At 33.9% G+C, this 72089-nt stretch overlaps 1 protein-coding gene, 1 long non-coding RNA gene and 1 pseudogene across 3 annotated transcripts; 1 reads left to right on the forward strand and 2 right to left on the reverse strand.

The window, feature by feature from the left end:
- Positions 1-1308: 1308 nt before the first annotated feature.
- Positions 1309-2399, reverse strand: LOC120214568 (annotated as a pseudogene).
- Positions 2400-9598: 7199 nt separating this feature from the next.
- Positions 9599-10219, reverse strand: LOC120214485. Its single transcript, XR_005524874.1, has 3 exons — positions 10170-10219; positions 9843-10068; positions 9599-9737 (listed from the first exon to the last, which is right to left on the reverse strand). It is a non-coding gene; the product is annotated as an uncharacterized LOC120214485 (long non-coding RNA).
- Positions 10220-23197: 12978 nt separating this feature from the next.
- LOC120214516 (DNA glycosylase/AP lyase ROS1-like) lies at positions 23198-33223 on the forward strand. Of its 2 annotated transcripts, XM_039212405.1 has the most exons (21): positions 23198-23290; positions 23517-24082; positions 24491-25855; positions 25946-26236; positions 26341-26736; positions 27183-27273; positions 27353-28799; positions 28884-28963; positions 29098-29182; positions 29257-29348; positions 29437-29505; positions 29623-29659; positions 29761-29843; positions 30344-30817; positions 31174-31210; positions 31306-31363; positions 31443-31582; positions 31667-31732; positions 31834-31948; positions 32027-32065; positions 32809-33223. In XM_039212405.1, the coding sequence occupies exons 2-21, from the start codon at positions 23662-23664 to the stop codon at positions 32931-32933; spliced, it is 5511 nt and encodes a 1836-aa protein (XP_039068336.1). In that variant the 5' UTR covers positions 23198-23290; positions 23517-23661; the 3' UTR covers positions 32934-33223. The 2 variants fall into 2 exon arrangements, with proteins under 2 accessions (XP_039068336.1, XP_039068335.1); XM_039212404.1 differs by having other exon boundaries at positions 24491-26236.
- The last annotated feature ends 38866 nt before the right edge of the window (positions 33224-72089 follow it).

Below are 72089 nucleotides of genomic sequence, written 5' to 3' on the forward strand. Positions count from 1 at the left end.
ACTAGAAAAAACCCCTTTAATGATGCTCATTGCGCGTTATCTATAGGTGCGGATGACACACAAATTCGAGTCATTGAAGCCACCGATATAATTCTCATATGACACGCAATTGTGTGTTATAAATCTATGACGCGCATTTATGACACACACTTATGACGCTTATTTATGACGCGTAATGCTCATCATTGAAGCCCTCGTCATAAATGAAGACGACACACATTTGTGTGTCATAAATTTATGACACGCATGTATGACTTACATTACGTGTCATTGAAGCACACATCATTAAAAAAGATGACACACATTCATGTATCGTGATTGTATTTCATAAATTATATATATATATATATATATATATATATATATATATATATATATATATATATATATATATATATATATATTGTAGATTGACAAATAATCAAACTAAATCACATTTAATGCCTCATAATACTAAATATATATATCATATTATATATAAGCAATCCATTTGCATACAATATATTCACTTTAAGTTATCAAAAATATTGTAATCATATGTCGATACAAGGAACAAATAAAACAAATTAAAGAACAAAAACTTGATTCAACCATTAACCACACAGTAACTTCATAATCCTACTACAGTAAACTTGAACATCTAAAAATTAACAAAAGTAAAATATATTCATTCAAAAGCTAAAGGAATATAATGAATTGTTACAGGACCTTTTACAGCAAAAAGTACCTTAGTCTCATCTACCAGAAAAAATTGCAAGGAAACAAAGAAAACAATAGTCAAACAACACCTCTTTTGCATACGTAACATGCAGAATATGAACAATGAAAATGGCATCACCTTGAAAGTTAAAGTGTTCATTGATGACCCCAAGCATTGCAGTGGATTGCGTTTTATGCAAATATTGAAACATAAGATCGTAGGAATACTGTCGAAGTGATTGACAACAAATTCAGCAGTAAATGAGGAAACGAATAGATTCTTTTCTTATCTATTAGCAGTTACCAAAGAAACAATTTACAGCTTTTACCTGACATATCTTGATGTTAACTTTACTCTGCCTAAGAGAACGAGCAAAATCCATCTTCTGATTAAGGAAACAACTGATGGTGAGTACAAAACAATGGAAGTGATTAGTAAGTAAAAAAAAGAGGAAGAATGAACAATATGTTCCACCTCCAAATGAGACTGAGAAATAACCTCTTCCAACTTTTGAAGGCCTCATGAGTGCATCAATTCATGGTCTTCAAGAAAGGTATTGAAGAAAGTTCTAGCTGCAATAGAAATCAAAATTATTTGAGACAAACTTATCACAGGTCACCAACAGCATAGTCTCAGAACATCACATGACCATTTGGCTGGAAATACCACAAAACATTTGAAAATCAAGAAAGTTATCAAGTTTAGTTTTAAAAGCAAGGTAGATAAGAAATATTTATAAATATTGCTATTATGCAAAAATATTATCAATCACCTTGAGAACTTTTTTGAGATTCTGTAAGACTAAAGGCATATTCTCTGGCGATACTGCAGATAACACAAAAATCTACTTATAATGTCAACCATCATTGATAGAAAAAAAAACTACATGAGCACTCATGGCAGATAATGAAATATCCAAATGATTATTCAAATACCATGGTTACAACATCGACAGAGGCAGGAGAAATATGTTCGCTAAGGTCATCAGTGGTCAGGTCACAGACGAAAGCACTTACACGAGTCTCATCAAATTATTTATGCGGCTACAATAATATGGGAAAATAATTCATTTAAGATGCAATACCTATTCATACTGAATTTTCAAATAATATGAACTCAGCCTCCTATTATGAAAAATGGAGCAATTAGGACAAGAAACTAAACCTTGACCAAATTAATTGCGCGTAGTGAAAAGTCACATGCATAAACAAAAGCCTATGGGTATGTAGCATTTAGAGGGAATACAACATTTCCAGCACCACAGCCATCCTGATTACCAAGGTCACATTAGTTCTATAATATATAGAAACCTTACATGAGAATTTAAGAACCTTAGACAAGAAGGTGAACTACTTAACACACACTATAAGAAACAATAAAGTCAAGTTCTACCATATATAGTGACCAACATTCAACAAGTCCATTTCCAAATAACCTATCATTAACAGAGAACTTATTGTGGATTCAAACTCAAGAAAATAGTATTAGTAAGAAGACTATTTATGTACCACAAAATAGATATTGAACGGATAATATGTAAGTGAAAATGTTAAGTGATTTACCTCCAAAATAACTTTTCTTCCGCTTCTCTGATTTAATAAAAAAATAGTTAAAAAAGGAAACAAATAACCTTGAAGAATTAAAAAAAAAATAGTTAGCTTCAACTCACAGAAAAGTATTGATCCCATTCCTTGTCCATTATACCAAAGAACATAATAAAATTTCTGTAGCAGTGGTTCTATATAAGTTGCAGCTTTTTGAAGTGATCCCAAAAAGAACCTCGTTGTTTGTCACAACCATGTCTAGTACAAAGACTAAACCGAAATTTAGTAACATTCGATCTGGGTATGGGGAGTAGATGTAGTGCATTTAAGTAATAACACAATATCTCAACAATGAACTTAGTAGATATAAAAAGGGGTGAAAACAACTTAAACAAAACTACAAGAGGACTAACTTTATCTTGATGCCTCCTGTAGAACTGATCCCAATACTTCTTAGCATCTCTTTCATACTTAGCTGTAAAACAAAAGATCAAATTTAAAGCACCATGTATCGACTCAATGCATGCCCATAACTGTGAGTAAAAGAGATCTAATTTGAGCACCTATCCAAAAGGGGAAACTCCAGTGGTAGTGGCTGGGTATATTTGTATCCTCTGCGCTGGTTGTTGTTGTTTCACACCATTTTGCATTTCGGACTCCATTATTGGACCAACCTAAATTAAGAAAAAAACTAAGTTTTGAACTTCCTGAAATATGAATTGTAATTCACAAATCTTAGAAGCGGAAAATTAAGATACCAAACATGTAATAGTGGACTCAGGGTTTTTTTTGAACATATTAACAATGATATGTGATCCTGACAACTTTGGTAGGAACATAATCCACGAACATTTGTAATTTATAAAATAAATAAATAAATACAAGAATGATTGAAGACAATGACTTCACCATGCCTAATTTCCTCGTTACAGAACTACTGACATGAATCAAATAACAAAATGCTGCTTTAGCTTACCTACTAAACCAAGTCTTCAAAAGAAATTCAGCGTGCAATGACGGGAGTAAAAATTTGCAAAGTATCAACACATAGTAACTTGGTTTTGAAATAATAAAAATAATTCAAGAGCTAAATATTCAGTGGCAGGTCCCGACAGTCAATGCCGACAGCAAGATACAAAGCACTCAACAAGTGCTAATATCATGCATGCAATGATGAATGAGAAATGATAGCTTAGAGGAAGTCAACCCACAATCACTAGAAACACAATTTTTAAATCTTAATAATCTTGAACATAATTCCATAGGATCACCCTGCACCTTTAACATACACAAAATATCACCCTATAAATACACTAATACACGCAAAAATATTGCACCGCCTACATAAAGATGAGAGGCCAAGTTCTAATTTATATTATTCTACTAGCATGGTTCCTGCTTATAGATTCTCAACCTGAGGGCTCCCAAATAGATGTTCAAGCCATTGAATCAGACAACCTTTTCTCTCTCTCTCAATTACTTAAAGCGTTCAATGTATATCATACACCTACATCAAGCACATTTACAAACTTTTGTAGCTTCTAAATTGTAATGCATTAATGTTTTTTTCCTATAGTGCCAACAATTCACTTCAAGTTCAGACCTCGAAGCCTAATGTCGAGACCACATGCTAGAAATGCATTACGTACCTGGGTAAGAACTGTGTAATCTCTTTCAGCTTAAAACTGTTGTATTTATCTAGCTAGTATAACTAAATCCATTAGCTAAAAAAATCCTCGATGTGATGAAAAGCAGGTTGAAATGAAAAAGATTCAAAAATCCCCATCCGGACCGAACCCATTAGAAAATCACCGACCACCATCTAGGCATTAAAACAATGGATGCAACAGCCAACATGGAAGATAGGGTAAGGCGACACAAATTGTATTTGGAGGTGAGACGTCTCTGTGTAGGACAAGGATTTTACTTGTAAAAATCCATATGCGAAAGCAAGTATTGATGTACTATTATATGCTTCTAGCATGTACGAAAAGTTCTAAATGAGTTAGCTCTGGCTCTGACCCCTAGTAAAGGTTAGTTTGGCGTGTAATGGTATGTTCGGTTTTCTTCAGTCAGAAGGTAATCCCATGTCCTAATTACGATATTCTGCTTTATAATGCTTATATACAATAAATTCATACTACACTATCGCATGTTTATAGAAAGAAACATTCATATTTCACACGTGAAAAGAACTAAAACAGTTTTAAACAAAGATTCGACAAATCTTCATGAGAGAGAAAATATCCCTAGGTTCAGATCACATAAAAGGAAGCAATGAAGGTGCAACTACTAGCACAGTAAGATCCCTAAAATAAATAAAAATAAACTACCTAAAAGCTTGAGTACTGCTGAAAGAAGGCTACCATTCGAAGAGAAAAATTTTCATCAACAACAGGGGAATTTGAACAAAAGGAAGGCAATAGAGAGAGAGAAAAAAAAGAAGAGGAGAACACAAGAAAAATACATAAGGGAAATTTTTTGTAATGGGGGAATATTATAAAACTCAACAACAAATATCTGTAAAGGGGATTTTCAATTGCAATCGAAGAACACCCGTTCTTTTAGCTTTTGAAGGGTATATTTTATTTCTCATTTCATGTTGTTCTTTGAATTTTTTACTTCTGTTTTTGTGTACATTGTTTTGAAACAAATAGGAATCGAGAGAGGAATATTTACTTGGGTTGTGCGCACGTTTATGGAGTCTTGTTAACTCCATTTTATCATCGTTCAGTTTCCTTTATCAAATGATAGGAGTGAAGTTAGTAAATAAAATCTTTTTTGAATCAAAATAGTAAATAGAGAGAGAGAGAGAGCTTAACTTGGCCAAGCGTCAGCGCTGTTGTCGGGGTGGTTCTTGGCATTTTACCAGTGGACTGATGCAAAGAGAAAAAGGGAAAAAGAGAAAATGGGGGAAGCATGCGGCGTGAACTGATTATCGAGGGGGGAAGAAGCGGGAAAGGATGAAAATAATGGGGGAAATTAAAAGATAACTTTTACAGATGACACACAATTAAAAGTGTACTATGTGTTTTTGTAAATTTTTTGGATTATAACTATTAAATATGACACACATTATTGTAAGTCATATATCGTTCAGATTTTAAAAAACATGACATTTTTTATGACACACATTTTTTGCAAGTCATAAATTAGCATGTGTCATCGTTCGTGTGTCATTAAAGGTATATTTTCTTGTGGTGGCACTATCCTCATTTTGATTTTTGTATTCTGGTTTGGGTACCTTTTCGGAGGGTAACATCCCTATCCTGTTATCTATGACGAAAGGAAAGTTGTATAAATTTCTTGTTATAATATATGGTAATAGTCAGTTGATTTATTGATGCCTTAATTTAGATTTGCATCATGTCTGTGCTATTTGTGGTATGATATCGACATCTGTTGCACTTCTAGGACACATTGACACTTTTAGGCCACTTTCTAGTTTATGTCTTTTCATATCCCTCAGGGTGCGTTTGATTCACGGAATGTAAGATTACCTCGGAGAATAGGATTACCGGAATGTAGCATTACCTAACACATTACTGGGAATGTTATATTATTGTGTTTGGTTTGTTTGGTAGTAATGTAAGATTAAAGTGTTTGGTTGAAGGAATAAAAGATTACTGAAATATATATTTTACCAAATTGTCATTATTCTATATTTTTAAACATGTGAAATTATAAATATTTAAATAAAAATTATTTATATAAAAATTCATCGATAATATATTACTTTATTATTTAAATATATAATGTATTATTTTAATTTTAATTAATATTAATATTAAATTTTACATAATTTATCTAAAAATATATTAAAATTTTACATCAACATTTAACTCAATGTTCAATATTAGGGATTTTTAACTTTCACTATGATATTGAATCGACCATGACGATGATTCCATTGGCTTTCTCAGGAATTCGACTCCATATACGGTCCAGTTTGGCACTGCATTATGGGAACTAGCCGGTTCATACGTGAGGCATTCACTAGGAGGTTTATTGTATTTTTCAATCGACAATGTTTACATTCTTTTCTTTAAGACCGCTGTCGAGTATATACGTGATGCATTCAATCGACAAGTGTGTTTGGGAATGTAAGATTTCAACAGATTTGTGTGTTCTACACAATTCTTGTGCTGGTAAAAAATTTACAAAGTTTCCATTTTGAAGTTACATGTATAACTACAGAGTGCAGTAGTGATAAACATGTCTATTTTTCGGTTCATACGTGTACTTGTTTAGTTTGAGTACATGCATATCAACAATCATTTGTTTATGGATTCTAATTTTATACGTTCCATGTTAGTTAAGAATATAGATCATCTGTCAATTTTGTCCTCATTGAGGTCACATGTGGTTCAAATAAAATTTAGATTATAAAATAAAAGTAAAATATTCACCAAAAACAATAATTTTATCGGACAATATGTCGAAAATTGTGTTATTTCAACTTGTTTTGTCGATAATATCACAACGAGGAAGTTGTTTATCAAGTTTGGCTGATTGGTGAAGAAAACTGAATCTGGGTATTTATTGATGCTTTAGAAGAGTGGGAATTCTATGTAAAAGATATTAATTATCCCAGTGACACTTAATTGAAGGTAAAAGATCATTTTTTGTTGCGTAATTACAAAACTTGACAAGATTTTTACATGGTTTTGGTGTAATCACCAAAATTGATCGCTACAAATTTCATGCCTTCTCGATGTTTTAGCGTCAAATTAACATTTTACAGTTTCCAGAAACTGTCTGGTTCGAGTGTGAAGGAAATTACTAGGAGCCATGTCAGAACCAAACATAGGCACCTTGCCTCAATGCTTTCAACAATGTTATTTAACATTGCCACAAATATTTTCTATGAACACTGTAACCAGATAAACTTTCATTTTAGTATCATGAGATAAAATTTTCTCAATGTATTTACCTGCAATCGATGTAGTATAACAAGAAAAAAGTCATAAAAACAACTATCACAACCAAAAGAAACAAAAAAAAGAAGTCATAACAGAGGCCAAGCTTTGCGAGGTGATCTGCCAACCTGTAATTTCTCTCCTAACATACACAAACCGACAGAGGCCAAGCTTTGAACATACTAGACTGTTAATTTCTCTCAGATCATACACAAAGGACAAGTGAAATGGCTTACCTGTATCTAAAGAGAATTCTAAAACAATTTTAAGTGGCTGTTAATTCGGCCATGTCTGAATTATTCTAAGTTATCGGTCATGAGATTTGTTTTCGAAAACTAGCACATTACTTGCAAGCCATTTACTACAAACAACTAATGCAACAGAAATTAGCCACAATAATTTTGACAAGACTAGCCAAGATACCGAATAGCAGATATGAACTCATCCATATCGAATACAATTTTATAAGGTTACATTCTTTGTTTAACTTACATAATAAAAAGAAGTATAACATTAACCATCAAAAGTTTGTGCAATGTTCAGACTTACAAAAGATAATAACCATGACATTCTAAACTTAATCGTATATGTTGGCTATATTATATACACAAAAATTCTCCAAGTCAAAAGCTTGACATATACCTGGATAAGTTACACAAAAAAGTTGGGACCATATTCTAAAGTCATAATCAAAAAGAGATCGACATAATTGTAGAAGGACTACAGTTAAAATGATGGTATAAAGTGATGGTATTCAACTAATTGCTTAATCACATAATCTTTTTTGAATTCTTTTGGCAAAGAAAAGAAGAAATCTACCTTGTGCGCATCTTTGCTAATATACTCTCCTGCAGTAAGCATTTCATCATTGGATAGGCCTTCAATTTTCATGATTTATGTGAAAATCGACATTCTTCGATCATTTCCTTCTGCCTCCATTTTCAATAAAGCAGTAATATCCTTAATTTCTTTGACAGTTTCTTGGTATGCAGCACCAAACTTATTTATCTCCTGTACAAGATCGGTTAACCCATCATCACTTCGAGATCTTTTCTTGCTAGCTACTTTTTTCATTGCAGAGGTAGAGGCAGTGTCATCAGATGTTTGGCAAGTTGAAGCACCAGCATCCTCTCTTGATTCAGAATCTCTTACTCCCTTGTCTTCAAGTAATGTATCTATAAATGCATTGTTTTCAACATCAATATGTTCCACTGCATCAACTGTTGTCTCAGCTATTGTTCCTGTTTCTCTTTCTTTTCCAAATATTTGAACAAAGTCGTCAAAGAATGGAAATGACTTGTTTCTCAATCCAACAACAGTTGGATGACTCTACAATATAATAAAATCACATATTTAATAAATCTTACAATTACCTATGTAGATAACAAAGAGTACAGAAAGAAGATAAATTCAAGTAAAATACTTACTCTAACCCAATCATCAAATACATCCTTTGGTGCAGTTAAACATTTTTCTTCTTCATTCCAACCGAATCCACTTCCAATATTCAACATTTCTGATAAAGCATTATATTGTCTTTTGAGTAGCTTCACTCTAGATTCAATATGTGGATGTGCCCTAATTTGTGATGTCGGAAGTTTGATTTCTAACATCTTTTCAAGATGAGATAGATAATCTGATCTAAATGTTCCATTATCAGCTTTCCAATGCGGGTCTTCTGCCAAAATGTGTAAGCATTCAACAAGTTCAGCATCCTCCTGTTTACTCCACGTCCTTTTAGTAACTATAGACTTAACCTTTCCAGATGTCTGTTTCTCCCCTTTGAGATTCCATATTTGATGTTGACATATTGCTCTTCGAAATAATCTAAGAAGATGTATATAAAAAATGTATAACATAACATAAAACATGTCATCATTGTCAATAATAATCATAAATTAAATTTAAAAGTAACATAATAGAAATCAAATGTAGTGAATGACATAAGTAATGAATGCCCATAACAAATAAAATTCGAATTTTTTAGAAGAGAAATACATAAAAGTTAATAAAGTTTATACCTTAAAATATAAAGATGTCAAATACATGAAAGTAATGACCACTAACATTAGATAAAATACAAGGTGAAAGTCCATACATAACATAAAATAACATCTATCCTAAAGTACGTGACGAGAACCAACTAGTAAACATATCTTCTGCTAATTTATCTCTCCACTCAGTCCAAGCACTACTTGGCTCACAATGTCTGATCATTTCTACCTCATTAATCTCTTCAACATGCCTACTATCTTCAGTATAGTCAGATTCAATAGGATCAATTGGCATATCAGATCTTATGAAAATATGGAGAAGACAACAAGTGGAAATGAGTTTACATTGTGTTTTTACTGGATAAAACGATTTTCCCTTAAAATTACCCATCTCACTTTCAATATGCCAAAACATCTCTCAATGCAATTCCTAGCTTGAGAATGTTTCATGTTGAAATATTCTTGAGGGTGGTAGGTTGATGTCCTTCTCTCCAATCATTCAAGTGGTATCATTGACCTCTATATGGTGTAAGAAATCCCTCTCCATTTGTGTATCCAGCATCACATAAGTAGTAACACCCTATATTATTTTAATTTAAAAAGTGAATTAATATACAAAACTTGTAAGAAGTTTACATTCTTATATATATATATATATATATATATTAATGACCTAATAAATTACCTTGTGGAACATTTAAACCATTTCTTCTACTAATGGCATCTCTGAGTATTCTACCATCAGCTGCAGAACCTTCCCACCCAGGTAAAACATAAATGAATTGCATGTTTGGTGTGCAAACACCAAGTACATTTGTCGCAATTTCATTTTTTCTTGTTCTGTACCTAGGTTTATCGATTGAAGATACATTGACCTTAATATACGTTCCATCTAAAGCACCCAAACATCCCTATATTCATCAAATAAAGTTAAATTACATTATTAGTATCCATTTATGTATAAAGTATTAGTAATTAACTTAAAAGAAATTTCACAATTATGATACAATACCTTAAACCATTTTCATCTATCGTCTGTTGAATTATCTTGTATCGGTTATGGTTTTCTAAAAAGAATCGGATGCAGTTTCAAGATTGAAGCTAACACTGTATGGAGAACTATACTAATTGTTTCACCAGATCTTACTGTTTGATGTTTTAGAACTCTATTCTTAATACGGTTGGATATAATATGAAGGAAAGTAATAATCATTTCTTCTATAGACATAGATTGACTCTCTTTTAACCCACCGTGACTTTGTAATAGGTGACACAATTTGAGAAATGCTCTCCTATCCATTCGACAATTATCAACACTTTGTCTATCACTTTCAAATACAATTTTATGCAAATTAAGTGATCTAATATTATGTCTATGAAGTCTTTCATGTGCATAACTTATTTTAGGTCTATTTTTATATTTTTTATAAGAATAACTGAAATAACCATAAGCATATGACACACAATCTCCATCATTTGCAATTTTAAAATAAGAATTGTGGCGATATGCATCTTCTTTCGCATTGGTAAATGAGCCATAACTATTATTACGAGCAAACATTTTAATATTAGAACATAATAATATTGAACAAGAATAATTGTGTCATCAAAATAAAAATAAATGAAAACTAATTTAACAGTTCTAAAGTAATTAAAAACATAAATCAATAGTTTAACATAAGCTAAAAATTATAGAAAATCACTGACCAAACGTACATTACCTGGGAGCCACTAGGTGGTAAAGTCATTTGGGCTCCAAATCTATGTTGTTATATATGCTTATTGTATCGTACTGATAAAATAAGAAGCCTAGTATAATTGATAAGAGTTTATACTATGATCGTTTAGTTGATATCTGCTACCCACTTTATGTCAGGTCATCATACGTAAGATAACATATACATACCCTGCTTTATATTACTAAATCCTTAGTTATAAACTTGAGCTGATTTTTATTTTTATCTTTTTATGATTAATTTATAACTAAATGTTTTCTATCTGGATTAACACATGTTATCATCCTAACTTAATGCAGTCGGCAAGGGAAAAGATGCTCCAGCTGAAACATGTAATAGCTGAGGGGTTGAAAGACAATATATACTAAACCGGCAGAGTACATAAGGCTGACATTTAATTCATCCTAGGAACTAAGAAGTCGACTTTGTAAATTTTGCATGCCCTAAAATTTTCCTATTACCTTATTCTACTTAGCCCTTGATCGTTCATCTCTTAATTGTTCAATAGAACCTCATCTGGAATAGTGGACATTGCCAATTATTTGAGCGGCCTATAATCTATAACTTGCATTCTTGATGCACATGATGCTTAAGTAGAGCGGTTGATGTTAGTCTCTAGATATGAAAATGTATAGAATCTAACACCACAGAACTATTAACATGATAGCGTTGCAGAAAGCTCTTTGGAGTAACTATTAACATAAATCAAGAGTTTAACATAAACTTAAAGGGCTTAGGTTTATTAATAAGGGTTACTTAGACATGTAGACCAAGGTTGGGTAACGATCAGAGTCCCCTGGGGTTTGAAGCTCCACAAAGGTGCTCAGAAACGCACTAATTCAGATGAAGTTTATAAGGGCTCTATTAATTTTATGAGCCAAAAAAAAGTCTCATGGTGAATACTAGACCAAGTACGGAGAGGGCGAAAATAAGAGTGATCAACAAGACCCTAACTTTTTGCTTATAAAAGAGTATCTCAGCTTCCTCTAAAGCACATAGCTCATTCTATGCCTTAATCTCATCATCAATATTACCACCAGGCCTACTAGAAGTCAAATTAGCAATCTGAAACCTCTCCAACTCCTCTTTTTTTCTTTTTAACTTTCTTAGAAATATTATTATACTCGGTCTGATCAAGAGTTTTAAGACTACTCTTCAACCACTTTAATTTCTTAGAAGTCAAATTAGCAATCTGAAACCTCTCAAACCTCTAGAAGGGACCTGGGAAAGGTGAAATAAAAAGGGGAAAATGGGATTCAAAGTGTTAACGATTCCAAATTTCAACCAGTACAGTATGCAATACATCTAGTACTTGAAACTATATCTGATTTGCAATTAGTTCAGACTTAAAAAAACAAAACTCTGAATTGAAATCCCATCATCTTAAACTATAGTTTTTAATTTTAGAAGAGAGAAATCTCAGGATACAAACTAGTGCGAATCGAAAACGAAAAGTGAAAATCACAATCGGGAAAGTAAATGATAAATAAAGAGAGAAAGGATCATACATGGAAAGGAATTGAATGAAAGAAAACATTTCTGCATTCCAATTCACACACAAAGATAATAAAAAAATCATTCCTCACAACCATATCCAAAATCGTTCCTTTACAGGAACAGAGAAAAACCCCAGTTTTTAGATCCAAAATCGTTCCTTTAAATGAACAGAGGGAAAAACAGTTCTCAAACATGGAGGGACGAACCTGACAAGAGATTAGCAGATACAATAACACAGAAGAAGAAGTTCGTTGGAGCAAGAGACAACTCCTCGCAACAACTCTCACCAAATCAAAGAAGAAGAATTTTTTCAGCCAAAGCAAGCTAACGGGAAGGGGTATTTTAGCCATAAGAGGACATGAATCAACAAATACCTAAGGGAGATGGGGGATTAATATTCCTAGTAAAACAAGGAAAAAATACACTGTTGGTATTCAATGTTTACCATCACTCGGGAATAATAACCATCCAAACGTGGGTATCTTAACACGGAAAAAAGGATTCCTCCCAGGAATGTTTAAATCCATGAACAAAACGGGGCCTCAGACCTTTAGAGTTCTGACTGATACTTGGAGAATCGTCTAGTCGCACATTTTCATTTTAGATATTGTATGGATGATATATATTTATATTGGGGGGTTTTCGGAATATTATATTTCTACTTGTTATGAATTTTAAACTCGGTTTATGATATATTTCATGAACTCTTATTTTTGCTATAAACTGAAAATTCATGATTTCTAGTAATCCAAATTATTATGATATCTAAGATTTGGTCGTAACGTCAAGGTCTGGTCGTAACGTCAAGGTCGGGTCTAACGCGTTACATATATATTTTATAAAATTTAATTCTTTAAATATTTAAAATAATTAGAACAATTGAAACTATTTGACGTGGGTTCAAAAACCTAGTTTTCTCTCATTGTTGTAGCTCTCATCCCTTTTCTTTTTCATCTTTGTTGTTCGTCGGCGGCACCAACTTTAATGTTGGTTACTGACCATAGGTATTCTTTATTTTCATTTTCTTTTCTTATATCGCAACTTTATTTTTTTTTTTATTTTCAATAAGTTTGCTTGTATAACACATTTTCATATGCCTTTATGACACGTTTTCTTCTGCAATTTGGAATGATTTTGGTCGTTTGGTTGTTTTTTAATTTATTTTTTAAGGGTTTATTTGATATCGCCACGACTGATCAGGATGACGCTTATCTAATATCTTATTGATCTTCCCTACTTTGTACCCTTGGATTGGGTTTGGATACTTGATTGACATTCGTGGATAGCTTTTCACATTGATCAAATCTGATTTGTAGTTTTTTGGTGGTCTTTCGGTTGCTTAATCTTATTTTGTGGTTCGTATGCTAGTACAATTAGTTCTATGTGTATTTATCTTTGTTTGAGTTTCTTGGTTAGATTTTAGTCTTTCCTTGTATGGTCCTTATGTGATCTTAAGTTGTTAGTTTTTGTTCCAATGATTGTAGAAAATTGTCCTGATTCTGTGATTAATTTATTATTATAATTTTAAATATTTATTGTAATTCATGATATTTCCTATTTTGAATAAAATTAGTGGCTTATATAAAAAAACTATTTAAAATAACTATAGTTAAAGTTAAAAATTTGAAGTTTTAGAAAGTTAATAATGGGGACATCTAGTATAACGGATGGAGTATTATATATATATATAATTGTGTAATATTTACATTTTAGTATGATTGTAAATATATATATATTTATTAATAAAAACCAAAACAAATAAATAATTTCGATTTTATAAATTTAAAGATATTATGATTTATAATTTGATTTTATTAGGTTTATATAATATTTATATTATTAAAATAAATTAATACAAAATCAAGTTAGTTTTTTGGAAAAAACGATGAAATTTCAACCCAAATTTTAAAATCTAAAAATTTTAGTTTATTATTTTTTCTCATGTAAACTACAAAAATTGTCACTTTCGTTTGGGTTTTATAAACTTTTCCTCACTGAATTAAAAAAAGATTTGGTGACTTTCGTTTTGTTTTAATTAAGATGTAACCACTGAAGGTTAACTGCTGTTAAACATTTAACTATTTGCTGATGTGGAACGTTAAATATATAAAATTAATATTACATCATTTCCACGTAGATAATATGTGGATTAAGTTTTGGTAACTTCCTTTATATTTGTACACTTTTTGTCACTTGCGTTGTCGTTTTATTAAGTATTGGTCACTTCCATTATCGTTTATTAAGTTTTGGTCACATAGAAATGAGGTACACGGAGGCCGGCGCAGTGGCGATGGTGTGATGCTTCGAACAATGTAATAGCAATTAGTGTAAGCATACACTATCGTTTATCAAGTAGTAAAATTGGACAAAGATAATGCATCGAGTATTGTATCCTCTGAGATTAGTAGTACTTCACATAATTGTTATGCAACAAGCGTAAAATTGTGTGTAGTTGATATAGGGTGCAATGTTGTAGTAATGTAATAGAAAACATAATAGAATAAATGAGATTATAGGACAAGTAAATGAAGCAATGTATGATTTAGGCAAAGGATTGTGGGATGTCAAACAACAACATGATACTAACAATATTGTAGCATTACAATTGATGTTTCTAGCATTAACATGGCAGGTTATTCTTCTCTCGAAAATATTCATCAACAACTTACAAGAAGGACTATGTCTCTATAGCAATTCAGATAAGCGTACTAAGAATGTTATGACAAAACAGTCAACAAAAATCTCTTTTATGCTAAATGTTGTTCTCTCAGACATTGATGTTATTCATGATCATAGCATATTGGAAAATTTATATCTCTATAAACAAGCCAAATATTAAACTCAAGCGACACCAATCAAGAATACTAAGGCAAAGTGAATAAACATGAAATTCATAAAATATATTCAAAATAAAAGACCCAAGTTTAACATCTCAACATAAAATAAAAATAAATCATCTCAAACAAAATAAATCCCCCTTTTCAAGTTTGATCTAAATCGCTAAGTTGATGTCCAATCGATTGTTCGCCACGGCTCTTATGGTTGATACTTGTTTTATGTCCAAGTATTGTTTTTGCAAAGGTTTTTTAGGCTGTCATGGAAGTGTTATGACAGCAAAATAAAAGCGGTTATAAAAATTAGGGTTTTCAAGAATGAATAAAGTGTGTATAAAATAATATATTTATATCCAATCAAAGTTAAACTTTCCACCTGTAGGAAAATCTCTTTTTTTTTGAAAATTCCTTTTTTAAATTCAAATTTCAGCCTTTTCTCGTAGCTTTATCAATTCCTAAAATTTTTCTAACCGCTTGGTGACTCAACAGTTGCTTTAGAATCGACTCGACAATCCAATCAAACATCGATGCACAACAACGACTACAACATTAACAAAGTCACATCGGTATATCAATTTGCAACAAAAACCATCAAAATCAGCCCAAGTACCAACAATTCACTCCTAATATGCAAATGATGTAAATTATTCTAAAATAATTCTAATTACGATTATAAAAATACTAAAACACAAGTTATCCTAAGTAAAAAGACTATAAATAATAACTATTTTGGATAGTTATCATAACCCAAAACCTAAGTGTTTCTTTGTCCTTAAGCAATGCATGGCAACAACTTGCCCTTAACAATTAGACAACATAACTATTACACTTGCCTTGCACCTGTCACCTCAAAACCTTAGCAATTTTATGTCAATCACCTTTGAATCTTAAGACAACAAGAAATCAACTCAAATAAATTTTTAATGTTAGTGCATGTGTATGCTCTTAGTCGTGGCAGTTCACCACCATTGATATTTGTAGAGAATATCATAATTATTAAAGTAATTAATAAAGCAAAAGATGTAACACCCATAGCTCGTATACGTCTCAAAATACGAGCCATAGATGTCACATCAACTTGAAAAACATTAAGTGAGCATTTCACATAATCAAACCACTAATTATGAATTCTTTTTAGAATTCATATTAACTTTCCCATTTAATTTATAATGGCCCTTCACCATTATGATCATTTCAAATAAATTTACTAAAATTCCAGCACCTTGATAAAATGTTCAAATCAATACTTTAACATTAAAAAACTTGCAGTTTTATCCTAAACTTTCTTAGACTTTTCGAATTCAACCTTTAACTTTGTTAACTTGAAATTCGATCCCAAACTTATATTTAAACTCCACAAATCAGCATACTAATAATTTTTTTTCCAGCATTGTAATAATTTACCCAAAAGATGCTTTTACATTTAATAAACTTGAAATCAAGTCCCTAAACTTTAGGACTTTTCGAATTCCATCACTAAAGTTTACCAAACTTAAAATTTGGTTCCAACCAACTTCCCAACTTAAAATTTCCAGCATGTAAACATTATAAATCAGCATTGAGTACCTCAAATTGCACATTTTTACATTAATTTCCCATAATTCTCAAAATTTGTAAAATAACCCTTTTTCCAATTCAAGTTTCCAAATTGATCTCCAAATTATATAAAACACGTCCAACATTCATTCTAGATCATAGGAAGTTTTTCAAAAATTTTCCTTGTATGGCTGAATACACCAAGTACAATAAAGCTTGATTTCCATTGAATTTCAAGCATGAATTCAACTTCTTCACAATAAATTCATGTTATTCTAATCATCACAACATCAACTTAAATCAAAATCAATCCAACCTCAATAAATTTCAACTTGGTTGAATCCCATATAGGACTTTACACATGATTTTAATCATCACATAAACCTTAGAATTAATCTCCAACACTAAAAGCCTAAAAATATTTCCTTAAATCCTCAAAAAAAATATAAGCCCTTCATTAACCCTAATCACCAAATCTCAACATTCAAGCATGTTTAACATGAATTTCTTATACCAATTGATAGAGAATTTGATGGAGAACATTTTTCTATTCCACAACTTAATCCAAAATCTTACTAAAATAGCTCAAAAATGAAAAAGAATTTTTTTCTCACCTTGTAGGGGTTCACGACAACAAGCTGATGGAGAAGAAGTGCTCTTGGTTTTTCTAGTGTTTTTCATAAAACACATGGCATTTAAACTAATTTAATTGAACTCAAAATTGAATTAATGAAAAATCCCTAAAATCCCATTAATGAAACTTGATATTTACCAAATGTCATTACATTATATTCCATTAAAATATTCCTTGGTCAAAGATGAACCAACTTGGCTTTGACTTTTTATGTTGGCCATGCAATTTTCAAAAATTGCATTTTAGTCATTAATTTTTCCACTGTTCAACCAAATCTGAAAAATTACACTGATCTCTGCTAAATTTCACTGATCTAAAATATGTAAATAATATTTCCAACACTTATCTAACATCCAGATTTTCATAAAATTCCGGTTCGATCTGACTATTCGATTTCTATACCAAACTTTATCACTTTAAAGCTTTTAACAAAAATCTCGTACTGAAAATCTAATTACCAAAAAAATTGTTGTTTTAGGCCAAACTGTTCGTTTATGGGCTAATATATATAACTTTTCAAACTTACATTTTGATCCTTGAACCTTTTAAAGTTTATACTTTAGCACTAGACTTCCAAAATTTACATTTTAGTCACTAGCCAAAATTTGGGGTATTACAAAAGATGTCACATCAATTACTATATAGCTTAACTAGAGCTTCAGCTCATCACAACTACCTGCCAGTACTTGAGTAGTAAGATGTTGTCAATAATGAACCCCTTAGCCTTTTAAGTAAAGTCATCCCGTGAAGTTTTTCATTCATTCATGCTAGCTGAGACTATATTTCCTACTTAGAATTCATTAAGCGTACTAGACTTTCCTTAGTAGCGGAATGTCCCAGAGTTAAAAGTTTATCGTGAACAATTTATTTGACTAGAGCCAGTTTGACACCTCTAGCATTTCACATAGAACTTGGACAAAATGAATTGATTATAATTTTTTTCTTTTTTTTCTTTTAAAAATATGAAAGACAATTAAATATTCTCCAAAATACCCATAAATGAACCAAGCACACCATTTAGGATAACATCAGAAGAATCATTAAGGTAATATCAAGTTATCTATAAATCTTAAGATTCTTGGCATTAGATTGCTATCGAAAATTATCTCATCATAGGTAAATGAAAAGACTTGAGAATTATTTGTTTATTTAAGTTGTGACAAGATAAATATCATGGAAATCTCGAATGAACAACACAAATCATGAACTTGACAAATACACATAACAATGAACAACAAAAATGAACAACACGCCCCCAAACCTAAGATGTGCATTGCCTTCAATGCATGTATAAGAAATCATGTAACGCTTCAGTTTTTGGGTCAGTAGTTTAGGGTAAACTCAAGTGAGTTTTAACTAAGCCAAAGAACTTGTCAAGAGTGTTGGGCTAAAATATAACTTGTTTTGGTTGGGCTTGAGCCCATTAAAGCTTAAAAGGGGTGCTTTTAAAGCGAGTACAAAAAGGAGAAAAACTAGGGGTATAATTCACCCCTAAATTGATTCAAAGATTAATCCCCTTTATTGTGAGATGAGGTTACAGCAGGGGATACACAAAAATGGAAGAAACTCTTCCATCTCTTTTTCCTCACTATTATCTTTTTCACATTCAAATTTCTTTATTCTCTTATCCTCTTCCATATATCAAAGGTGAAGTCTTGTTAGTGTCAATCCCTAGTATGAGATTGTGAAGGTAAGTTTTAAAATCATCTCTTCTAGAGCTTCAAATCAAGCTCTCAACCATAGAGTTTGGCCATGGTGGTTATGGTTGGGTTTTAGGAGGTTATGTATTTTAGAGCTTGTGTGTGGCTCTAAAACGTTTTCAAACCTTAAGAGTCATATTCCTAACATTTCTAAGCCCTTAAGTGAGTTAGTAACTCAATTCTATTGCTTGTTTTAGTGAAAGAAGTGGGTGAAAGATCAAAGGGTCAAAGTAAGGGGAAGAAAGCACTTTGGTGAGATTAAAGTTGTTCTTACAACTTCTAAGTGAAAGGTAACACATTTCTAACCCTTCTCTACCACTTGTAGATCAGCATATGTAGTTTTGTTGCTTGTTTGTGTGTGTGAGCCATTTGGTGAACTTTGGGGGGTTTAAATAATGAAAATAGGAAGTTGTTATTTATGTGTAAAGTAGAGACCTTTCATGATCCTTTAATCATATATAAGCTTAATAACCTTTTGGGGACCTCAGAATAACCTTAGGAGTGATTTGGGAGTATTTTCACGAGAGAAAATAGAGTTTTAGGGCTGAGGTATCAGTACTATAAGAAAAATATCGTTACTGCCCTTCGTGAAAGAGAAAAATAAATGGATTTTGTGAGAGGAGTATCGATATTTCCATAGGAGTATCGATAATGTTCATGACGTATCGATACTCAGGGGTTAATATCGATACTCAGGGACCCAAATCGGATTCCAATAGCTAATTTTGGGAGTATCAATACTAAAGGGGTAGTATCGATACTCCTCATAGGGGTATCGATACTAGGGTATTTTTTCAAAACATCGAATACAATTTTGGTATCGATATTGGGGTATTTTCAAAACATCGAATGCAATTTTCGTATTGGTACTTAGGCGAGTAATGATACTGAGAAGCGTGATTATCGATACTCCAAAAGTGAGTACTGATATCGAGACTAAGTTCTAAACGTCGAGAGAAAGTTTGGTATCAATACCCAGGAGAGTATCAATACCACTAGAAGGGGAGTACCGATAAGGCCTTGCCTTTGGTTGATGCTTGGGGAACAAGGAAACATGGGTTACTTAATTGATGATATTGTGATAGTAAAAGGATTATTTGGATATATCTAATTAAGTGTTGGTGCACTTTAGATGCTAGTTGGATGTTGCATCGGTGCTATGTGACCTGGAAAAATCCCAAGTACTATATTGAAGTAGACTAACCAAGTGATTTTCCGATGCTATGTAACCCAGACTTAGAATTATAGGGATACACTGACGTTGTGTGACTCAGGTCTCGCCTAATGTTCTCAAGTAATCAAATAGGGGTGTGAGTTATGTGGAGCTAAGTGACCTCGAACTACACCATGATGCTTACATTGGTTGTTGTGTGAGTGTATGCAAATGATCATAACCATACTCGTAACATGCTCATATGTTGAATGCATGTAGTATAGTAAGGTTATTTATATGACACTCAACTTGTGAGCTTAGCGTATGAAATGTGTTTTCGTGCATATGTTCTTAGGTGCAAGCTGAGGAGATCATCACCATACTTGGATTCTAGACCTGACCTTATGTCAGAGTATGTCTTGAGTATTTGGTGGGCATGTACTATCATATACCCCTTTTATGTATTGAGTCGTAAATTATGTTATTTTGTATTTGAATAATTTGGAGACTGATGTTGAGAGCTCCCCTATATTTGAGGTATAATGTTTTTTTTGTAAACGTATTTATTATGGTTTTTATATCATGGGTGAATATCAAAATGGTTAATGGTTTCAAAAAAAATGGTTAGCCACTTGAGAGGTCCTGTGTGACGTTCTAATCCACTGGATTTTGGGTTGGATTGGATTAGGATGTTACAAATAAAATAAAATAAAATAAAACATTGGAGAATGGACAACAATACTCCCCTAATGTTGTTGAATATGACGTGCTGCAATAACTGTGTGGATGTATTATTAACGCTGCAACAATGACAGTCTAGAATTAAAAAAGATGTTGGACAATAATGATTGTTTGTAAGTTCAACTGATGTTGTGAAGCAAAGCCAACAAGTTATGAATGATGGTGAGGCGATCGATGTGGAAACCTGACCTAAAAAATATCAAAAAAAGAACAATCGTTAAATAACAAAAAAAAAATCTAATCTAATATCATAAATGACTTATTGAAATCATTTAAAAATGATTTCACATAGTGAAATGGAGATTTTTGGTAACTTCTCTTGATTTCCAGTAAAACGATATCCCCTTTTGCTTGTCAAAGGTTGTAATGACATAATCGTGTTGCTCTAGGTCCTTTGCGCTTGTGAGATCAAAACATTGTTCGAAGCAGAAATATTATTTGCTAGAATTAGTCATAAAATTTTGGACCCTATTCCTAAATTTCTAGATCTACCACTGTATGAATTAACGATTAAATGATTAAAGTATAACAATCGATAATATGAATAATTAAAATTTAATAAATTAACACCGTAAGTGAATGAAACATAGACTTTTTAAATTTTAAAAAATAAAAACATATAAAAGAACTGATCAATCCGATAGTTTATCTTAAATTTAAAGTGAGAATACACACACCAACATTCTTTCTGCATGTATCATGCAAAATTTTGAATGAATATATAAGCATCACTCTCAATCTTATCAAAAAAAGTAGTTTGCAAATCATTACTACTCATTAACTTTCCTCACCATAGGATGAGAATCATAAAAATTGCATAGAAATCACCAACTTACTCTTTGGAAAGCGTGCACCTTAGTTACACCCAAAGGGACCACAAACGACGTTATCGAGGACCAACCTAAATAAACGGCACTATCATCACACAAGCTATAAAAGGTTCAATTCCGCGTAAAAATGAGATTGTAAATTATACGAGATAAATTATGAATTATTGAAGATTGATTTAGTTAAAGATTAATATTTAATTTGAATTGATTTGATTTGAACTCGATTAGAGTCTTTAAAGAGTCGAAATGAGTTACTTGATATATAATTTAAAAAACTCATGAATAATTCAAAAAAATATATTAAAATTTATTTATTTAAAATTAAATTATTAATAATATTAATATTTATATGTTCATTTTTAAAAATATATAGTATAAGGTTTAAGTTTAAATTAGAGTTTGAGTTTCGATCGATTTAAGTTTAAGAATTTTATTTTATTTCATTTCAAATTTCGGATTTTTTTTTTAGTTTCAACTCATAATTTCGAATTTGAGTTGAATTTAAGAATTATGCTTATGAATTTTTGAATCAAATCGAACTCTATTTTAAAATTTTCAAAACGAGTCGAACTAAAAAATATTCGAAATCAACTCTACTCAATTACATCTCTAATTAGAAGCATCTTCCCCAAAGAGAGTTATTTAACGGCGTCTAAACAACTCAATGTCTGATATCGTCTTTTGACACGCTCTCACGTGCCAAGAATCAAGGACCACTCGCCACGTACGCTTCTTTGAGTTTTAGTTCAATCACGTGTTCGGGCCCTCACATCCCGTCGTCATTGGCCGCCTCAATAGGACGACTTTACCCCTTCTATTTTCGTAAAACCCCCAAACTTGAATGTTAACAAAATAAACAAGAAAACGAGGTCATTAACAGTCAAATTTAATAGTATAATTACATTTTTATGCATAAAATATAAATTAATTTTTAATAAAGAAGTTTCTTTAGAATAAATTTTATTTATTTTTAATCATACAAATTTATTATAGACGATTTTGAATAAATATTTAATATAATATTATTATTTATAAAATTATAAACATTAAAATATGCTTATTGTATATTTAAAAATAAATAAATATTTTTTTTATTTAAAATAGACTTAATAGTTAAAATTATTTAAAAAATTACGTTAGAACAAATTTATAAATTTTTTAAAAAATAATAATATATTTACTAATAAAAAATTAAATTATACGAAAATTTAAAAATTTTAAGGAGGACACAGCCCGCCAACTCTATCGGTCTATCCTGCTAATAATAACTGAACATAAAATATAACGGTAAACAACAAGAAAAAGAGTTATAAGTTTCAAAGATAACATGTACAAATATTATACGAATGAAATGGTCTTTCTGTTTGGTTTATCTTTCCCTATTTTATCTTACTTCAAGGAACGACTTTATTCTCATTTCCTCGGCCTTCAAAATGATTGAATCAGATCGCCGGCCGTGACACACTTTTCTGGTAATTCTTAGATTTTTTTCCAAGGATTTTTTGTTCCGATTTTATCGTATTTGTTAATACAATTACAGGAAGAATCTGTTAAGATTTTATTTTTCTCCCCTGTTACTGAAATCTTTTATCCAGCAGCTAATTGATATTTATTCTATAAAATTTGTTCGAGATCCGCCGGTTTAAGGCGCTGTTTATTGGAGCATTTTCATGGGTTTAAGAATTCTGGGTTTTTTAGGGACTTCTTAGAGCAAATTTCTGGAAAATTTTGATTTCTGCTATGAAGACTGGTGAAGGACATGCAAGCTGTTTTTATCAGGCGAGTGAGAATCTAGCTGAAGAGCAAACAGAATAAGCAAACAAGGTCAGGAACCACCACTGTGATGAAGGAAGATCAGATGTTTCCAGCAAATTGTATAGAGTCAGAAAGATGCTCTTTTGGGTTTGCTCAAGAACCTCAAACTGATGAAGTAATGGCATGTTCCAATCCCCCAAGTTTCGTTGAAGTAAATGGAATCGCTAATAACTTGAGGGCAGCTTCAGTTGGGAGGGAGTGCATTTCGGGTAATGCCAACAGGCCTCAGCAATGTCGCCTGGACCCGACTTCACTCGGCAATGTTTCTTCTGCATATTTATCGCCTCTCGCAGATGCGGCCTCAGCTGCATCTACAAGTGCGGAATCAGGGGAAATTAACGGATACCATACCAAATGTAGCGCTGCCAGACTCTTCCCCGAGCATGTACATTTATCAGCTCAAGAAAAAATAAGGATTGATGGCTTTTGCGCACCAAGAATAAATCAAAGTAAGAATCAAGTTCAAGACTTTTGTTGTTCACCTAACTATGCAGTTTATATTTTTCGATTGCGGCATCTAGTTGTCAGTGTGTTGTGTGAGAGAGTTAAAATTAGTGTAAGACAAGGAATACGAAACTGAAATAAAAAATTAACAATGGAAACAATTGCAATGGAAATGTTAGACTAGCAAGCATCCCCCTTCCATTTTCCTGCATTGGTTGTTTTACCAAGCATAAAATTTTCGTTTCAAGTTACTTAAAACTAGAAACGGAACGCACACAATTTCTGGAACTTATTGGACAAACAATTTGCTCGGGAATTTATACACTAAATGTCTCATTTGTTATTAAATGTTGCAAGTTCAAAATTTTGTAGTTTAATCACATTAATGATGATTAAACTTACATTGTTTACAGATGTCATTCGTCCTAAGAGTCCATATGATTATGACTTTAATCAGCCTGCTGGGGCAAGGGGGACATGTTCTCAGACAAGCATCTCGGACTTTGCTCCAATCACACCAGAAAAGGCCCCAAGAGGAGGAATGAAAGAGGTTCCAGAAATTGGAAATTTATCTGAGAAGAGAGATGAACCACCAAATGCACTGGTAGATGTTAGAGTTGATGTGGATGGAGTTAAATGCAGTAAAGACCTCCAAACGCCTGTTTCAGAGTCCTCCCTGACAACTACACAGATCAAGGAAAATCAGAATCCTGAACATGGAGGTAGCCATCTTGCTGAAATAGAAATTACAACACCACAGCCAAAACAAAGGAAGAGAAAGCACAGGCCCAAAGTAATTACTGAGGGCAAACCTAGAAAGCCTAGAACGCCTAGAACGCCAGCGACTCCAAAGGTTAGTGGTCCTGAAGAAAACCCCACCGGTAAGAGGAAATATGTACGAAAGAATAAAGTAGAAGAAGACACATCAATCCTCCCAGGAGAAGCAAATGCAGAGAAACCAACAGGGAAGAGGAAGTATGTGCGAAGAAAAGGACTCAATAAAGACTCCACGGTTCCCACACAGGAAGAAAGTGGAAAGGAGACTACTCATCTGGAAACACTCGATCATGATAAGAAAACGTGCAGAAGGGCCTTAGATTTTGACACAGAAGGGCAAGAAAGAGATGAAACCTCTGCATGTAAGCCTGCCTGCGAATTAACTTCTAGTCCAGCGACAAAAAACTTGTGGAAAGAAGGAAGTCAATCGAAGTCCACGATTCAGCTTTGTGGTAGAATTGAACTGGCAGAAGAAACGACACAAACAGGCACTTCCTTTGAAAGAAACCAACCAGTAAATCAAATGCTGAAAGACCACTTATCTTTGCCTGAAGGTCAAGCACCAAGCACACCACTTCCAGTCAAGAATAATCCATCCCATAGAAGACGAAGCATTCATCCCCAGAAACTCAATAACGGGAAAGGAAAAGGTAAAGCCACTGCCCATAATGGACTAAAAATTAACGAACAAATTGCGGTGGAATCTGATGCTGAATCACCAGCAAGAAGCCCAATTGGCCCTAAGTGCAGCAGCAGCTTGCTATTGGAGGGAGGACAAGCAAACAAGTCAGTGGCTACTCAACAACCAGACGCCACTGCCATAAATTCATATGGGAGTCAATACAACAGTTTTTCTGCGTACCAGACGATTCTAGGGATGAAATTTCCAGAAGTACACAGGATAAAGAGAACAGGGAAAGGACAAAATTTTGCCCCACCTAGTGTATCATCATTTGTCACTGCTGCAAAGAGTCTTGCAGATAAGGCTGAACTTATGCACGGTAAGGTTTCAACAGAATTTGAAGCAGGAAAAACCTTTTCTCTGAATAAATTGCAAACTTTTAATTGCATCATGGCTCCAAATCAAACAGAGAGTCCAAAGAAAAAGAGAAGTAGAGGAACCACTGGGACTCGAGATTTAGCTTCGATAATTGCACAAAGTATAAGGCACCAAGAATGCCACAGCAGTCAGTCACCTGTTGATTATGGCATACAAGAACTTAGAAACACAGGCAGACCCCATGCAAGCACAGAAGCCCTTGTCACAGAAATGCAACCAAAACTGGCAAAAACAAAGCAAACAAAGAAGAGAAAAGGCAGTGTAAATTCAGCATGCTCTAGCACAAGTGAAGCAAAAATGCACAAGAAACTTGCCTTATTAGGTATTTCAATAAAGTTCTAACTTCATCTCTTCAAGAAACTTTTAAATCTTTATGTAATTTGCCCTATACACCAAGCCTTTTAACTCATAATTAACTTGATGCAGGTTTCTCTCCAGAAGATATATGGAAACAATATTTTTCTGTTGATGCACTTCTTGAACGGTTCAACCAGTTGGACATCAATAGGGAAGGTAGTGCAACTGCATATCAAGAGAAGAATGCACTTGTCCCTTATGCAATGAGATTACAAGAGCAGAATGCACTTGTCGTCTATAGAGATGGAACCATTGTACCATTTGGCCCTACTAGAAAAAGACGTCCACGTCCTAAGGTCGACCTGGATGAAGAAACAAATAGAGTTTGGAAGCTTCTCTTAGAAAATATCAATAGTGAAGGTATTGATGGAACTGATGAAGAGAAGGCAGAATGGTGGGAGGAAGAAAGGAGAGTATTCAGTGGACGTGCAGACTCATTTATTGCACGCATGCACCTTGTACAAGGTGACATAGTTTTCTAATATTTTCCTTGATAGCACTCTAGAGGAAATATTTTACAAGCATTTGGTAAATCATTTAATAAGATGGATTATTTTAATGAATACTAGTGTTTATCATGCTGTAAAATGAGATTTCAGTAAATATTATTTCTATAAAAGACACTATTTAACCTTTAATGCTTATATATATATATATATATATGGAAAGAGAAGGGTTCTACTCTATACATAGTGGTGATCAGAAAAAGGGAATTGAGGGGGAAATTTCTCTATAAAACATAAATTACAAAAATTATTTCTCTAAAGAAGCGCTGTATGAAGAGATCTGCCATAACATGTATTTCAGTTAACTTGTTTATTGTTCATATATTAGAATTTAGAAAGCATTATCTCTCTTTCTTGAATTAATATCTTTGTTCCCTTCATGAGAGTACAATACCATTTCTGCAGGGGATAGACGCTTCTCTCCATGGAAAGGATCAGTCCTGACCTCTGTCGTTGGAGTATTTCTTACCCAGAATGTCTCTGACCATCTTTCTAGGTAAGGTAAAGGCCCAAAGAACATATAATGACCTAAACAGTAAAAGAAAATATTTTAACTTCCTTTCAACCTTTGCCAGTTCTGCATTTATGTCTCTTGCCGCTCGTTTTCCTCTCAAATCAAAAAGTAAGGACAAGTTCTATCGTGAAGAGGGACCAAGCTTAGTAAATGGAGCAGAGTTCTATGTTTTGGAGCCTGAAGACAGTACGGCAATTCAACGAGTTGGTGACCAAAGTTCGATGACCGTTGATGGGTATCAAGACTCTGAAGAAAAAGAGGTTGTCAACAGCAAGGAATTGTCTGGAAGTAGTACTGCTACTGTAAGCTCAATAAATGATCCAAATTGCAAGCTGTGGAACTATTCTGGAAGTGGATTGAGTACATATTGCGACTCCAATTTAAACAGAATGAACATGGAAACTATCAGGGGGAAAAGTGAATGTTACAAAAGAGACGAGGAGACAAATGATGTCCTCTCATCTCAAAATTCTGTTATTTCATCTGAAAACTCTGTCGACTTTTCATTGGTTCAAACTGCTGAAAGAACAGGATCATGCTCAGAGAGCAACTCAGAAGGGGGTGATCATACTAAGCAGCCAATGTTTGACATCTTGCATAGCTCTACTTCTTTTGTACAGCTTTTAGAGATGGTTGGATTTGCCAGGTTGCCTGAAGTTTACAGTCATCAAAACATGTCTACTCATGAAATCTCAAAGGTCAAAACAAGCCAATTCCAGAATCTCCAGAGAGAAACCTGTGACAACTCCGAAGGTCCTAAAAGCTTCAATGGGGAAGACCTTATGAAGTCAGCTAATTATCATACATATCATATTCTAAATTCAGAAGTAAGAGAAATTGGACGCTTTGAGACATTCAAAGAAGAAACAGGATGTGAGGCTTCTAAAACAAAAGATGAGAACATGATAGAAAGACAAAGTCCCTTAACAGAAGAATCTGCATGTCAAAGAATGGATCAAAATGACAAAACCATGTGTGCGCAGGTGGTCCGACAATCTTCCCTTGAAAATAATCAATCAAGAAACAACATTCAAGCAGATGAGATGGGAGTTTTCAACAGTCTAAAGGGACCGCTTCAAGAAACTATAGATCTTGTTGAACCTGATGCACAAAACAAAGAAAAGTTGAGGCATGTAAATGTGTCAAAACATTCAGAAGAAACCTTAGATATTACAGAAAGCACTACTGCATTTGATAGTCAAAGTACCCCACAACAGAAAATGCAAGAGTCAAACTTGCATACACATGGCTCTTCATCTAATAAGGCGCTCAATACGATGGTTGGGGGCTTAAAATCAGAAGGCAGAAAGGTCAAGAAAGTGAAAAAGGAGGATTTTGACTGGGATAGCTTAAGAAAACAGGCAGAACCAAATGGAAGAAAAAGAGAGAAAACAGAGAAAACAATGGACTCACTAGACTGGGAAGCAGTGAGATGTGCAGAAGTTAATGAGATTGCTGAGACAATTAAGGAGCGAGGGATGAATAATGTGCTTGCTCAGAGAATAAAGGTAAAACTTAACATTGTAAGGTGAATTACCAAATTTACCAGTTAGTTAAATGCATAACAGCTGATTTTAAATGAGTTCACACAGGATTTCCTAAACCGACTGGTTAGAGATCATGGAAGCATTGACCTGGAGTGGTTGAGGGATGTTCCGCTAGACAAAGCAAAGTAAGCCAAAGGAACCAATAGAGTACCTAAATGCATTCACAAGAGCATTTTTTACCTGTATTGTGTTAGTATGCTGCATGCATATCCAGATCAAAGAACATTACTTCTCAACCTTTCACTTGCTTTTTTTGTAGAGAATACCTGCTAAGTATAAGAGGACTTGGGCTAAAAAGTGTAGAGTGTGTACGACTTTTGACGCTTCACCATCTCGCTTTTCCAGTAAGTTAATCTATTGTGTAAATAACCATGGGGAGAAAAAAAAACATATTTCAACTTTCATATGTGCTGAACAGGTTGACACAAATGTTGGACGCATAGCAGTAAGATTGGGATGGGTGCCCCTTCAACCTCTGCCAGAGTCCCTTCAATTGCATCTCCTAGAGCTGTAAGTATTTACCAGGCTACAAATTCAGACATAAACAATACACTTTTGACTTTACAAGAAATCTGCTGAATTTGTTCTTCCTACTTAGGTATCCTATCCTGGAATCCATCCAAAAATATCTATGGCCTCGACTATGCAAGCTGGATCAAAGAACATTGTAAAGAACCACTTCACTTTATTACTTGACTCAAGCAAATGCATTTTCCCCGAAATCAAAACAAATTTCTTATCGGAGCTTCATGTTTGCTAACTAATGAAACTATCTATTGAACAGGTATGAGCTACATTATCAGATGATCACATTTGGAAAGGTGTGCTTTATATGTGCTTAAAGTGAAAAAATTTACTTCCCGTTTGCTGACCAGCAATAATCTAACTCTGACAACAAAAACATTATCTGAGATTAATGCAGGTTTTCTGTACAAAAGGGAAACCAAACTGCAATGCATGTCCAATGAGAGGAGAATGCAGACATTTTGCCAGTGCATTTGCAAGGTTTGATTGTAAAAGATTTTAATATTTAACTTTTTAAATGTACTTCCAGTGAAGCAAGGTCTACTTGTGTCAGTATGTTACCATCTAGAACAGTTTCTGTACTCATCCTAAAATTCAGATTAAACAACACACCCTAAGAAGACAAATGATAAACTGAAAATACAAAGAAATCAAGATATGAAGTCATCATACGGAGATAAGAATTTAACAAGCACAAGATATGTGGTTTTTCAGATAAGCAGCAATTCCATGAATAGAGCAATTGCCAACCTATTTATTTCCTTTAGCATGCTCTGCTCATAAAATACTGGAGAATATGAAGTGACCATACAGATATGAGCAGTATTTTTATCCCTAGGGCTATTGCAACATATTCATTTAATTATTTTCATTAAGCATGCTCTGCTAATAAGATAATAGAGAATAGCAGTGACTATTTAGAGAACCCCAAATTCATTTCAGTAGACAAATTGAGTTACCCATATAAAATATTGATGCAGTGCAAGGCTTGCTCTGCCAGGGCCTGAGGAGAAAAGCATTGTCAGTGCTACCGAAAACAGAACATCTGATCAAAATCATGCTGTGATCGTTGATCAACTGGCTCTGCCCTTACCGCAGCCAAATGAACTAGCTCATACGAACTGTCCACCTGAAGCAAATGGACAATTACAACCAGTATCCGGGGTCAATAAATGCAACCCTATCATTGAAGAGCCAGTTAGTCCAGAACCTGAGTGCACACAAGTAGCAGAAAATGATATCGAGGACATGTTCTCTGAAGACCCTGATGAAATTCCTACAATCAAGCTGAACATGGAAGAGTTCTCCCAAACTTTACAGAATTATATGCAAAATAACATGGAACTTCAGGAAGGGGACATGTCAAAGGCTTTAGTTGCTTTAACAGCCGAAGCTGCATCTATTCCTACGCCCAGACTTAAGAATGTCAACCGGCTAAGAACAGAGCATCAAGTGTAAGTAGGCACTTCTGTATCTCTGAAGTCTTAGAAACTTAGCCGAAGTTAATTATTTCATGAAAAATACTCTTGGTTTTACTAGTTTTAGACAATTGCTCAGAAATTAGCTTAAATTATTATTGTATGAATTTCAAGTCTCATCTCTTAAACTAACTTTAAAATTCAAAATGTTTAAAGCGATAATATGGCCATCATACCATTGTACTTATAGTAACCAATCTATAATAAAGTGAAGTATGCTAAAGAAAGATATGCAACCTTAAAAAATAGAGGCATTTATCAGATATATTGTCATTTCATACTAATTGTCATTTTTCCCCTTCTACACTTCTTGAATCCATCCTATCCTACAGCTACGAACTTCCAGATTCACACCCTCTTGTAAACGAGGTTAGTTGTTTCTGACTACGTACTTGACCTAGAATTTTTTCCATATTTCTATAACTGAGTTTTTCTTTTATGAGTTGCTTATGGTGAACTTATAGTTGGATAAACGAGAACCTGATGACCCATGCAAGTACCTTCTTGCGATCTGGACTCCAGGTATGGACATCATTTAATAACAAGGTATAATAAACTCTTTTAGAACTCTTGAGATGACATAATATTTTGTTTACACCAGGTGAAACGGCAAACACCATTCAAATGCCCGAAAGAAGGTGCAATTCCCAAGAGGATGGCAAATTGTGTGACGAGGAGACATGTTTCTCTTGCAACAGTATTCGGGAAGCACAATCTCAGATTGTCCGGGGAACATTTTTGGTAAGAAAATAGATTTGACAAATACTACAGGATCTTAATTCAGAACATCATATGCTAACCTATATGATAAAACATCATAAACAGATACCATGTCGAACAGCAATCAGAGGGAGCTTTCCCCTAAATGGCACATATTTCCAAGTAAATGAGGTAAGTTGAACATGCTGGATGAATCAGTTCCTTCAAGATTTATAGTTGTTTTTGTATTTATTAAGAAAATCATTAATATGAAAAATAATAATTCTATCAAGGTATTTGCCGACCATGAATCTAGTCTGAACCCGATTGCCGTTCCAAGACAATGGCTATGGAACCTGCCGAGGAGAATGGTCTACTTTGGGACCTCCATACCTTCAATATTTAAAGGTTAGAAGGTTTCAATAGAATATTTTGCTGTTAAATATAGCAAGATAAAAAACTGAGAAGTATGTTTTCTATAACCAGGCTTAACAACAGAGGGAATTCAACACTGCTTCTGGAAAGGTGAGAATTATGAACCATTGTAACTTTATGTCGAGCTGTTTGCACTGATTTGAATGGCTACCCATAAGTAACCATGTTCCAACTTTAGGTGTACATAAAACCTCCAAACTTTAGAACTTTTTAGAACCATACAACATTACATCAACCCCTCAAAATCTTTTGAAACCCCAATTCCAGAGGCATCAAGGACGCCAGAAAAGCCTTGAGATTTGGATCAAAAGCATGTCCATGTTTTCATCTAACCAACAGAAAGAAATGATCATACCAGTTCTAAGATGATTAGAAGGTAGTATCTATCTCTGGTTTCAAATTGTGATAAGATCACACACACCTGCAGTCAAAGCTACTTAAGCCAGGATCACCTAGGGAGAACAACATACCCTTTACCACTGGGACCGCTCCTTGGCTTCCACTTGGACTATATGAATCATGCAATTGTAGCCCTCTTTCAGTTTCTGGGACAAAATGGATACTAAACTGCCTCAAACAACCCTTTTTGAATATCTTGCCCGAAGTAGAGATTAAAGTGCCTTAAACCAATCAACCTTGTTTACACTAACAGCGAGCTAGCCCTTCAGGAACACAACCCTTTATCCTCGAATAAAGAATGTAGTCCCTTAGGTATTTTCCACAATTTACAAAATTAATAGGACATCCCTCGAAATACCAAAGACAAAATAGTTATCAATAGTGAACACACTGGCTCACCCACTTTTTTAATACTGTTTGATGATGAATTGCAGGGTATGTTTGTGTACGGGGATTCGACCAGAAATCACGAGCACCCCGTCCTCTAATGGCTAGATTGCATTTCCCAGCCAGCAGAATGGTCAAAGGAAAAGTTAAGGGTGCTGGAGAAGATGAGTAAAATGATAGGACAGTCATAAGATCCAAACAAGTCAACATTGACAGAATAACCATGTATGAAGAAATGGAATTACATTTTACAACACTCACTTTGGTGGCTTGTAGGGAAATCTGAAATTTCTTGTGTAACCTATAATGAAAAGGTACGTAGGGATGTATACTGTTTAAAAAGGGTGTAATTATTTAGTTTCATGCCCAAATTTTGAGATTTTTTTTTCTTTCTTACAGAAATCAGCTTTAGAAAATTGAGGTATATGCTAATTGATAAAACATTTCTACAGTGAACAAGAATTAAAGCATATGTACTTGACTACCTTCAAGCAAAATGTGATAAACGTTTAAAAGAAAAATGAGTGGGTTTTTAATGGACGGTTCACAATGGCAAGGTGATTGCAATGTGGCAAAACACAGGGATGAAGTATAAACTTAGCAAACACGACCAGAGAATTTCGATCTTGAAGGACATGAGTAGACAAGGTCTAGCAAACAATAAAGTTACGTGGATATCATAGAACTATCCCCCCTCTTTTAATGTAAAAAAGAATTATACATGTTGGTTATTTATGTATTCCTACCTCACTATGTCAATTGCGATATCAACATATCGTTATTTCTGTTATTCTCCGGTTATGGTCAAATTTATAAAAAAAAAAATCTAACTCATTTTTTTTAATCAACATAAATATAATAAGTTTTAGAAACTAGAAATATACTAAAAATAATTAAAAGAGATATTTTTATAATTATAATTATTATGTTTTACGAAAAAAATTCATGACTATCATACCATCAGTGAAACCATAATAAACCTAACCGCAATCATAATTTAAATATGTGAACCGATTACATCGATTCAAATCGCATTAAACACATTCAAGAATTTCAATGCTCCGAGAAACTCTGCATTCTTAGTCAACGAATGAAGAATTTCATGAATTGGCATTGTAAAGACATTACTACAGCAAAATAGATATATTAGCAATAATAAATATTAGATAATGAAGTAACAAAAAATACATAAATTAAGTAATATTGTATCATGGTAGAACCATGTCCTTATATTTTGTTCTAATCTATGTAATCAAGAAAATGAATAAACATCCCCAAATGATATTATAGGGTTTCTAATTCCGTACACTAGAAAAGAAAAATAAAATTTGAAATGATTTACACTTTTCAATTAACAAGGATAGATAAAGAGAACCGTTAAAACAGAAGGAATTGAAAAAAATCGAAAGAGGATACAAAACAAAAGAGAGAGAAGCAGAGAAGAAGATGCCAATGCTTTGGTTTTATGATTAACAAATAAAAGGAGCCTTTCTTTTATAGGAAAAGGGTATAGTGGTCTAAAATTAATATAGTGTTTCTAATTTCGTACGCTCAAGAATATAGGATAAAATTGATAAAGACTTTTCTTTTCAATTGAAAAGGAAAGGTAGAAAAACTATCAAAGTAGAAGAAATTGAAAAAAATTAAAAGAGGTCGGAGAGAAAAAGGAAAAGAAACAGAAAAAAAGATACAAATGTTTTGATTTTAAGATTAACAAATAGGAGTCTTTCTTTTATAAGACAAGCGAAAGGGGTATAATGGTCCAAAACAAGTGGATGGTTTCGCTCTTTCTCGCACACTGCAACAATTAACAGTTATCCAATATAATCGTACGACTCTTTCTGAATTTCTAAAAAATAATTGATAGGAATTCGTCAAAGTCTGAAAACTGATAGGAGAAAAAAGAAGATTTTTTTTTTTTTGTAAAAGTTTTTTTGAATGGTGCCTAAAATTTAACATCAACGTTTGAATATGAATTTTGAAAGAAAAAAAAAACTCCAATGAGGTCAGACTGAGATCCATCCGTTTCATATTATTTTGTCATTCCTAGTACCAATGTATAAGGCATCGATGTTGAACTACAATATTGATACTCAATTTAATTTATAGATACTAAATTATGATACCAATACCAAATATAAGGTTTGAAAAAATTGTTATCGATACTAAAAATTTGATATGAATATCATAATGTAGGTTTAATTTTGATTACACCATATTGCAAATTTTAAATGTCATTGTCAAATTTTCATGCCTCTAGACTACATCAAACCTTACAATTCATTTGAACATATTATAAACATGATTAAAAGTGATATAATCTAAGTTTTAGGTCAAGACAATATTTAATGTAAAATTTAACACGTCAAGTAAATTTATGTTATATATATAATGCCACGTGTCTTTTTTTTTTTTTGGCAAACGTTGAGGTAGCAGGTAAGTCTAGGTATTTTTTTTCACACACAACATATTTACCTTTTTTTTTAATAGGGACCATTGCATCAAGCTGTTACACGAGAGTAAGTTGGGCCGTTAAGGTCTCTGAGAAGGATAGCATGAAGTTGAGGTGGGAAGGAGAAGACTACAATAGGTGCATCCGAGGAGTGAACAACCAGCTTGGCTAAAAAGTCAGTAGCCGCATTAGCTTCCCTGTACATTTTTTAGAATTGTACGAATCAGGCTCTGTCAAAGAGACGGCAATGGCTCGAACAACAACAAAAGGACTGAATATGAAGGTGGTGAAAATGTCACTTTGGACGATTAATTTTTCGAATCCATGAAGCCAAACAAGTTGAATACTTCACAAACTTCCCCTCTTTTCAGTTTCAAGGATCGTTGAAGAGCCGATCGACGAACCATCCATCTACCATTCCAAGAAGGGCTTGACAATGTGCCAATTGCTCTAGAAAAAGTATGCATGTAATCCATCAAAATCAGGTGCTTTCAGATGACCTATTTCAAACAAAGCGACCTTGATTTTCTCTTCCTCTAGAGGAGAGGTTAACACCGAAGAGACCCTGTTCGGCAAAGGAGAGAAAACGCTTGAAATGGGATAAGTTCCTGGTGGAGGCGCGTCATACGAGCAAAATAAAAGCAGCTTCATTTCACAGAGTAGACTCATCATCACACCAACCATCACTTCGATTTTTAAGGCAACAGATCAAGTTATGACGGTGACAAAGAGTGGTCTTGGAGTGGAAACATTTTGTATTGTGTTCATCAAAAGATATCCAGTCAGCTCTAGACTTTTGAATCTACAATTTCTCATCTTGGTCAATAATATTTTCTAGATCAAGCAGAAGTTTGGCTTCGGGATCTACAAGGTGACGAGAGAGACATTGGTCAAGCTGCCTTTGAACTCCTTTAAGCCGAGCCATGAGAATCTTTTTGTTTCGCCCAATGGAACCAAAAACCTCCTTATTCCAAATTATTACTGCTTCAGTGAATCTGATCAAAGTGGCTGCAAGGGAAAGAGAAGCATCCCAATGAGATTTGACGAATTGCTTAAAATCATAATGAAGTGACAAACTAGAAAGATATCTGAACCTCTTTGCATTAAGTCTAGTGGAAGAAGCTGAAACAGATCGAAGGGTAAGCCTGTGATCCGACATCATATGAATCAAGTGCTGAAGAGAGGAGGATGAGAAAGCCTCAAACCGTAAGTAATTACCAAGAATTCGATCAAGCCAGACAGAATAGTTGCCACGGTACCAAGTGAAGCTAGGTCCGTGATACCCAATATGTTGTAAATCATAGAGATAAACCATGTTTTGAAAATCAGAATTTGTTGACGAAGAAAGAGCACAACCCCTGCAATCATCATGATAGAGAGTAGCATTAAAATCACCAATACGCATCCAAGGATAAAAAAGTATAGTCGCAATGGATTCCAAGAAAGACCAGAGAAGTTTTCGAAATGTGGAGAACGAACTGGCATGAATGAAAGTAGACAAAAAAAAATCGTAGCCCAGTGTCTCTTATCCAAGATTCGACAGTGAATGAACTGAAAGTGGAGAATAAAATATCCATGTGGATATGATCGTACCAACATAGTCATATCCCACTGGAGAAATCAACTGCTTCAACCCTATGAGAGTTTGGAAAACCCAGAGCACTAATGATTTGATCAGCTTGAACTCTACTAATATGGCTCCACAAAAACACAGATATCAGGATGATGATCGCAGAGATACGAACGTGTAGCATGTAATAAATTCATGCTACCACAACCTTGCACATTCCAAACGAAAGACTTTAAATCCAAAAAAAAAAAAAAAACATAGATGAAACAAAGGAGCCGAGGGGCTAGAAATCATTCAACCATGGTTGTGGGACCATTAGATATGTGATCGGGGGCCAAATCAATTTCCTGCGCCAATAAAATGAGAGCTGAAGGGTGGTCAGTCTATTCCATTTCAATATAATCAGGAATATCAGACATGATATCCGGAGGCTGTTGTGCGACAATAGGGGCATTGCTCTCATTCACGGCCATCTTCTGTTAATGAACAGAAAGTGAACCCGCAAGCGGAGCATCATCAACAGCCATGACAACTTTAGCGTGTTTGGAAGGGTTGAAGAAGGTCTTTGATTGTTCGATCTGGCAAAGAGAATTGAGCTAGCATGTTGCTTACCGGGCCATGTGGAGTAGTAACATTTAAATTACGAGCACCCAAAACTACCACAGGCTATTTGCATAGCATAATCGGAGCTTTGCTCTTTGTCTTGTGATTATCAGAGGATCAGTGGGAGTTCTCTTTACCAGGATCAACTTTATTCTTCAATGTGGGGGCAGAGGTGTGAGCAACTAGGGGGCGAGGGTAATGCTCAACAGTCTCGTTAACAGCCTAGATGTCTTGGGCATCCTGTAGGGGGTAAATATGGAGAATTGGCGTAGTACATTAATTATTGAGCATTTATATACATGTCGTAACCGTCCCTCGAGTGGGCCCGAAATCGGGTTCCGACTTAATTTCAATGTGATGGAGCAGAAACCAGTTATTAGGTTGACCGGATACCTTAATTGACAATTTTACATTATCTGTGTTTTACCAGAAATATGTCGGGTTCAGGAGTCAATTACAGTCAATGAAGGATTAGCACCCTTGCCCTGCCCTTTCAGTACCAATTTAATTTCACGGTTGTCTTAATTGCAAAAACTAAAAGTTAAATTGAAATTTAAAGATTCGATCCGAACTACTTACATTTGATCGATTACAATTGCCCCTAAAAAGTCAAAAATATTAGATTGAAAGATAAATATTAAATAAATCAAAAAGAGAGAGAAAAAGAAAATTAAATTTGGAAAATAAAATAATAAAAGATAAAAATAAAAGTTGTTAAAAGAGAGAGATAAAATAAGTTAAGATGAAGAAAATATTAAATTTCAAAAGAAAAAAAAAAGAAATAGTAAAATAAAAAATGGATAAATGTTAAATTTAAAAAAAAATAAAAAAAATAAAGAAAAAATGAAGAAAATGTTATTTTTTCAAAAGAAATAAAGAAATAAAATAAAAAATGTCAAATTTTTGAAATAATAAAATAAAGGAAATAAATAAAACTTAAGGGATCAAATTGGAACAAATTGAAATTTATTGGTCAAATAGATACAAAAATGAGCTGCAAGAAATATTAAAAAGGTTAGGGGTTAAACTGCATAAATATAAAAATATAAATAGGTACTAAATTGAAACAATTAAAAATTTCAGAGCCAATTTATAACATGTGACCAAAATTGCCCCTAAAAAATAAAAACTGTTAGATTAAAATATAAATATTAAATAAATCAAAGAGAGAGAGAAAAAAGAAAATTAAATTAGGAAAATAAAAGAAAAATAAAAGATGTTAAAAGAGAGAGATAAAATAAGTTAAGATGAAGAAAATATTAAATTTTAAAAGAAAAAAATAAAAAAGGGATAAATGTTAAATTTAAAAAAAAATCAAAATTATGAAAAAATGAAGAAAATGTTATTTTTTCAAAATAAATAAAAAATAAAATTCAAATTCAATTGTTTGAAATATTAAAATAAAGGAAATAAATAAAACTTAAGGGATCAAATTCAAACAAATTGAAATTTATGGATCAAATCGATGCAAAAAATGAGTTGCAAGAAATATTAAAAAGGTTAGGGGTTAAATTGCATAAATATAAAATATAAAAAGGGACTAAATTGAAACAATTCAAAATTTCAAAGCCAATTTATAACAGGTGATCAAAATGAATTACATATCAAAGTTAGAGGGGCTGATGAAATAATTTAAAATTTTGATATTTACACAAAGGTCCAATCACAAAAAAATATCATTCAATCTCATTTAAAAAAAAAATCTATTTTTCTCCCAATTTCCTCTTAACTTTCCCTTAGCAAGCCGAAAACCGACCACCAATTGGTGACCCTTCGTCGTCTGGAACACCATTTACCACCGCTTCGGCCACCGTTATTGGTGGCAAGAAAAAACCTAATCGATCCAAAATATTCCTCTCGTCCCTGTAAGTTTAAAATCGAGGCCTAAACCCCTAAAAATACCCCTATCGACGTAGATCTAAACGCAAAGATCATGACTTTACCTTTTTTTATGATAGTTCTTCATTTACACGTCGATTCCACTTCTCTTGAGTCAAAACCGACGCAAGCACTGATGATTTTTTTATTTTCTTTGTTGTTTACGAATGTTGCTCTTGGTTGATTCTCGTTTATTGCTGTGTAGTATCATTTTTCTTTTTCATATCTTGATTGTTTGACTTGCAGGGGCTTATATAGCCGTTCGCCGATGATTATTGGTCAAAAAATATGGGGTTCTTCCCCTCATTTTTTAGTTTGCTTGGATTTTGGGGATATATTTCCCTCTTCGTCGAGGGTCGTGGAAACATGGTTCTTATTTGCTCTGATTCTGCTGTGATTTAGGTACTTTGAGATACTGAAAATATCGACAGGTTGGTGGTTACCGGAAACTGGCCCGGGATTCTCGGTGCTGCTGGTGCGTGACTTCCCTCACCAGCGCGTGGTCCTCACGTACTATGACCATGTGGCGCCCTCACTAAGTATAAAACCCTTGTTTGATTTTGGGCTGAGTGAGGCCCCTTAACCGGGTTTGCTGGGTCAGATTACCCGGTTGGGCTCCTTGCTGGACCTCTGTTGGACCTGGACCAAATAAAAAAAAAATTAATAAAATAATAATATATTATAAATATATAATAAATAAAAATAAAATAAATAATATTAATATAATATATAATAAAAAAACTATATAATATTATATTTTAAAAATAATATGTTTTCAAAAATTATATATTATATATGTTTCCAAAAAAATATTTTAAGAAACTATATATACGTTTTCAAAATACGTTTTCAAAACTATATTATATACGTTTTCAAAAACCGTTTTTTAAAAACTATATATTATAAGTTTTTCAAAATTATTTTAAAAATTATATATTACACGTTTTCAAAATTATTTTAAAAAACTATATACTATGTTTTCAAAACCGTTTTAAAAACTATATATTATACGTTTTCAAAACTATTTTAAAAAACTACATATTATACGTTTTTCAAAACCGTTTTAAAGCTATATATTATACGTTTTCAAAACTATTTTAAAAACTATATAGTATATGTTTTTAAAAATAAATTTCCTAAAACTATATATTATATAATTTCAAAAACCATATTTGAAATTATTATATATATTATTTTATACAATATAATAAAGACCCCGGACGAAAATAAATGTCTACAGCTGCCCCTCTTTGCTCATTTATTGTGAAACAAGAAATTGAGCAAAGGTAAAGGGACACAAATTTTCGTTCGAGACTTGCAAGCAAGCTTGCTATCGATCTCTGAGTTTGAAAATCTAACTCAATGTTGCAGTCGACTCTTTTATCCAATATCCTCTGTCGCGGAGTTGAAATTCGACTTAAAAAAAAAAGATGGCTTCCTATACGGGTGACTTATTCGTTGTAAAGTTAAGTTGATCTTGAGATGTCTTTGAACACGATGTCCTTTGTCATGAACTTGAAATCGTGGTTGACCCCTTCATCATAAAGTTGATTCCGTCGAGCATGACGTCCTTCGCTGCAAAGTTGAAATCTAGCTCGATGTCTGGAGTAGGCAGAAAGTTTCTTATCGTCTCGTTCAAGCCCAATACCCTTCGTCATGAAGTTGGAATTTGACTAGATGACCATAGTTGAGAGATAGTTCCTCGATGTTGCAGATGACTCATTCGTTGTGAAGTTAAGTAAATCTATTGGGAATGATATCCTTTGTCGTGAAGTTAAACTCGTGGGAGTCGTCGTGAAGTTGAGTCCAGATTGAATATATTCTCCTTGAGTCGGATATCATTCATTGTGAAGTTGAAATCCAACCTGGATAGACTGCATTGTTTTTATTCTTGAATTTTCTTTGAGTTCAATATCGTTCGTCGTAAAGTTGAAATTGACTTCGACAAAAATGCATATATGCGATGCTATTGATGAAATGTTTTTATGTATGCCTAAAATGCATATGCAACATATGTTATTTTAGGTTTAGAGAGAAATCTCAATATCTTGTTGTCATCCTGGATGACTCTTGATTCTTTCCAATATTGAATTTCTAACCCTTGATTTTAGACTCTTCAACGAGTTTTGATCTGATACACACTCTGGGAACTTGCAAAAAGAAGTTTTACTTCTAGTCTTGATTTAAACAATTCCTTTTTATTTCTCATTGAACTAGCATTCAAGTCATTCTTTCGAGTATGGTGCAAGAACCTTTATTAGCTTCCGAACACATGTATTTTCAAGAAATATTTGTGTAGTAATACGCAATGATCTTTCCTAAAAGTGAATAAATTATTCATATTTAAATTAATGTAATATGCTTGAAAGGAATTAATTTTTATTTATGAGGAAAAAGGAAAAAGAATACATGGAAATTATTCTGAAAAGTTAAAAGAAATACAAGTAGATGCCCTAGATTTTGATAATGAGGACGCTTTTGAATTGGCACACCGTTAGATGATTTTTGAGTGTGGCCTATGTCAAGGGGACTTCGAAGATGCGACCATGTTTGGAATAATGAAAAATTCCTCCCAAATTAATAAGTCTTTTGAAGACTTGGATGTCATGATTCCTTATTGCCCTAATCTGGGACCTTCCCATGTGTGAATCTCGAATCATTATCCAAGTTGCCCTTTCGGGTTTTCAACTTGGATCCTTCTTTTGTTTCAAGATTCCCTTTGTGGGTTTTCATCTTGAACCCATCTTATTTTTGTTTTTTGTTTTTATTTTTCAATGTAGAGCACCCTTTCGGGTTTTCACTCTAAACGTTTTTTAAAAAAAACTTCAACTTAGGGCATCCTTTCGGGTTTACACCTTAAGCGAAATATTTCTTAACTGCATCAGAATTTACAGGATTAGGTAGCTCTGACCCGTCCATTTTTATCAAGATGAGTGCTCCTTCGGAGAAGACCTTTTTTTACGACATAAGGCCCTTCCCAATTTAACATCCACTTTCCTCTGAAGTCCTTTTGGATTGGCCATATCTTTTTCAGTACAAGACCTCCTTCATGGAATACTCTTGGGTGCACCTTCTTGTTGTGTGCTCGGATCATTCATTTTTTGTAGAGCCGATCATGATGAATGGTTTTTAGCCTCTTTTCTCTTCCATTAAGTTCAGTTGATCATATCAAGTTTGCGCCCATTCTGCATCATCCAATGTTATTTCTGACAGAACTTGGAGTGATGGGATCTCTACCTCAATGGGAAATACAACCTCCATTTTATAGGCTAATGAAAATGGGGTTTCCCCAGTTAAAGTTCGTATTGAAATTCGATATGAATACAAGGAAAAATGTAACTTTTCAAGCCAATCTTTGTAAGTTTCCGTCATTTTCTCCACTATTTTCTTAATATTTTTGTTTGATCCTTCTAACGCTCTGTTCATCTTTGGTCGATAAGCAGTAGAGTTGTGATGCTTTATGTTGAATTGTTCACAGGCAGCATACATCATTTTACTATTCAAATTTGTCGCATTATTGGTAATGATTCTTTCTGGTAAACCATACTGACATATGATCTCCTTTTTCAAGAACTTGTAATTAGTGGACTGAGTGACACTGGCATATGATGCAGCCTCCACCCATTTGGTAAAATAGTCAATTGCCAAAAGAATGAACCGATGACTTTTTAAAGCTTTTGGATAGATTTGTCCAATAACATTCATGTCCCACATATGTAAGGGCCCCGGTGCCATTATCACCTGAAGAGGGTGAGGCAGAACATTTATTTTGTCCCCATAGACTTGGCACTTATGACATCTTCTAGCATAGTTGATGCAATCACTCTCCAATGTGGACCAAAAAGTATTTGCATCTCATAACTTGTCTTACCATCATATGTCCATTTGCATGAGTTACACAAACTCCGTCATGTACTTCTTCCAATATCATCTTTGCTTCTTATGCATCTACACATCTTAACAAGACTTGATCATGGCTTTTCTTGTATAAGACTTACCCATCAAGAACATATCTGGCTGTCATCCTTATGATTGTTCTTTTGTCAATTTCGGTGGCTTCTTCTGAATAGATTTGATTTTTAATGTATTGTAGAATGTTGTGGTACTAAGGTTTGGTGTATTTTACCTCTTCGATTTGGTAACAATGATTCAGATACTCATATGACTGCATGTCAATTGGCATCATATTAGATTCCCCGCCAGCCTTGAATGCTGCTGCCAAGGTAGCTCGATGGGTACTTTGACAATCATGTCATCAACATAAACTTCAATGTTTTTATGCATCATGTCATGAAATAAGGTCACCATAGCTCTTTGGTATGTTTCCCCAACATTCTTTAAACCAAAGGGCGTCACTTGTAACAAAATGTTCCCTACATTGTGACGAATATAGTTTTCTCCATGTCATCTAGATGCATTTTAATATGGTTATATCCTGAGAACATATCCATGAATGAGAAGAAATCATTTCCTGCAATGTTGTCCACTAGAGTATCTATGTGGGACAAGGGGAAGTTATCTTTAGGACTCGCCTTACTGAGGTCTCAGTAGTCGACGCACATGTACACTTTTCCATCCTTCTTTTGGCACTGACATTATGTTAGTCACCCACTCCGGATACTTGGCCACTTGAAAAAAGGCAACATCAAACTACTTCTTGACTTTCTCTTTTATTTTAAGGAGCATTTTAGGTCTCATCCTCCTTAGCTTTTGTTGTACGGGCCTGCATTCTGGCTTGATAGGAAGTTTGTGGACTATCATATCATTGTCTAGCCCATACATGTCTTGATACGGTCATGCAAACATGTCTTTGTACTTCTGAAGTAAGTCTATCAAGCTTTGTCTTGCTTATGATGAAAGTGTCATGCCAATTTTAACTTCCTTCTTTCATTCTTCCGTGACCAAATTCAAAACTTCTATTTCCTCTTCATGTGGCAATATTTGTTTGTCTTCTCTCTATACCATTCTTAATAATTCATAAGGAAAGTTGCACTCTTCTTCGTTGTCACGTTCATCAATTTCCCTAAGCCAACTAGGCTATTCAAAATCTACCTCCGGGTTAGAATCATCATTGTCCACATCATTAATATCTAAAGACCTGAAAGGGAAAGGGGAAGAGAGATGTGTATATGCGAGAGGAAAGTATCCCACTTGAAATGAAGAAATAAAATTAAATACGAATTAAAGGAAATGAAAAAGGAAGAAATGTTTGTCGGGAAAGAAACTACATCTTTTTTGAAGTATTAATAAAAACAATTTATTAATCCTTACAAAAGATCATTTATTGCCTCGAGTATTGGGAAATAGGAAAAGTTTGAGTATTACTCTGAAAGAGATTTGAAAATCATAGGTAGTTCTTCAGTAGTCCAGTTGTTAATCACAAACCCCAGTGGTAGTGAACAGATCCCAGTACTATCACTATCTTTAATGTCATCCATTATTATAACATTGATGCTCAAGTCTTTCAGAGCTTCTTCTATATTAGGTAAGGCCATCATTAATTCTTCTTCAAAAGTATAACCCCCAAAACTGATTGTGCAATGAAGGGGAGGAAAGAACATAGACTCCCCTTGAATGTCTTCCTCGGTCAATCTGGCCCTTCTTCTTTCTTGATATTTTGAATCCTTTTCTTTTCTGTGGATACCGGGCTAAAATCCGAGACCAAACTAACCTAACTTGATAAAAAGAAGAATGGGTTTGGAACTCTTACCTCCTTCAACCCCAAATGTGGTATTAATAAACTCCAAAGAGCGAAAATAATACTCTAAGACTTCCTCATTCACATCTATGTAAGGGGTCTCAGTGGTCACACTTGCCACTATATCCTCTTCAGCATTAATAATTATTAGAGTTCTATCAATGACAAACTTGACTTTCTAGTGCAGTGTTGATGGTACTGCCCCAGCTTGATGGTTCCACAGCCTTCCCAGAAGGCAGTTGTAAGAAGATATAATGTCCATCACAAGGAATTTTATGTTATAAGTGGCAGGTCCGATGGTCAATGGTACCTCAATTTTGCCGAGCAGTTCTCTCTTTGTCCCATCGAATGCTCAAACCATACTCTGGCATGTTTTCATGTCGGAAGTATCCATTGGTAACCTTTTTAGAGTAACCAAAGGCATCACATTAAGGGTAGAGCCATTGTTAATTAATACACTTGGCAAGACATGCCCCTTGCAATGAGTGGTGATGTGTAATGCTTTAGTTCGACCTCTTTTTCCGGACGGAATCTCGTCATCAGAAAATGAAATGAGATTTTCAGTTTGGATATTGTTAACTAGTTAAGCCATCTTATTGACTAGTATGTCTTTTGGCATAAACATTTGATTTAATACTTTCAGAAGTACCTCTGAACTTAGCAGCAGTGCCAACATTGAAATACGTGCTGACGGCTATATAATTGTTCCACAATGTTATACTCACTGTGTTTTAGAAATTTCAGGAACTCTATAGCCTCTTCTTCCTTTATTGGCTCATTTACTGCTAGCACGTCCCCTTTGAATAGTTCAAGTGGTCTCTAGGGAAAGTTAGCCTTTTGGGAGTAGTACTTTCCAATAGTATGCCCCATTTTGTTGACCTCTTCCTTCAAAATGCTTACTTGACATTCATATTTCCAAGGCACTTGTTTGTTTTCCTTGTAAGGAAAAGGTCTTGGTGCCATTATCACCACCTTTGCTGGTGCTTTGTCTGTTGTTTTTGCTCTAGGGGTGATTATCAAAGGACAACTCATGTCATAGCCTCTTTCAGATGAATCTCTAATCGCACAAACATCATCTTCTAGAGTGTCCTTGAATTCCTCGTAGAATTCCAGCTCATTCCTATCCATCATGACCTAAATCAAATCTTTAATTTTCAAACATTCTTGCACATCATGTCCTTCTTCATTGTGATAACAACAATGGTTACCATATTCACATTCCAATGTGTCAGAATGTGGTGCAAGAGATCCTGCTTTACCATCTGCCTCCATACCCATGCTAGAGGAGGCTTTATTTCAGAAACACTTGTTTTGACCCTCTTTCTCTGTTAGAGTATACCCAAAGACCAATCATATGATGATTATAATAATACATTTACTTACCGATTTTATTGAATAAAGGCATTGCCACTATTATTTTTAGTTATATTTATGTGTTTAACATAAACTGAAAGATAATAAAAAAGTCCATATAATAACATTATTAAAAGATCCATAGTCAAGTATTATTATGGCCATGGACAATTATAATACGCTTAAGACTAACATGTTATTGATTGATGACAACGAATTGTCATTGACACAGAGATATCAGAATTGATACATGATTATATTGTTAGAGAACAATGTATTGGATTGACCCATCATGAGCATATGTCTTGGATTATTATCTAACGGTTATAACATTGCTCATGGTGATGACTATATGTATGATCCTCAGACTCGAGATCAATATCATCCCAATTTATATTGTTGTTTTGATACAGTTAAACGTGCTTCGTAAATGGTTGCACTATAAAGACTGTTATTGAATATATCTCAATATATGTAGTGGGGGTGTGTATGATTAAGATAGGATTTGTCCTTCCTACATACTAGGAAATATATCACAGGCCACTTGATTGAGTGAGACTAGAAATGCATGCCCATGCTCGAATAATTTGATATGTGATATCACAAATTATTCGTTAATTATAGTCTACTCTAGATATCAAGAAACAATAGATGGACTATACAAGTGTGACTATTCTAAGACTTGTGTCTATTCTAGATATAAAGGACAAAATAATGTAATACATAAAAGAGATAATCACGAAGATGATATGTTGAATCGTAATTTCTTGTAACTTAGGTGACAATGATATATTGCTAGATGTCACTCATTGTATGTAATATTAGAATTGTTCTAATAATTACTACTAACGTTACAAAAACCTATAGGGTCACACCCAAGGATTGAAATGAGCAAAGATGTACAGTTTGTTGTATGTTACTAAAATATATCTAGAGTTAATATATGTATATTTGATATATATATGATTTTAATTATCCCGAATATAGTAAGTAAACATTAAAAGAATGTAATTTTGATTACAACTCTTTTAATTGATATTTCATTCGGAATAATTAAATAAGATTTTAAATAAACATTAAAGATTGTAATTCAGATTATAAGTCTTTAATGTATATTTAAATTGAATTAATTAAATAAGATTTTTTATTAATTCGAAATAACTTAAAAATCCCTAAGGTGTTAAGGTAACTGATATATTTAAGTGAGGTAAGGTCTAGAAGCCACTTACTTCAGCCGTTTTTCTCAAAACTGATTTTGAGAAAATTAAATTTTGATCTCAATCGAGTGAAATAAGTAGAGGCTGGACGTGTTTTTATAAAGGCTTACGATTCAAACCGTTCGTGATCACCATTAGTCGCTGCTGACTTTGCTATATTTCAAGGAACCCATTGTAAGTATTCGCATCATTTCCTCCTAATTTTGGTTTTTTCCGTACTTGGATCGCTGGTGAGATCGTCGAGTTTTGTTTCCGCTGTGCCATGGGGTGCGCCGACGATGCCAATATACTCCTGTCCTAGACGATTGCATTAACTCCACTTTCTTGGTGGTTAGGTAGAGGATTCTATGAAATGTTTGGTGAGTCTGAATTATTGAAATGAATCCAGTGTTGGTTGTGCATCTATTGCATGATTCTTTTTAAGGCGAGGTAGTTCTCGATGGCGTGCCCCGAAACTCCACCATGATATTCACAATGTGCATTTCAATCATACCACTTGGGGTATGGGGGCTTTAAAGGTTCCACTGGATAAGGTGAAACCACGTGCGTATCTAAGAGCTGTTGATAGAGTTCCTTATAAGTCATTGGAATAGGATCAAAATGTTTTCAATCTCTTTCTTTCCTTGGTTCCCTTGAGTCTTCTTTAGAAGTACCTGATGGTACAATTACGGTTGGTTTTGAGTTGGAGATCGTAACACCTTTGCTAGAGTTGAAAGAATTGATGTTATTGATCTCTCATTCTCTTTTCTTTATATGAGGTCTTCTGCTAGACTTACATCATTTAATTTTCCTTGCTTAGTGGTCATTTCCACCATCTCCCTGGCCATAACCAAATCAGAGAAGTTTTCGGACATAATGGCAACCAGATGCCCGAAGTAAAGGGCCTTCAAGGTATGTACGAAGAACTTCCTTGTCTCTTTTTCATCCAAGCATGGATGAACATGCACAACTAAATCCCTCCACCGCTATTCATACTATCGAAAACTTTCATTATGCTTATTTTCCATGCCATATAGCATAACACGATCCGACCTCATATCATTTACATGCTTGTACTATTCTAAGAATGACTTGGCGAGATATTTCCATGTTCGAATGTAAGAGTAGTTCAGCTGATTGTACCACCTGATAAATGAACCTGCCAAACTCTTCTGGAAGTAGTGAATCAGGAGTTGGTCATTCCCCACGTATATTATCATCTTTCAACAGAACATGGTAATGTGAGCTGAAGAGTAACTGTTCCCATCAAACTTTTCGAAGTCTAGGACTTTAAATTTTGGAGGAAGAATCAAATCTGGGACTAGGCTTAATTCCAAAGCACCAACTCCATAATAGTTGTTGTCCCCTTTAACTGTCTTCATATGGTCTTCCAACTACTAGATCTTTTCCTATATTTTTTTGCCTTGTATTCTTCATCAAAATCCCATATATGGCAGTCATCCAGATTATTATGAGGATTGGATACATAAAATTTTACTTTTATAGCAGACGATGCTTGTGATTTCGCAGCAGACGAGTCCCCTTGAAGTCCTGGTGAGATAACCACCTGCGGGGTAGGTGGCACAATTATTCCTTTAGATGTCCCTGGCCCAAGAGTGCTTGCTTGATTCAAGTTAGATAACTTTGCGACGATTTGATCAACCAAAGACTCTTGGCTTTTAGTGATCAATTCCAAAGTGTTTTGATTATTTTGACTTAATTTTTCTTCAAGCTCCCTTTGTAACCTCAGCATATTCTCTTTGAGTTGAGCAATCTTATCTTCCATTTTCCTCTTATTTGAACTGGTATTGTAAGGATGAGGTGTGTCCAATGCTTGGGGTGGTATGCCAGTGTTTGTTCCTTTTTTTGATAAGACATTTTCTGTTAATTAATGTGAATGTAAAGAAACAAAAAGAAAAAGAAAAATAATGCAAAATATGCAAGAATGCATGATGCATGAAGTTTCGAGGCACTGATCCAAAAAACATGTCTATTATTATAAATAATCTTTATTAGGACAAAAGTATTATTTCTAAGAGATAATAACAACTCAAAGCTACATCATGACTAAATCCTCTAGACCACGAATAGATTCTAATAGGTTGACAAATCTTCTTCTTTCATCTATCATCGGCTGAATACCTTTTCGAACCACTCTGGCTTCTCTAGTGAATCCGTGTAAGTGATTTTCCACTTTTTGTACTTACTCTAAGAATTATCGAATAACCATATCTCTAGCTTTCACCCTTTGTTGAGCTTGCTCCCAACGAAAACACCATTGAATTCTTTCATCAAAAGGAACTATCTGATGCTCACTTGCCTTCTTCTTGAACTTGTCAACAATTGCCTCTAACTCAACTATAGTTTTTCCATACTGTTCTTGTTGTTTTTGAAGAGACATTTCTAGATCAGTTACCTTGTCTTCAGTCGCTTGTTCTGGTGTTGGCTTTCTAACAAACGTCTTTGGGAAGTCTTCAACTGCTCTTTCAGTGTCTCTCTTTCATCTTGTCCCTCAAAATTCTTTTCTAAGCTGCTAGCTTCACCTTTCTAGTACTCAGAAGATCTTCTTAAGCTGAAATTGTTCTGAACATACTCTTGATATCCTTTTCTTAAATCTTCTAACTCAAAGTAGACTTTATTTTGTTCATTCTCTAGCCTATATGCTCGATCTTTTTTAGTATCGACATCTAACTTCCATTGGAATCTTTCGACTTCAAGTTCCCTTAGTCTTTGTTTCAACTTCTCTTTTTCAGCTCCGAATTCTTTCTTTGTTATCTTATCGCATGGAAATGTATATGCTAAGGTAAGCAATTTTGTGCAGTATACACAGTCAAATAAAGTAATAAAGGGTAAGTGAGTTATCGTGTCTTCAAGGATTGGTCGGTTCTTTCAAGTTTCACCACAACCAGAACTAGTTGTCACAAGTTAATTCTTAAAGTCTTGTTAAAATATTAGTAATGAAATAAAACAAGAAGATATTATAAAGTATGGTTGCAAACAAGTTTGGTCGAGGCAAAATAATTATGTAAACTATTAAAATAAACAAAGCAAAGACAAGCGTTGATTTAAATATATTCAAAACAACCTCACATATTTAGACTTTTCACAGAGCACTCATGCTAATCTTTTCTTATGAAAAACAATTATTCTAAGTCTAGAATGAATTGTTATGATATGATTAAGCTGCCCGACAGGATTACTGAGTATTTTTATACGGTTGTTATGGTAATACTACTCAGCATTAACTACAACTCTTGGTTTGTCAGACTGTTGTTGTAGCAATACCTCTCAGCGTGAACTATAATCGTTGTCTATCTTACTCTTGCGTCTATCCCTTTTAGTCAATTGTAACCCTCTTCTTATCTCTAAGATAGGCAGGTTAGAACATCACCATCCCTGATCCATTCCATTATTCACGTAGATCTATCTTAATTCTCTCAAATCTAAGAATCAATATCTACATAAACGACAATCTCTCAAAGCTCTTACATTGTCAAGACGTTTTTTACCTAGACCCCAGAAATTCTCTTGAAGCTCTTATAGTGTCAAGGCAAAATATTTAAACAATGAAAAAAACAATCATGAGCAAAATCATAATTCATCATTCATAAAACAGAAAATAATTGTATCGGCAAAACAAAGACTAACACCAAGTAAAACAATTCATGGTGTTGTCAAAAAATCAACCAAAGTATCATCGTTTTAATACAACCCAAGCAAAGTAAAAAAAATTAAGAACAAAGGAAGAACGACTCCCAAAACTAGGCGCTCCGTCGTGATATCTCTGATCAACACCGTGTCTGCCCTGGTGACCAACCTCTCTCGAGGCCTGACCTCCTGCTCACTCACACTTCAGTTAAAGCTCTTCTTACTTCCTTGCCTTCTTTTGGCGACTATAGCTGAGTATTTATAGAGGGAAATTTCCTAGGTTTTCGTGCAAGTGAAGATTCCCTTAATACCCGTTATTTTCTTATCCAGACTAAAAAAGAAAGGTGGATGGCTGTTTTCAGAATCTTGAGGGCTTGCTTGCATGTGAGGGTAATCATACAGCTGACATGTGACATAGGCAATTTGTCATATCCGTTTTAGACTTGCAAGATAAACCTTGCCTTGGCGAGATAAATCTGTTTCTCACTATCTTTATATTCTCTATTCCATTGGCCCTTGAGAAATATTTTGTCGCGACTAAAATGTTCTTCCTTAGTTAATTTTTTGCACATACACAATCCACACAAGCCCTTTCTCCTCAGCACTATCACTCAAACAAAATTTTGCCTAAGAAAACCTTATCCACCACATGCAGTTATAACCTAAAGCCAACTATTATGTTGTGAATACTTTGTTTAGACGAGAAATATTTTATGTAAAAAGACTAGAAATAAAGTCTTTTTATGGAGTTATCACACCCCCAAAATTAAGTTATTGCTTGTGCTCAAGCAATGGAGAATAGCTAGAAAAAAATAAGATTGTCATTGTAAAACAATATTAAGAAAATCACGTGGTTTGAAATTTTAGCCCTCAGCAAAACGTTGGCCTCAACATGTTTGACTGTCATATCAGTCAAGTACATTCCCTAGTTTGAATTCCTTGTTAGCATGTATGTGTGATTGTAATCAGTCTATGCATTAATGTAATTAGAAAACTTCAAGTAAGTGCTTCTGTTTTGTCAAGGCGTCAAATTATTTGTCAGGCGCAGTTTCAACTCCTATTTGTTTATCAATTTTTTTTGTGGAGTCAGCTTATCACACCTACCCTCCTACACTATAGGTGAAAGGGAACATACCTTCCACCCCGAACGTAGTTCGGTAGAGTCATCCTATGACTAATTTCATTCACTCATATGTCTAGGCAACCTTTAATTTTTATGGAGTTTTCTAGTTATGCCATTACATAGAGGAGTGTCCCTTTTATTTTTCAAGTTTTAAACACTAAGGAGTTCGACCTTAACCTTAAAATTCTTTGATATCTCGACAAGCATAGAGTTCTTTCCTAAAAAATTACTAATCACCTTAAGTAGAGACAACCTACAATCGTGTTTATAATTTTTCAAAGAATCAAGTCTAAGGTTGGTTCTCTTCTTTCGACAGTCTTAAAGATAATTCTGGCCTAGGCAATTAGATTGTGCTTTCATCATCGGGTATCACTAATCAATTCCAAACAATAGACTTAACCTACTTAAATCATGACAACCAAAATTTTTAACCATTATTCATCAATTGCTTTTTAACAAAGTGTGATGTAATATCTCCCCTAACTATATGCAAATGCAAAAAAAATTAAAATTAAAATAAATATGCGATATTACAGTGGTGGGTAGCTTGACTGGACGCACGTATTTTGCGTCATTTTGGAGGAGGGAGACTCTCTGATCCCGTATCTTCTTCTTCAATCTAGGATGAAGATGGCTGAAGGACACGACCCGCCATTCGCTTAATGTGTCTCTTAGTGCTCAAGGCTTATGCTAGTGTTTGTTATTCTTCAGCTTGAGTAGGTTGTGCAGGAACTGTTGGATTCTGGCTTTGAGTTGGTACAAGATCTGGTGTTGTGTGATGGATGGGGGATTATTCTGGTGCTTGCTCGAGTGTATGTTGAGCAGGGACTATAGTGAAATCTTCATCGGCAAAGAATTCGGGTGGAATCTCCTGAGTACTTTTGGAAGTATAGAAGGAGGAGCTGAGGAATTCATCAGTGTCGACGTGGCCTTCTTCCGGTATGAAAGAAGCATGTGTGGCCATTGGAGGAACGTCTGCGGGGAAATCTGGTGGAGCATTTTATGTCGAGGCATTGAATATACTGCTGCCAGCAGTGTGTTTCAGGATAGTATCGGGGAAGGACGACATGTCTTCATTGGTGATTGGGAGCAGCTCTTTGGAAAAGGCGTTTGAGTTGTGCATCCCTTGCCTTAACATAACCAAAGAAGATCTCCATGTGATTTTCTACATGCTTGATCTTCTCACGGGTTACTCGTGTATATGTGACCACTACTATCATTCTGGCCGCGACAATAGATTTGGCTCCTCTTTTTAGACATTCACGCGGGGCATTGTCATCGAAGCTTATTAACTCTGGTACTTTCTTCTTAGTTATTCCCTTCTTTTACTTGATGAAGTCCTCAAATGGTTCTTTGGGAACTTCCTTCTTTATGCACAGAGAAATTATCAGGTTAGGAAATAAAAGATTACCTCGGTTTATTTTTATGCATTCGTAGATTTACTCGAAGATAAGTTCTCAAACATTGATCGCTCTCCAATAAATTATCAAATGTAAATTCATCAATCTTTTCACTAGAATGGTCATGTTGTGGGAGGTTGGCATTAGCTTTCCCTTGAGGAAGTGATTCCATAACTTTACCACCAGTTTAAGGGCTCGACGATCTATCGGCTTTCTTTTCGGTGTGTTCCCCTCGAATTTGGCAAATCTGAAATAGAGGTCTTCAAGTACTCCACTGTAAGTTTCTTGGTCCGCCTCAACCATAAACATCTTGTGTTGATCCTCCACTTTTCCCAACATAAAATATCGATTGAGTACGGACGGGGAAAACCGAATCAGTTTCCCTCTCACATAAACGATATGTTGGGATGGGTCTTCAAGATGGCGTAAAATTCCTGAACCATTTTCGACGTTACTGCGTTAGGATGCCGAGCAAATTTCTCTCATTATGTTTACTAACCACATCCATCACTTTTGGTCCAAATTGTTCTTCATTTTCTGATGGAAAAATGAAACCATCCTCCAAGTATACTTACCTTTTTTGAGGTTCTTGAACAATGTCTCGATTTTAGCTGTCTGGAAACGCTCAAATCCTGGTGTTGGGGTTGGATTTTTCTTTGATATTTCCATGATACTTACTGTTACAGGGTTTTTCGTGGTTGCAATGAAGAAGGAATATTGAAGGAAAATTGTTTTACAGAAAGAAACTGTGGGAATGATGGGGAAGATAAAGTGTAAGTTAGTTTTTTGGAAAGATAATGGGTGGTTTAATCAAGGCAAATTGGTCAAAACATGAGGGAAAAGATATGGCATTAATATCTCAATATTTGATTTGACATAAAGTGGGGAAACGATAACTTTCATTCTTTAAAATTGTCTCCAAAACCTTCTTTGTTCTAGGGTTCTCTTCCTTTCATACGTAAGTTCTCACCCCATGCTGCCACCTGTACCTTGCATGCCAACAATAAACAAAAAGAACAAAAATAAAATGAAACAGATAACTAGTGCATAAAATAACTTAACTTATTTATATACAAAATTCAGATTTTTGTTGCTAGGTGACGAAAATTGTTCAGGTAAGTAAAACAAACTCTTGGGCATCGTGTGATGTTGATGTCAGTTTATCACGCATGACTGGTGTTCCTTTTTATTCCTTTAATCTCTGACCATTCACAGTAAAAATGGATCTATCGTCTTGATTCTTGATTTCTATTGCTCTGTTACTATGGACTTGGTGTATGATGAACGGTCCGACCCATCTTGATTTTAGCTTGCCTAGAAATAATTTGAGTCATGAATTATAGAGCAACACTTGTTGTCCAGAATAAAATTACCATGGAATTTTTTTTCTATCATGCCATCTTTTTATTTTTTCTTTGTATAGGGGGACATTTTTGTAGGTGTGAGCTCTGAATTCATCCATTTCGTTTAGTTAATCCTGCAAATAATCCTTGGCGGAACCACCAGAAGTCGGTTGAGAAGTTTCTGTTTTCTCAACTGCAAATTGCTCGAAATCCACCACTATCGTGTCTTTCTTCTGCTGCAACATGGGATGTTCATAAAAAACAACATCTCTATTGATCACAATTTTCTTCGCAACTTGATCCCTGAACTTGAATCATTTGACACCTTTCTTGTAACCTAGAAAAATTCACTCATTCGATTTTGCATCAAGTTTGGATCTCTCATTAGCAGGTACATGTACATAAGCAGGACAACCAAAAATCCGTAAGTGATCAAAAATAACATAATGACCAGTCCATACCTCTTCTGTAACTTTCCCAGCCAATGATTCCCTTGGCGATCTATTAATAAGATAACACGCCATGTTAACAGCCTCTGTCCAGAAGTGTTTGGGAAGCCCATCATTCAACCGCAAACCTCTGGCTCTTTCATTCAACGACCTGTTCATCATTTCCGCAACACCATTCTATTGTGGTGTCTTACGCACTGTAAAATGCCTCTTAATCCCATGCTTTTTACAGAAGTTTAGAAACTGTGAATCTTTGTACTCCGTACAATTGTCAGAACGTAAAAACTTGATTTTTCGTCCTGTTTGGTTTTCGACCTCAGTTTTCCACAGCTTGAACTTCTCAAAAACGTCAGAGTTCTGTTTCAAAAAGTACACCCAAACTTTCCGTGAAAAATCATCAATAAAAGTAACATAATACCTTGATCCACCCAAAGACGATGTCGTGGAAGGCCCCCATACATCAGAATACACATAATCAAGAATCCCTTCAGTTGTGTGATTCGCAGTCTTGAAACGAACTTTAGTCTGTTTACCAAGAACACAATACTTGCAAAAATTGAGCTTACAACTTTTAACACCATGCAACATATTTCTTTTATTTAATTCAACCATACCACGATCACTAAGATGAGCAAGACGCATATGCCACAGTTTGGTAGTATAATCACAGGACTCAACCGAATGAACTCCACCTACAACGATACTCTCTAACAATATGTAAATATTCCCTGCAGTCATCTCTCCTTTCATCGCAATCAAAGCTCCTTTAACAATCCGAATGGTTTCCCTATCCTCATCAGCATTAGAGATAAAACCATTCTTGTGCAAAGTGCCCAAAGAAATCAATTTCTTCTTCAAATCTAGGATAAGCCAAACACCACTCAACGTCCGAACAGAGCCATCATACATCTTAATTTTGACCTCACCAATACCAACAATATTGCAACATTGATCATCACCCAAATAAAAAAGAACCAGAATTAACCGACTTGTATATCGAAAACCATTCCCTATTTGGCATGATGTGATAAGAACATCCAGAATCAAGAATCCAAACATCCGTTAATTGAGTCGTTGAAATAGAGAGTATATCACCCTCACTGCAATCAGAATTGTCATCATCGACCACATTCACAGACTTGGATGAGTCATCACACTTCTCATCAGTCTGCTTTTTCAACTTCAGATAGTCTCGCTTCATATGTCCCGCCTCCTTGCACTTGTAACAATGAAATTTCTTCTTATCCCTATATTTGGATATGAAATTTTGCTTCCCAGACCTTGCCTTCTCTGGCTTCCGTCCATGGTCTCGATTACCCTTGACATATAAGCTATCAACTTGAGAACTTTTCCCTGCATTTGCTTCCGCTGGTTGTGAGCCAACAAGGCTGTAGTAATCTCCTCAACTTTGATAGTCTTTTTCCCATATGTAAGGGTAGTCACCATGTGTTCGTAAGAGGGAGGCAACGAACACAACAAAACCATCGATTTGTCTTCATCCTCAATTTTCACATAAAGCCGAGCCAAATCAGAAATGATTTGATTGAAGACATTCACGTGTTGCGCCAAATCATGACCGTCCTGCATCTTCAGCCCATACAGCCGCTGTTTTAGATACAATTTAGTCATTAAGGATTTGGACATAAACTGACTTTCCAACTTCCTCCAAATTTCATCTAGAGACGACAGATGCATGACGTGATACATGACCTCATCCACCAAGCATAATCGTATGGTTCTTGCCGCTCGTTGTTGTAATTCTTCCCAATCTTCCTCCTCCATCGACGCCGGCTTTGTAGGTCGCAAAGCCTTCAGGATCCCTTGCTGCGCCAACAGATCCTTCACCCTTGTTTGCCATAATCCGAAGTTACCCTGACCATCAAATTTCGCAACTTCGAATTTTGCTCCTGACATCTGATACCAATTGTTGAAGAATCGGGTAAAGAAAAAATGAAAGAACACAAGAATTTTAACGAGGTTCAGCAATGTGCTTACGTCCTCGGTGCCTAGACGGCGCTAGAAGTTTTATTCAATATCTCATAGTTTTAGGTTACATCTCTATTTATAATAAATAAACTCTGGTACATATTTATAAATATAACCTTGTCCTCTTTACCGATATATTTATGAGTCATACCTAACGGTGATTATTGACTAAATTAAAAAACTGGAAAAACAGTGTTTTTCGTTAAAAAGAAAAACTCGTTCGGAGAAGTATTAAAATGGCTCGACACAATTTTGGTATTAAAATGTTTCATTATATGTTGAGAAGAGAAAAAAAAAGCCTTTCTGAACCTATACATTTCGGTACAATGTTTATGCTAATTAGACCCCCCATCCACCCATAAATTAAAAGATATTGACCGTTTGATTTTATCAATAGCGAATTTAGACTTCGTATCAAGTTACACGAAGATATAATTCGTACCGAAAACATATCTTTCTTACTATGTTCGCCTCTCAAATTGTCAATTGCTGAAGCAGAAGCTCATCTATGATGTGGCTCATAAAACAGAAGGCAAAGGGAAAAAATATATCAAAATCCTTCGATAAGAACTTATAATTTGGGCTTTATCTGTCATTTACTTTTTTACAGTTAATGATTTTACCTATTAGAAAAATGAGACTTCAAGTTAATTTGAAATTTCATTTGTTTAACGAAAATAATTTGAAATATTAAAGAATTTAATTGAGGAATCCACCATCATTTTTTTAATTTAATTACTGTAAGTTTCATGTGGAAGATAGACAAATATATTTGAGCAGTTGGCCAAAATATCATCTTTATTCTTTTACACTCCCTTGGTTCTTGTGTTTTAGATCCAATACTCTTCTTCCTTCCCGAGTTTTTCTTTTCCCTTCCTTCTGATTAGGATTAGGATTAGATTCATAACTTGTCAAAAAAATTTCATGCAATGTATCAAGCGAGTTCAAGTTCATTTAGTTATTTCCCCTAAACTTTACGTGCCTTTTACAATAATTTTTTAGATTTAAGTGGAGTCAATTGACCCAAATAAATTATATATCAATTCGCCCTTGAATCATATGTCTCATATCCTGTTATGTAGTATACAAACCATATGCCAATTGAATTAAATTCAAACAACAAAAGATTTGTTTAACATAAGGCTAAGATTTTTTTACCAACAATCCATTGGTTTAGTGAGATAAGTCACTAGATCCCTTAAGTAAGATTAGGGGTTTGAATCTTGACTTTTTGCTAATGAAATAAACTGGGTTGGGAGGATGGATCACCTTCATCTTTGAAGTATCCGATCAGAATTAATCGATTAATAGATCAAATATTGATGATTATAAAAAAATTAATGATATAACTTTAATTTTATATAAAAACTTTACACAAACTTCCTTATGGGATTTTAAAAAAACTTTTTATTTTATTATAATAAATTTGTTTTTTAATGTTAATAATAAATTTAATATTTCTTGCTCCTATTTTTTTTTATCAAAAGTAAAATATCGACATGTTTAAATAATAAAACTATATCCTTAGTCGATTAAAATTTAATAATATATTTAAGCCCTCTTAGACCATATATTAAATGAAACATTTTCATTTTGACCACCCTTAGATATTAAAAATTCAATTTAAGACAATTAATACAAAATAAAAAATTATAATTTTATGTCGACCCCTCCCTCAAATTTCTCGATTTCGTCACTTTACAAAGTATAAGTAAATTAAAATTGTTGGGGAGAGATAATCCAAGTACTTAAATCAACGTTTTAATGATTCTTATTGACTAAACCTCCCAACTTGCTATGCTTTTTCCTTCACCAAACATTCGATGTTTGTCTTCTAGAATTGCTTTCTTGTTTGGTTCATGTCATTCAGCAACCCCAATCCCAACACCACTCCTTTTCATCTAAAATCTCCGTAGTATGGAACATATTAAGGATTTAAATATCAATATGTTATCAAAATAACGATCGTTATATATAATACAAATGGTGTCGTTGTTATTGTCCGGCATCGATATATGTAGTAACCACGATATCTTGGAAATGTGGGTTGGAGACTGCTGAAAAACAAAGTACAATCCCATATCTCAACACTGACTCTTTTGTTCCCCGACAGTAATACTAAACATTTCGACTCTCTAATTACTATATTTGAGAAAACATGTGGCTTCAACAAAACTTTGCTGAAAACTTGTGTTGAGTACGTGTTACTTTGTCCTTCTCGGCTATGCCAACCTTTATGCATTTACAATCATTAACAAATCAGCTAGAGTAGTTTATTGGGTGAACTCAAGTGTATAATATTCTCTTTCATATGAATATTATTAATTAAGGGTTATAAGATTAAGGATGGTTGATGAGACGAAATAGATTGTTGTGGTAGTAGGGGGTTTATTTATTTTTTTGTTTGGACGGAGAGTTGTAATTGGTGAGGAATTTATTGTTGGTCGATATCAATAAATTATGTAGTTATGAGGAGTAGAGGAACAGAGCCGTAGTTGGCCCTGGACAGGAAGGGCACCTGCCCAGGGCCCCAATCAGTAATAAATAATTAATATTATTTGTGCAGGGCCTCCAACTAAAAATATTAATTTTTTATTATAATATAATTAATATTTTTTATCTTAAAAATTAATTTAGCTATTCTTGTATTAAAATCAAACAAAAAGTAATAATTAAAAACATACCATCAATTGAGTGGGGCCCTCCAAAAATAAAATAAAATGAAAAACTAAATCAAATCTAAATACATCCAATATAAAAATAAAAAAAATGTTTTAATATAATTATTATTTTATATAAAGAGTAATTATTTTTTTAGCTTTCCTATACACATTTATAGAAAGTTATACATCTATTAAGATACAAAGGTTAAAGGTTACCACACACTAAGGTAAAATATATTTTATGAATTTATGATTGTGCTTTGATTTTATTTATGTAATTTATATGGTTATCAAAACCGGATCGGACCGGCCGGTTCAATCGGTTGACAATGAACCGATAAAATCGGGCTGACAATGAACCGGCTGAAAACCAATAAAACCGGGGTGAATCGGCTGAAAACCGGCACAACCGATTTGAACCGCCGGTTCACTTTTTTTCTTTTAAAAAAAATTAAACCAAACGACGTCGTTTGTTCAACGAGCCAAGTCAAATTCGAGTATTGCTGAGCTCGACTCGAACTCGAAAACTTTAAAAGTAAGCTCAACTCGACTCAAAAACTCACGACCTAAAAATTATCAAGTTCAACTCGAACTCGAAATATAATATTAAAACTTGAATTCGAAAAGGCTCGAACTCAAAAAAAATTTAAAAGTTCGATTGAAGCCTAAAATTTGAGCTCAATTGAAGCGAAAGAATAGTTCGCTCTGTGCTCACCAAAAGTCTCAATGATTTTGAATGTCAAATTACCTCTATTATTTATAGAAGTAAGTTGGGATGCTCTTCTATGTTTCTTAGCCAGTGAAGAGTCTTTCACGAGGTCTTGCAGCAACCAAAGGTCTTACAAAAAAAATGAGTCAAAACTAAAAAGAAGGATGATAAATTTTTGAGCAAGCCTATTCTGGTAGATTGGGTTGATTCCATGACGTGTGAGTTAAACCACACAAGTGTGATTTCGAATCAAAATAAGCATGGTTCACAAGCAATGCAACATGATGGGCAAAATATTGTACAATGGCATGCAGACACGTCCTTTGAAGGGTTGGTGGAGGGTTTCGGTAATGTTGATGTGTGCGTATTATTTTCCTTCTTTGGTTTTCCTATGGTTAAGGTTTTTTTTAGAATACTCAAGGCATCCTTGACATTATTTTAATCGTTATTTTAAGATGTTATTAAGAACTCAAAAACCTAGCATTATTGTAAATATAGAACCTCATGTTAGTGGAGTTCGAGCTGATGATTTCGTAAGTGTTGTTTTGATTCATCCTTTATAATAGAGGTAAATGGTTTCTCTGGAGGCATTTGGGTTCTGTGGAAGGATACGATTTTTTTAGATATTCTTGCGATACGAATCAACCCTCACCATTCGGCTAGGGTTTGGTAATTTTGGGATATCAGTGCCGCCAGTCACCCAAGCGCATCTGCCCAGCTCACGTGAACGCCCACCACGCCAGCAGCCACCATCATTCGCTACATCATTTGGTCCCCCATTCGCATAAAAAATACCACGCACCGGTGGTTCCCTCGTTTCCTCACATAGCCACGAAAACAATTCATCATGTGAATAGTGGTCCCTTTATCACATTCGTGCGACAAAATCGCATGGGATGGCAGAGAGGAAAACAATTCTAACGTTCTGGCAGAGGGCACACCGACTTTCCCAGCAGTAAACATGCACAAAGACAAAAAGAGAGGAGCTGTAATTTTCATTTTTTTTTTCAAAAACAATTTGTAAATCTGGGTATTATATAAACCCATACAAAAACTTGCAAAGGGATCGACCTCCCCATTTTCTCTCTCGATAACCATTGTAATCGACCTCTCCCACCATTCGGGAATAAAACCAAAAAAAAATGTAAAAGGGGACTCTCGGTCTATTTTTTGAGGATGCAATAAGAAAGCAGTTTTTTTTTTTTTGTTATTCTCATTTTCTCTCTCTTTCACTGCATTGTGTGTGTGTCTAGGGACAAGAAAAAAAACATTTGAGTAGAAAATGAAAATGGGGAGTGTTTAGTTTTCGTCACTAGAAGTTCGAGGGTCGACGATCTTTAGGTCCTAGGGCCCTTGCATGTCCATTTTTGGCCTCGATATGGGTACTAGGTAGATCGGAGAGTGCTAGGGTCATTAAGGGTCTCATTGGTTTTGTTCGGTCGCAAACAACGACGATCAAAGTTCAGGGATTCCAAGAGTCGTAAGTTTTGAAGGAGGTTAGGATTTTGTTTAGGCGATTCTAGGCTCCAATTTAGGGCTAGAAGGGTAAATCAGAAGGTTTTGGTTCTATTGGACTTTATTTTAAGGTTTTCGACCGCCGTGAATGGTGGTCGGAGTGGTGGAGTGACGTCAGTGGATGATGGATGGGTGAGTGTGTAGCTTTCGGTTGAGATAGAGAATTTGAGAGAAAAATTGTTTTTTTTTATTTCTAGGGTTCCAAATGAAATGTAACAAAAAAAATGTTGCTTAAATACTTGAACCTTAGGGTTTAATTTCAGTTAGGCCCCCACACGTTTGTTGTATATTTACATTTCCACCGTTTGTTGTGTTCTCTTTGAGATTAACTCGATTGTGATTTCCTGATTTTGCAATTTTCCGCATGTTATTGTTTTAGTGTATTTTAGGTTTGTTAAAAAAATTCTCTAGTCCCTCTACTTTTAGCGTGTTTTTGCATTTAAGTCACTAATTTGTTTTCTTTAATTAGTTTCAATTTAGTCAATCAATTTAAATTTAGTTTAAATTAGTCCCTAAACTATTCTATTTTGTTTAATTTAATCCTTACATTAATTAGCCTTAACTACTTTTGTATAGTTTAGCACATTTGTGCTTGTTTAAATGCATGTTCGTTTTTATGATTTTTAGGATTAATCTTTTAATTTAGGATTTTTTAGTTTAGTTTGTAATTAGGACCTTTAAATTAAAACCTTAGATTTAGAGTTATCTAACTTTAGTCCTTAAATTAAGGGAGAAATTTGATTTGGCTTTTACATTTGGATGCCCAAAGGCTCATTTTAATTACTCAACTCAATAATTGGTTAATCTTAATTAGGTTAATAATTATAGCTTCAACTTAAGTTTTTTCACCATTTAATCCTTGAACTTTTAGTTAGATGATTCATTTGACATAATAAATTTGGATAGGATTAATTATGGCCTCCATTTTAGGTTAGATTTCGATATAGTCCTTAAACTTAGGGAGTAATATGAATTAACTCTCTCATTAACATGCCCAATGGACCATTTTGATTATTCAATTCAATAATTGGTTAAAATAAGCTAGGATTAATATTAGAGACCTTACTTTAGGATTAGTCTTTTAAGATCTTTAATTTTCATAAATTGACACTCTAAGTTAGGAAGTCCTTTAATAAACTCACTTAGTATAATTAGGTTCTTAAACCTGTTGATTGATTGCATTTCTTTTTCAAAAACAATGCAATGTTGACTTATTAAGGAATTAATGGTATAGTTCTCGCAATCATGCTCTGGGGGCGACTACTAGTAATTCTCGAAGTAGGTTAAAATCCTTTTAAAACCCCTGCCATTTTTTAAATCTTGAGGAAATGTCTAGTTATTGGCCACAATAATTGATCTCCCACATTTATGCTAGGGGTGAATATTATTGGCTTTAATAAACGAGCACCCTCTTCAACTTTGCATCCATAATGATTTCTAAATTAAATAAAACTTTGAACTCTAAATTTCCAAATCTTAAATATAGAGTAGTCAACTAGGTACCAATTTTGGGGCGATGTGGAGGTGCTAACCATTCCCACGTGTAACTGACTCTCGAACCTATTTTTTGGTTTTCGTAGACCCCAAACTTTATATTTTAATCAAAATAAAATGCTTTATTAAATTACCCATTTTTTATGGAGTTTTAATCGCAACTTAAAATAATTTTTGGCGACTCCCAACATTTTATAAAACCATTTCAAAAACCCCATCATTGCAACTCGTCAGCCTTTCCCCCAGAGAGGCCGGTTGCGACTGCTTGGCGACTCTACTGGATATTTTGTTTTCTAAAACAAATTGAGAGTTGAGCCACGAATTGATTACCCTATATTTGGAATTTGGAAATTTTGAGTTTGAATTTATTTAATTTACATTTCATTATGTTCTTTCAAAACTTGGAAAATATTCTCTCTCTTGTTAATGATTACACTTCTATGAATATATTTAAAACTATTGTATATCGCAGCTCTATACTTGAACTTTGTCTCGTTTCACCTAAGTAGGGGAAATGTTACACCTCAGGGGAGCATTGGGGGTCATACTATTTACCTCTGGAAAGCATCTTATGTTACCTGACCGGATATCAGTTTCGAGATACACAATTAGTGGTATGATCCCCTAAATTGAATCCGATTTGCATGTCTATAAGGGCAAAAATCAGATTCTTTATTAACCTTAGCAGGTTGTAAAGACAATTTGGGAACCTTTTCTAGAACTAAACCCTATATAGAGAATTTAGAAAGCCTACCCCACTAGAGCTATGTGGATAACTTAGCGATTAGAACTTTAATTTCCTTTGTTTGTTTTGTTTGTAGCCTCATTTATAAGTTGTATTTAATTATTTCTTTACCTGTTCATATGACTGATTATTATTTCTACTAACTTGATTTATTGTTTGCCTGTTTGTCTTGCATGTTTCATTATCATTGTATAAACATGTCATACCATTCAAAGGTATTGATCCCTAAAATAATTGATCATTTAGAAGGTGCTTGAAAAACAATGCCTACAACAATGCCTTTCGTTGGGTTAGATGAAATTTCAAAGATTCCCACATAGACCGAGTAGCATCAAGTGATAGCCAACCTATTGAGGATGCAAGCTAGACTCAAGAAGATTCAAGCCAATAGTTGAAGGTCACGAACCAACTCAATTAATTTTCACCATATGAAAGGAAACAAAAGCTTTGAAGGTTTTCAATATGCCCAAATTTGATGAAGGATAATGCATCATCTAACCACTCACAGAAGTTGAACAAGTAGAAGATGGACCAGATTTATCTATAATCTTCAATTTTTGCTTTCCTATAGTACCGAGACATTGTCAGTTTTTCAAGAATTGTTATATAAACAATTATTTTTGGGATCAATACCTTTGTTGCATTCGCATTTTGCATACTGCAGTTGTATATTTTCATTTTGTATTTGCATTCGTATCTTTGCATTTGCATCTCTATATTATACATTGCATGATATCATTTAAGCAATTCCACATGCATCAATCCTGGAGTATGGGATTAATTTGTAGAGGATTATGTGATAGAAATCTTGAAGGTAAATTGAAGCCACCCTGGTCGTACCTAGAAAAGAATTGAAAGCCATGGATATGAAGCTTGGCGCATTCCACTGAGTACTATAAGGCACCGAAGAATTAGGTTTAAAATTTGATTGATTATAGGCCATCGATCTTTAATGAGTGATGGAGCATTCTAATACGAATAAAGAAGAAGTCATGAATCTTTGTTGCACTTGCATTGTCTTCTTTGAATATTTTTTCTTTCTTTATTTACTTAAATATTTGTAAAAAAAAGTGTTCGATGATTGAACAATGCCACATTTTAAGGTTATGAGCAGTGAATCAAATTTTTAATCTTGTAGTTCTTTGAGTATCAAATGGGTTAAGGATTCTTTCAACTCTTCAAGAATGATAGATCTTTGCTAAATGATAAAATAGACCACTCGTATCCCATCCAAATCCAAAAGGACGATAATTCGATTCTTTACAAAATAATTTGTAATCCCTACCAAAAGGTTGAATCTTGACATTGCCTATCTTTGAGACTCCAAAACTATACCCTTATCTTTACCTAGACACAAAATTCATACTCTTACATTCTCAGACAGAGCCAATCTTTCTATAACATTACCTTTTTCTAAAGACATGACTTCAAAGTCACACATTCACTTCCTCAGACACAAAACCAACATTTTGCAACCAATAAAACTTAGAGGCATTGAATACAAAACATTCATTTGTGCATGAACCATTCTTGCAAGAGAAACGTGATGAGGCATCATAGATTGACTTTTTAAAGATAGGCCCGAATAATTGGGACATGCTCGAAGAAAGAAGAAGAAGAAATAAAGGGAACAATTGAAATAATTCTATCATGCATTAATTATATTGTTTTCATGTGAATAAAAGTTAATCTTGAATATTCATCCCCTAGGAATACCTCTTTTACAAAGATTTATGTGTATGAAATGATGAACTAGTTTGTTTCATTATCCCTTCACAAAAAGAGAAAATATATCCCTTGTTTTCCTCATTTGAGCCTATAATATTTTTCCTCTGATTCAACCCTAACCAAGGATCACCCTCCACACTGAAGGCAAGGTCAAGGAAATTTTCTCACAAGAGTGAAGACCATTAGTATAGGTTTTACTACAAGGACAAGTATTTGTGAAATAAAGTGAAATAACAAGTCACCACAAGTTAGATCAAATACAAAATACTCGAAGACTAAAACAAGTTGAGAATGACAAAATATGTTCCAAGTACAAGAAATAGGCGATATTCAAGTGGAAATGAAGAATTCTCTAAATAAAGAGAACAAGTAATGTGTTCAAATCAAAGTGAAGTTCAAGATTCAAAAATAAAGAGGACAAGAAGTATAACCAAAGAGTCACTTCAAATAAAATGACTCAATGATCCTCAAACCAAGGTCGATCAAGTACAAAGATCCATATTCAACAAGAAGATCATGAAATACCAAATACTGAAGAATGGCGATGAACTCTAGGGTGAAAAATGAGAAGTCTAGATGGATCTAGAAAAAGAAAGAAAATAAAAGTCAAGTTGCAAGCAGATTCAAATCAGGAAAGGGAAAATTAAATACATTAGAATGAATTAATCATTGGCTCGATTACCCTTAAACACTTATTTAGGTCTATTTATCTATTTCTTTCATAACCGTGATCCCTGGCCTACGTTACATGCTTGAAAAGTCCATTCTAATCATACATGAATTTCTAAGTGAGATATAATATCCTTAGATTTCATTCTGCCTCTCAGGGTTAATCTCTTAACTGCAAAAAATGGTTTTCTAAAATCTTTAATGCATGATAGAGAAAATATAATGGGGGTTAAAGACATAAATTTTTGAAATATGTCTTGAAACCAAAAGAGGATTCAAGTTGAAAACCTGTAAAGGCGGCTCGAATATGAAGATTGTGTAGTTGTTGCATAGTATGTGATCTTATATGTCTATTGATAAAGTGTTGTATTGTTTGAAAGTATTCACGAGCATTTTGAACTAAAGAATATTTCCAGAAGATGAGCATAATAACTACTTCATTAGATAAATGAACACCCTAATCAAGAATATTAAATTTTAACCAACGAAGCCAACCTGAAAAGCTCCGCCTTCCCAAATCAACCTAAACATCAAAATTAGCATCAACCTTGACACTTGTCAAAGGGCTATAATTATGGAAGGATTAAAAGAGTATTTGTCTCATTTCATATTCAATGAACTCTTGTTTTAAATTTTGCTTCAATTGTGAGCCCAAAATAAGTTGTGTCATTTTTTCAAAATTTCTTCATCAAACTTTTTCACATTTTAGAAAATGGAAGAGGAAGAAAAATATTTTCAAACAAGATATTCTTTCAAGGGAATAGAATCAGATTAAGAAGATATCAAGAATGAACCGTTTGTAAAATTGTTATTGGTGGTTGTCTCATTCTTCTCCAATCATATGAGTGTGGTATAACATGTTTTTTTATGTCCGATTGTGAATGAGCCATATGTCTTCCCATTATTATTAAGGTAATTTCAATACTGAATTTATTTATAAATAATGTTTTCACTATATAATGAAATATATTTTTACATTAAATATATTCTCATCAAAAAGGAAAAAAATCATCCTAATATCTATGATGAATTAGAAGATATTTGATTACTCATTGATCAAAAAATTGATTTAGAGGTACGCTTTTAAATTTCAAATTTTTTATTTAATTTTATTTATATAATTAGAATCTTATTTTAATTTTGATGAGATATATATATATATATATATATATATATATATATATATATATATATATTTGTTTTAGTTCCAATTATTGCCCTATTTGAACGATGAAATGAGGGCTTCCATCATACCTCACTTGAGTGGGCAATTGGACATATGGTGTAATACCCCAAATTTTGGTTAGTGACCAAAATGCAAGTTTTGAAAGTTTAGTGGCCAAAGTATAAAAGTGGGAAAGGTTTAGAGACCTAAGTGGTAATATTCCCAAAAATAATTTTTATTCCATAAATGGATAGTTTACTCTTGAGAGTGGGTTTTATTAAAATCATATTCTTGATCCGGGATTTATGTTGAAAACTAGAAAGGGTTAAAGTCCGATAAGAAATTGGTAAATCGAATCGAATATAAATTTTGGGAAATTGAAGGATGATAAATTACGCTTAAAAATATTATTTCCACATGTTAAAATGATGGAAAATAATATTGGTCATTATATTTGAAGATTTATTTCCATGTTAAATTTGGACCATTGGATTAAAGTGGCAAGATTGTAATTTTTGGAAAGTTGCTTGGTAAAATTGGAAAAAGGGTAAAATAATTTGCTCATCTTCGAATTTGGAAGATGATAAGGTTTATGTGGCTTGGTATTAAGGTAATTATCAAGTTTCATTAATGGAAAAATGGACATTTGTCATTAAATGAATATTTGAGATTGCTATTTTCCAGCCACCATTGTCGTGAAATCCATCCTAAGGTAATAGAAATTTTCTTTTTGAGTTTTGAGCAATTTCCTTTGGATTTTGGATTATACCGTGAAATAGAAAATTATTCTACATGAAAAATGTCATCATTTAGTACCAATATTGTATGTTAATGTTGCTTGTGTTGAAAGATCCAAAATTTTAGGGTTTGTGTTCACACTATGGTTTATGAAATTATTGAAGGATTTTAATTTTTTGAGGTTGTAGAATCATATACAAGCATGATTGTTGATTAAAATCACTTGTACATGGATATATAAGCCTATGTTTATTTTGGCCAAACCCTATCTTTTGGGGAAATATGTATTTTGATTAAATTAAGTTATGGGTTTGATTCTAGAGATCTTGAAGTGTTGAATAGAGGTTGGTTTCATGCTTGAATCAAGTAAAAATCATGAGAAGTGTAACCCTAAAGCATTCGACCGTTAGGTAAAAGGGTAGGAAAAATTGTAGAAATATTCTCATGGCTTAGAAATGATATTTGGAAGGTTCTAAAAGCCTTAGAAAAAGTTTGGGCCAAATTGTATTTTTTTCAAAAGTTGAGGAACCTATTTGGCAATTTTGAAAAGTTATGGGCTGATTTTGTAATTACTCAATAATTGATGTACAATGCTGGAAATTACTGTTTGAGGGATGAAATTGAATTTAGAATGTGAAATTAATCCATTTTGGAAAGTTGGCAAAGTTTAAGTACAAAATGGTTAATATTGAGAAAGTTAGTGGCTTAAGTGGTATTTATGGTATTGTTGAGATATTGGGTTATAAGTTTAATGCTAGAAATTTATTGGGCTTGAATTGAAGAATTTATGACAAGGGCACATTATGTACAAAAAGGAAAAGTTAAGATGAATTTTAAAAGAATTAAAAATAATAATAGTAATTTTGAGTATTATTATTTTGTAAAAATATTAGTAAGGATACTAACATTTTATTTTATATTTATATGTATAATTATGGATGCTTGTGTAGATCGTGATCAAATTCGTGATGCAAGCAATCAAAACGGCAAGGGAAAAGTTCGAGAATAGTTGGACTTTGTCAGTAGGGCATAATAGTGAGGCATACCAGGCGAGTGCATTTATTATGTACTTATATGATATGAGGATGACTTTCGATGAGTCAACCTCAAATGTTTTTATAAAATCATGTTTTATTTTATTTTGAAATATTTTCATAAAGTTTATGAAAATGATTTTTACGAATGGATTTAGGGTATGAACTACCCTAAAACGAATGGATGTGTTTCATACAAATTCTTATTTATGGATGGTTTGGAATAAATGTTTAACCTACGATTTAGATTTTAAAGCCTATTGTATGTACATGGGGAGTTATAGGTGCAATAATAATACCATAAATAAGGTGGTATTGTAATAGTACTTTGTGTATTGTAGCACTTTGTATGTAATTGGCATACTTGGTGTGAGATGGATATCTATCGATTTTAGAAAATGCATTTTAGTAAGAGTACTTTGTGTACTTGTAGTAATACTTTGTGTACTATGGCACTTTGTGTGCAAGATTACTATTCTAAAAATAAGGATGGTAGTCGTGCGAGATTACTATTCTGAAAATGGTTAGTTTCATGTTATTGTGTACATGGTGTTCTCATTTTTCATACACTGGCTATGAATGAATATTTTGAAATATATTGATTTATAAGTATGCTAGGCATACAAAATACTGTTTAGCAGGTTATTTGACTGAAAGTTAGCTTATCAAGTCAGTTTTTATGTGTTGCGTAGGTAATAGCGTACGTTCGGAGTGAGGGGTGTACCTGACGTTTGTCAAGGATTGTCTCATCAGTAACAATATGACATCTCTAGATGTTTTTTTTATATTACTAGTTGGCATGTACTTAGATATATGGTGATACTCTGATAAGATACTTGGTATTTAGTTGTAGTATTATATTATGTTCGAACTTAAACTATTGGTTGATGGATTTTAACTTATATATATATATATATATGTATGTATTTGAAGAATGATTTATAAACTATATTATTAAATTATTTTATTTAAAGAAACAAAGTTTTACTGGATTTCAAGTACGAAAATATTTTGAAAGCCATATGACATCTATGACTCTTGTACGAGGACGTATACGGGAAATTGGTGTTACTTATGGCTTACGATTGTGCCTCTTATCTGTTATGCTATTGTTGAGTAGCATCCGATTTACCAAGTGCTTCGTCAGTTTGGTTTCACACAATATATTCTTGAAGCACCTATAAATATCGACGGTATGCATAACATTGATAGACACGGCAAAAAAAAATGTTAATTGGGTGGTGAAGCACAGAGACTAGATAGTGATGTAGGAGAACTGGTATCAACGGATGCCCCCTCGATAGTATATGTTGGAAATTGGTTCATCGATTTTAAATGACTATATTGAATGGTTCAACGAAAATAAAACGTCATTCATTCTTTCTGTGGAAAATCAAGGGAGAAATTCATCATCCTCGAGAAAAACGTCCACCATCATAATATTATTGTGCCCCCACTCATGGACGAAGAGCATACACTTCCTGTTTGTCCTCAAAAGCACCACCGAAACCATCACAGTATCCACCATCACCACCGATTATGAGCATCTTGGGTTATATCCCAAGCCCGTCAGTTTAGATAGCTACACCGTCAGTTCAGATGCCACCATAGCTGATTCAGATACAACAGTAGCTAGTTTAGATGCCACTGCCACAGGTTAACATGCCACCACTGCAGGGTTGCATACTGAGCCCACATGGTTACATACCGAGACTGTAGAGTTTTATGACACCCCCTGGAGGATATTATAGACCTATGCCTATTGATTCAACATATGCTTCATATGCTTCTTATTTGGTGGGTAGTGCTCCACCACTAATACCTCCACTTCAGTATGGATCACAGACATCGATGTCAGTTTTTAACAATTTGCGTAGTTCTCATTAAATGATGGGATAGTATACACCTCTAGGTTCCTTATTCTATATGGGTCCTTCATCGTCATCCTTTTTTAATCAAGAAAATGTAACTAACAACGATGATGATGATGATATTGAAGATCAGGAGAGTGACGAGGAAGACCAACCTAGAAGAAGAAACCCTCCTCGAAATAGACAACCACCTCCTTGTTGAACACATTCAAGAAGAAGACATCGTTAGAATTTAATTAATTGTAAGGTTTTTATTTAGTGTTATGTAATTTTTTATATTAATGTTTATTTATTTTTG

This window comes from Hibiscus syriacus, unplaced genomic scaffold (genome assembly GCF_006381635.1).
Source record: "Hibiscus syriacus cultivar Baekdansim isolate YM2019G1 unplaced genomic scaffold, ASM638163v2 tig00110065_pilon, whole genome shotgun sequence".
NCBI lineage: Eukaryota > Viridiplantae > Streptophyta > Magnoliopsida > Malvales > Malvaceae > Hibiscus > Hibiscus syriacus.

Excerpts from the sequence above, each read along its gene's own strand:
- LOC120214516 (XM_039212404.1), top strand. The coding sequence starts at position 23,662 with ATGAAGGAAGATCAGATGTTTCCAGCAAATTGTATAGAGTCAGAAAGA. Across the intron at positions 26,737-27,182 it reads ACGCATGCACCTTGTACAAG|GGGATAGACGCTTCTCTCCA; the intron begins GTGACATAGTTT and ends CCATTTCTGCAG. Across the intron at positions 27,274-27,352 it reads GTCTCTGACCATCTTTCTAG|TTCTGCATTTATGTCTCTTG; the intron begins GTAAGGTAAAGG and ends AACCTTTGCCAG.